General features: G+C 45.5%; 1 non-coding gene across 1 annotated transcript; it reads right to left on the bottom strand.

Annotated features, from left to right (window-relative positions):
• Nucleotides 1-30,443: 30,443 nt before the first annotated feature.
• LOC119926011 lies at nt 30,444-30,581 on the bottom strand. The gene has a single exon (XR_005449930.1). It is a non-coding gene; the product is annotated as a small nucleolar RNA SNORA7 (small nucleolar RNA).
• Between the last annotated feature and the right edge of the window lie 41,508 nt (nt 30,582-72,089).

Genomic DNA, 72,089 nt, shown 5'->3' with positions numbered 1-72,089 from the left:
GCCCGACCTCATTATCCTGCATGCTCCACAGTGCTTAGTACAGTGCTTGGGATACAGTAAGTGCATAATATCATTATTATTATTCATTCATTCATTCAATCGTATTTATTGAGTGCTTACTGTGTGCAGAGCATTGTACTAAGCGCTTGGGAAGTACAATTCTAGACTGTGAGCCTGCTGTTGGGTAGGGACCATCTCTATATGTTGCCAACTTGTACTTCCCAAGCGCTTAGTACAGTGCTCTGCACACAGTAAGCACTCAATAAATACGATTGAATGAATGAATGAATGAAGTTGGCAACATATAGAGACGGTCCCTACCCAACAACAGGCTCACAGTCTAGAAGGGGGAGACAGACAACACAACAAAACATGTGGATAGGTGTCAAGTCGTCAGAACAAATAGAATTAAAGCTAAATGCACATCATTAACAAAATAAAGAGAATAGTAAATATGTACAAGTAAAATAAATAGAGTAATAAATCTGTACAAGCATATATACAGGTGCTGTGAGGAGGGGAAGGAGGTAGGGCGGGGGGATGGGGAGGAGAGAGGAAAAATGAGGGTCATCTCCCCTCCTCACTGTGAGTGACCTTGGTCAAGTCACTTAACTTCTCTGTGCCTCAGTTTCCTCATCTGTAAAATGGGGATTCAATGAATGAACCAATGAAAGTTATTGAGTGCTTACTATGTGTAGGACACTGAACTAAACGCTTGGGAGGATGCAACACAACAAAATAACAGACACATTCCCTGCCCACAACGAGCTTACGGTCTAGAGGATTCAATTCCTGTTCTCCCACCTCTTTAGAGTGTAAGCTCCATGTGGGACAGGGACTGTATACAAGTGCTTAACAAATACCTCAATTAAGACAATTATTGTTATTATCATTATTGTTCACCAGGAGAGGGTTATATCTATAAAACCAAAGCCAGAGAAGGTTTCTAGGAGCAGAGAATGGTCAACCCTGAAAAGCAGTGGGGAGGTTTAAAAGGACTAAACGTGAGGAAAGGCCAATGGGATTTTCTCTAGGAGGAGGCCATTGAAAACTCGTCATTGTTTAGGCTATTATTGGTAGGCCATCTCCTCACTTTCGGGAGAAGAAAGGAAATGATGATGATGATGATGTTGGTACTTGTTAAGCATTTACCGTAATAATAGCAATAATAATAATAATAATAATGATCATGGTATTTGTTAAGTGCTTACTATGTGCCAGGCACTGTACTAAGCACTGGGGTGGATACAAGCAAATCCAGTTGGACACAGTCCGTGTCCCATACAGGGCTCACATTCTTCATCCCGGTTTTACAGATGAGGTAACTGAGGCACAGTGAAGTGAAGTGGCTTACCCAAGGCCACACAGCAGACAAGTGGTGGAGCTGGGATTAGAACCCATGACTTTTTGATTCCTATCCATTACGCCATGCTGCTCCTCTGTGCCAAGCACTGTTCTAAGCACTGGGGTAGATACAAATGAATCACGTTGGACAAAGTTCCTGGCCCACACGGGGGGCTCACAGTCTAAGTAGGAGAGAGTAAATCAGTTCCAGCAGAATCCTGGCCCATGCCAACACTCTGGCAAGGAATCAAATGATATGCAGGTGGGATTTTGTGTGACCCTGGGCAAGCCGCTTAACTTTTCTGTGCCTCAGTTACCTCATCTGTAGAATGGGGATTAAGACCGTGAGCCCCAGATAGGACAACCTGATTACCTTGTATCTACCCCAGCACTTTGAGCAGTACTCAGCACATAGTAAACGCTTAACAAATACCATCATTATTATTATTATTATTATCTGCGTAGGAAGACTGAATCAGATATAACATCATAGTCTAGTGGAAAGAGCACAGCCCTGGCAGTCAGAGGACCTGAGTTCTAATCCCAGGTCCTCCACTGAAGTAGTACTTAGCATATAGTAAGTGCTTAACAAATACCACAGTTATAATAATAATAATAATTATTGTTGTTGTTGTTATCTTAGGGACTAGGACCCAAGCTTACCGATGCTGGTTTGTGGAAGCCTAAAAACAGAGCTAGGTCACTACACCCCACCCTGTCTAATTTAAGCAGTATCCCGGGGCAGTTTTCCCATGGGAGATAGGACCAGTTTGCCCGTGGGAAAATTCCCCTTGAGGGCTGCAAAGGGTGGGACTCGGAGCTATTTATTATCTTTGCAAAACTCCCTGTGGACGGTCCTCGAATGGGAGAAAGCCCACGAAAGCGTGAGCGGGGTGACACCCAGCAAAGACTCAATCACCTCGTCCCCTCCCACTTCACCTAGCTACTCTCCTATTCCAACCCAGCCTGCACACTTCATTTCTCTAATGCTAACTTTCTCACTGATGCTCCATCTTGTCTATCTCGCCCCCGACCCCTCGCCCACATCCTGCCTCTGGCCTGGAACGCCCTTCCTTCTCAAATCTGACAGATGATTACTCTTTCCCCACGTCAAAGCCTTATTGAAGGCACATCTCCTCCAAGAGGTCTTCCCTCCCTTTTCCTTTTCTCCCACTCCTATCTGCGTCACCCTGATTTGCTCCCTTTATTCATCCCCCTTCCCAGCCCCACAGCACTTATGTCCATATGGGTAATGTATTTAAGTGTATTAATGTCAGTCTCCCCCTTTAGACCTCAGTATGGGCAGGGAATGTGTCAGTTTATTGTTATAGTGTGCTCTCCCAAGCACTTAGTACAGTGCTCTGCACATGGTAAATGCTCAATAAATACAACTGAGATGAAGGAGGCCAAGCCTAGACCATGAAGTGGGAGCAGGGATATACCAGTGGGATGGTCAACACCCCCTGGGAAGGAAAAGTCCAACGGGCACGAGAAGGTCTCGTTGTTACTCTCACCCCCAGCCCGTGGGCTACTTACTGACTGTGACTATCAATCCCTGCATGCTTTACAGCTTTGTCATGGCTTGGCTTGCAGCTGTGATTCCAATTTGCAAAATCAAAGTGCGGGCTTTCCCCTCTGGCTGGTTTTTGAGCCCCGAAAACTCAGCCAGTCAATCAATCTTATTTATTGAGCGCTTACTGTATACAGAGCACTGAACTAAGTGCTTGGGGGAGTATAGTATAACAATATAACAGACACATTCTCTGCCCACAATGAGCTTAAAGTCCAGAGCTGGAGACAGACATTACTCACACTTCGCCAGAAACGCCTGCTCATCTAGCCGACCTCTAACCTGTCCTTCAGACCTTTCCACCTGTCCCCAGTTCTGTCTCTTTGCCTTGGAGAAAAAAGAAAGCAAGTAACAGATTAACAATCATCTCCCGGGGCTTTCCAGGGGACTGATCTAAATTGCAAATCCTTACAAGCCCTTTGCAGATAAGAGCCCACTTCGTTGATTTCAAGGGATAAGTCCCCAAGGATAATGTCTAAATTGGGTCTAGTACAAAATGCCCCTCTGGCGAAACAATCTTTCTCCCAAATAAAATAAAATGGGGCCTCCACTTGGAGTAAATTCTGCCTAAATAGGAGAGAGGTAAGGCCTCACAATCAATCAATCCATGGCATTTATTGGGCGCTTACTGTGGTGTGCGCATCTTCAGGACACATAACCAGGGGGAGTTATTCTCTAGAGAAGACACTAATGCTAGGAAAAGCCCAGGAAACACATGGAAGAGGCGAACTGGCAGCTAGATGCATAGAGACTGTAACAACGATAACAGAAGAACCTTTAGAAAGGTTACGGATTATAGCAGAAGACAGGACGTTCTGGAGAAAATAAATCCATGAAGTCGCTATGTATCCGAAACAACTCCACGGCACTTGATAATAATGATAACAAAACTGTGGTGCACAGAGCACTGTAATAGCCATTCTGGAGAGCACCCTCAAGGAATCTGCAATCCACTGGGAGAGACAGACACTAAAATAAATTACAGGTAAGGGAAGGAGCAGAGACTATGGATCTGTACCAAAGTGCTGTGGGGCTGGGGACTGGGTACCTAAGTGCTTAAAGTGCATAGATGAAGCAGAAAAGCTGGATAATACTGTGAGGAGATGAGAAATTAGACGGGGAGATGTGATTTTATTAGGTCTTTGACTAGGAGAAGAATATATTGTATTCATTCTTTGCTAACTCTCCATAAAAAGTGAGTTTCTCTTGGGTCTGGAGGAAACCAAGCCTGCTAACCCTTGTGTCTGCGAGAAATAAGTATATTTGGCTATTTGTCTGTGTTTCTGTTTATTGTGGACTTGACCAGTGAATGAAAGTCTTCCTCGTTAGACTGAGTACTCTTGTCAGGGAAAGGGCCATGTCTTCTACTTTTACCATAGGGTCCGAAGACTCTAGTCCAAGAGTCTGTGTCCAGTACACAGTAAGGTAACCAGCATGGCTCAGTGGATAAACCGTAGCTCTGGGAGACAGAGGACCTGTGTTCTAATCCCAGTTTCGCTGCTTGCCTGCTATGTGACCTTGGACAAGTCACTTCACTTTTCTGTACCTCAGTTTCCTCAACTTCAAATGGAGATTAAATATCTATTCTCCCTCATACTTAGACTGTGAACCCCATGTAGGACAGGGGCTGTGTCAGGCCTGTTTAACTTGTATCTACCTCAGGGCTTAGAACGGTGCATGACACATAGTAAGCGCTGAACAAATAGAGACCGTCTCTATATGTTGCCAACCTGTACTTCCCAAGTGCTTAGTACAGTGCTCTGCACACAGTAAGCACTCAATAAGTACGATTGAATGAATGAATGAACAAATACCAAAAAAAACCCCCAACCCAACAGGTGGCAGATCCTCCTTTTCCTGGAGAAGTCTTCCCCACTCCTCAAATCTACTCCACTCCAACCAGGAAAGCTCCCACGCACTGGCCTAGCAATCATTCACCTGACTTACATCTTCCCAATTTCCCCAAAAGAGGGAGGGAACATCTAATGATCCCTCTCTTACCTGTGTTATCTTGGTTGCATGGGGCCTGTAGACCAATCTGGGATATTTACTGAGCGCTTACTGTAACGCAGAGCACTGTACTAAGCATGTATTTATTGAGTGCTTACTGTATGCAGAGCACTGTATTAAGTGCCTGGGAGAGTATTATACAACAGAAGTAGTATACATGTTTCCTGCCCATAATGAAATTCCAATCTAGCGGGGAAGACAGCAGCATGGACTAGTAAGTGTTCAATAAATATCATGTGTTGATTGATTCATTCTTTCAAGGTATAGTCTACTAGGTACAGGACATTGTACTGGACTCCAACTGTGTGGAAAGCACTTGTGCTGGTTACTGTACTGGTTGCCTAGCTGGTGCAGAGCACTGTAGTGGGCACTTTTGAGTTCTTTTAGGCAGCTGTGGCAAAAAATTAATCTACGAGGCCATTAATGCCATCCAGTGTTCTGCCTTTGTAGTGGAACAACAAGATAGAACCTTTTAAATTTGTGAAATTCTAAACTTGTTGTGGGCAGGGAGTGTGTTTATATTGTAATAATAATAATAATGATGGCATTTGTTAAGCACCTACTATGCACCAAGCACTGTTCTAAGCACTGGGGTAGATACAAGGTAAGCAGGTTGTTCCATGTGGGGCTCACAATCTTAATTCCAATTTTCCAGATGAGGAAACTGAGGCATAGAGAAGTTAAGTGGCTTGTCCAGGGTCACATACAGACAAGTGGCGGAGCCAGGATTAGAATAATAATAATAATGGTATTTATTAAGTGCTTACTATGTGCAAAGCACTGTACTAAGCACTGAGGAGGATACAAGGCTATCAGGTGATCCCACAGGGGGCTCACAGTCTTCATCCCCATTTTCCAGATGAGGGAACTGAGACCCAGAGAAGTGAAGTGACTTGCCCAAAGTCACACAGCTGACAAGCGGCGGAGTCAGGATTTGAACCCATGGCCTGTGACTCCAAAGCCCGTGACCTTTCCACTGAGCCACGCTGCTTCTCTAACCCAGGTCCTCTGACTCCCAACGTGCCCTTTCCACTAAGCCACGCTGCTTCTCCCAAGCGCTTAGTACAGTGCTCTGCACCCAGTAAGTGCTCAATAAATACAATCCTGGGTCCCCTTAAGCCCAGGTGCTCTGGGACTGTGAGCCCATTGCTGGGTAGGGACCGTCTCTATATGTTGCCAACTTGTACTTCCCAAGCGCTTAGTACAGTGCTCTGCACACAGTAAGCGCTCAATAAATACGATTGAATGAATGACTGTTGAATTTTTTGAATTTCCTGGCAACCCCAAGGCAGTGAAGCCTGGAACAACCTCCAGAATGCTGGGAAGGCTGTGGCCCCTTGTAACCACTCAGGGACTGAGGCTTGTGGGAGGGCGGGATGGCCCATTGCAATTTTAGTCAATCAATCAGTCACTTGATCAATCAATCATATTTATTGAGTCCTTCCTGGTGCAGAGCACTGTACTAAGTGCTTGGGAGAGGACAATACAATGGAGTTGGAGGACACATTCCTTGTCCACTGTGAGCTTATAGTTTAGTGGCAAGAGCACAGGCTTGGGGGCAAGAGGAGGTGTGTTCTAATTCCTGCTCTGCTACTTGTCTGTTGTGTGACCTTGGACAAGTCATTTCCCTTCTCTGTGCTTCAGTTCACTCATCTGTAAAATGGGGACTGAGGCTATGAGCCTCATGTGGGATAGAGACTGGGCCCAACCCGATTAGCAAGCAGAGTGGCTTAGTGGAAAGAGCACAGGCTTGGGAAAGAACAGAGGTCATGGGTTCTAATCCTGACTCTGTACCTTGTCAGCAGTGGGACTTTGGCCATGTCACTTAACTTCTCTGGGCCTCAGTTATCTCATCTGTGAAATGGAGATTAAGACTGTGAGCCCAATGTGGGACAACCTGATTACCTTGTATCCCCCCCAGTGTTTAGAACAGTGCTTAGCACATAGTAAGTGCTTAACAAATGCCATTATTATTATTATTATTGGGAAGCAGCGTGGCTTAGTGGAAAGAGCGCAGGTTTGGGAGTCAGAGGTCATGAGTTCGAATCCCAGCTCCATAACTTGTCAGCTGTGTGACCTTGAGCAAGCCACTTAACTTCTCTGGGCCTCAATTACCTCATCTGTAAAATGGGGATTAAGACTGTGAGCCCCACTTGGGACAACTTGATTACCCTGTATCTACCCCAGAGCTTAGAAGAGTGCTTTGCGCTTAGCACTTAACAAATACCACTATTATTATTATCCACCCCAGCACTTAGAGCAGTGCCTGGCACATAGTAAGTGCTTAAGAAGCATCATTATTATTATTAGCTTTTAGCTGTTTCTGTGCTCAATTTGGACTGCATAATCTTTAATCTGCCTTTTTTTAAATGGAACTTGTTAAACATTTTCTATGGGTCAGGCACTATACTAAATGCTGGGATAGATACAAGACAAACAGGTTGGATAATGAATGTATATTTGTAGTTTATTCATATTATCAGTCAGTCAATTGTATTTATTGAGCACTTACTGCATGCAAAGCATTGTACTAGGTGCTCAGGAGAGTATAATGTATCATTATTGTATAACAATTTTATAAAAGGTACCTCTTCTCCCCCATTTAAATTGTGAGCTTAAATCTGATCTAATGTCCTTATTCCTTTCCCTGGTGCTTGACTCAGAATAAACACTCACAGATTCAGTAACAGCAGTAATAGCAATAATAATTTTTTAAAAAATCAGCTGACTGTGGGCAGGGAACCTATCTACCAACTCTGTCATATTTTATTCTCTCTGCAGGCAGTAGGTTCTCAATAAATGTAATTGATTGACAGTTGAATTCTACAAGAAAAGCAGAGCCCTTTGTTCTAATTTATCAACCTCCCCTTCTACAAGGGGGCCATTTGGAACTGGGGACTCTCTTTTACCAGGAGAATCTGTGCTGGATCCATGTAACGTGGGTCTGTTTTGCTTCAAAATTTACCTCTTAAAAGTTTCACTTGATTTCAACTCGGACACAATTCCGCCCTGAGTGAATCAATTTAATTAGTTTAGCATCTAGACCACTGGCTTCTGTGTCCCTTCTTCCATCCCAGATTACCTCAGTTCTACCCAGAAGCTGTTTCTAATGTCGTTTACTGTTTGCTTATTGGATGCATTTGTCCCAGGTATCTGCAGGAAGAAAGGATCATACCAGCGATTTTTTTCCAAGTTTAGCATCCAAACTTTAAATTATTCCATCCTGAGATGTTAGCTGTCCCTTCATCTCTCCAATTTGTGTATTGAATCTCTAAAGGGCACCATTTATGGCAACCTTGACAAATATATGTGCTTCTAGTAGGCGGGAATATGTCTTCCTATTCTGTTATATTGTGCTCTCCCAGGCGCTTAGTACAGTGCTCTGCCCACAGTAAGCACTCAATAAATACCATGAATAGACTGATTAAAATGAGACGAGAAAGCTAAACAGATTTAGGGCCTAAGGCATTAAGGCTCTGCACACAGTAAGGGCTCAATAAATACTTTTGATTGATTGAATGTAGGTTCCTCTATTTTCATTTATTCATTCAGTGGTATTTATTGAACACCCCTTGCGAGCAGAGGATGAAACAATCTTGTCTGTGAAGGGTTTAAAATTATAATGGAGACCGGCAGACACCCACCAAATACCTACAGTGGGAGCCGAAGGAAAATGATAGAATAATCTGCTTTTTTTCCATGGTATTTGTTTAAATGCTTATTATAATAATAATGATGGCATTTATTAATCACATACTATGTGCAAAGCACTGTTCTAAGCACTGGGGAGGTTATAAGGAGATCAGGTTGTCCCGGGGGGGGCTCATAGTCTTCATCTCCATTTCACAGATGAGGGAACTGAGGCCCAGGGAAGTGAAGTGACTTGCCCAAAGTCACGCAGCTGACAAGTGGTGGAGCCAGAATTTGAACCCATGACCCCTGACTCCAAAGCCCGGGCTTTTTCCACTGATCCACATTGCTTCTCATGCTTATTGTGTGCCAGGCCCTGTTCTAAACACTGGGGTAGATACAAGACAATCAGGTTGGTCACGGTCCCTGTCCCTCATGGGGGTCACAATCTTAATCCCCATTTTATAGATGAGATAAGTGAGGCACAGAGATGTGAAGTGGCTTGTCCAGGTCACACAGCAGTCAAGTGGCGGAGCTGGGACTAGAACCCAACAGTGCTTTGCACATAGTAAGTGCTTAACAAATGCCATCATTATTATTATTTTTAGCCCAGGTCCTTCTGACTCCCAAAACGGGGGTCTAACTGTGCCTCAGTTACCTCATCTGTCAAATGGGGATTAAGACTGTGAGCCCCACGTGGGACAACCTGATTAACTTGTATCTACCACAGTGCTTAGAACAGTGCTTGTCCTCTCCCTGAGTTTCCCGTCACTGTAGACAGCACTACCATCCTTCCTGTCTCGCAAGCCCGCAACCTTGGTGTCATCCTCGACTCCGCTCTCTCATTCACCCCACACATCCAATCCGTCACCAAAACCTGCCGGTCTCATCTCCACAACATCGCCAAGATCCGCTCTTTCCTCTCCATCCAAACCACTACCTTGCTGGTTCAATCTCTCATCCTATCCCGACTGGATTACTGCATCAGCCTCCTCTCTGATCTCCCATCCTCCTGTCTCTTCCCGCTTCAGTCTATACTTCATTCTGCTGCCCGGATCATCTTTGTACAGAAACGCTCTGGGCATGTCACTCCCCTCCTCAAAAATCTCCAGTGGTTGCCTGTCAACCTTCGCATCAAGCAAAAACTCCTCACTCTCGGCTTCAAGGCTGTCCATCCCCCGGCCCCCTCCTATCTCACCTCCATTCTCTCCTTCTCCGGCCCAGCCTGTACCCTCCTCTAACTCCTCTGCCACTGCTAACCTCCTCACTGTGCCTCATTCTCACCTGTCCCGCCGTCGACCCCCGGCCCACGTCCTACCTCTGGCCTGGAATGCCCTCCCTCCACACATCCACCAAACTAGCTCTTTTCCTCCCTTCAAAGCCCTACTGAGAGCTCACCTCCTCCAGGAGGCCTTCCCACACTGAGCCCCCTTTTTCCTCTCCTCCTCCCCATCCCCCCCACCCTACCTCCTTCCCCTCCCCACATCACTTGTATGTATTTGTACAGATTTATTACTGTATTTATTTTACTTGTACATATTTACTACTCTATTTTATTAATGATGTGCATATAGCTATAATTCTATTTATTCGGATGGGTTTGACACCTGTCTACATGTTTTGATGTTCATTTATTTGATACTAGGATTGTCTTTACTTGCTCATGTTCCCCGAGAGTAGTGTGGTGGAGGTGGGAGTAATGATGCTTACTGCAAACGAAAGGAATAATTTTACAACTCTACAGAGAATTGAACCTCATAGCGTCAATCAGGACCTCATATTTCTTCTTCCTTCTAGGCCCGGGATAACCATCTGTTTGTGTGTACATAAAATCTATATGTGACCTGTACGTACCTTCCTTTTTTTATGGTGTTTGTTAACTGCTTACTAGGTGCCAGGCACTGTACTAAGCTTCACTGACTTTGTCCTCTCTTGGTTCTCCTCTTATCTCTCTGGCTGTTCATTCCAAGTCTCCTTCAAGGTCTCCTCCTCTGCCTCCCACTCCCTAGCTGTGGAAGTTCCTCCGTGTTCAGTTGTGGGTCCCTTTCTATTCTCCATCTACACCCGCGTCCTTGAAGAACTCATTTCATTCATTCATTCATTCAGTCATATTTATTGAGCGCTTACTGTGTGCAGAGCACTGTACTAAGCACTTGGGAAGTACAAGTTGGAAACATATAGAGATGGTCCCTACCTAACAACGGGCTTACAGCCTAGAAGCGGGGTCACAGACTCCCATGGCTTCAATTACCACCTCTATGCAGATGATACTCAAATCTACATCTCCAGCCCTGATTTCTCTTCCTCTATGTAGTCTTGCATTTCATCTTGCCTTCAAGACACCTCTACTTGGACGTCCTCCAGTCACCACAAGCTTATCTTGTACAAAACAGAACTCCTTATCTTCCCACCCAAGCCCTGTCCTCCCCCTTATTTTCCCGTCATTGTAGAGGGCACACCATCCTTCCTGTCTCGCAAGCTCATAACCTTGGTGTTATCCTTGACTTCTCTCTGTCATTCAAACCACATATTCAATCTATCACTAAATCCCGTCGGTCCCACCTTCACGACTTCGCTAAAATCTGCCTTTTCCTCTCCATCCAAACTGCTACCACATTAATACAATCATTCATCTTGTCCTGCCTGGATTCCTGCATCAGCCTCCTTGCTGACCTCCCAACCTCCTGTCTCTCCCGACTCCAGGCCATCCTTCGCTTTGTGCCTGGATGAGTTTTTCTACAAAAACGTTCAGGACGTGTCACCTGCCTCCTCAAAAAAGTCCAGTGGTTGCCCATGCACCTCCGTTTCAAACAAAAACTCCTCACCATTGGCTTTAATGCACTCCACTCCCTTGCCACCTCCCACCTCACCTCATTACTCTCCTCCAACCCAGCCTGCACACTTCACTACTCCAATGCTAACCTCACTGTACCTCCATCCTACTTATTTCACAACTGACCCTGAGTCCACGTCCTGTCTGGGTCCTGAAGCACCCTTCTTCCTCAAATCTGACAATTATTCTCCTCCACTCAGAGCCTTATTGAAGGTATATCTCCTCCAAGAGGCCTTCCCAGAATAAGCCCCACTTCTCCTCGCTTCGCAGTCCCTTCTGTCTCGCCCTGACTTGCTCCCTTTGCTCTTCCCCCGTCTCAGCCCCACAGCACTTATGTACGTATCTGTAATTTTATTTATCGCTTTGCTCTTCGCCCCTCCCAGCCCCAAAGCGCTTATGTTCATATGTGTAATTTTATTTATTTGTATTGATGTCTGTCTCCCCCACTGTAGACTGTGAGCTCATTGAGGGCAGGGAGAGTCATTGTTTACTGTTGTACTTTCCCAAGTGCTTAATAAGGTGCTCTGCAAACAGTAGGCACTCAGTAAATACAAATGAATGAAAGTCTAGAAGGGGGGTCACACCCAGAGTCACAGAGCAGAGAAGTGGCGGAGCTGGGATTAGAACCCAGATCCTTCTGACGCCCAGGCTCTATTCATTCATTCAATCATATTTATTGAGCACTTACTGTGTGCAGAGCACTGTACTAAGCGCTTGGGAAGTACAAGATGGCAACATATAGAGACGGTCCCTACCCAACAGTGGGCTTACAGTCTAGAAGGGGGCTCACAGTCTAGGAGGGGCTCACACGCTAGCCACTAGGCCACACTGCTTTGTGGTTGTGATGAGCACTGGCTCCATATGGGCCTCTTAACTGCCAAGCTGTTCTCACTGTTTGGTGATGAGTTGCCTAGCATGCAGCCAGCGTGGGGGAGATGGCTCACGAGAAGCTTCTAGCGGTGAGGTCTCGGCTTTTGCGCAATGCCCCAACACAAGAGATTTGTTTTGGATGGATGAGACGCTTTGAGGTGTTTCAGTATTTTCTTTGCAGAATCCTCCCCCTAATTCCCAACCCGGAAAACAAAAGCTCGCTCTGGACAAGTTTCCCAGGCTCGCTCCTTTCTGGACTGCGGTCAGAGGTTTATGCGTTCTGGCTCTAGTCCTTGAGCAGTGCATTTCCCTCCATCAGGACACCAAGCAAAGGGAGGACCCTGATGGTCTCATCCCGAACTCTTCCGTCTTTAAGGACGCAGCAGCCGTCCTGGAGCAGCGTGGCCTAGTGGGAAGAGCCCGGGCTTGGGAGTCAGAGGTTGTGGGTTCTAATCCCGGCTCTGCCACTTGGCAGCTGAGTGACCTTGGGCAAGTCACTTCACTTCTCTGGGCCTCAGTTACCTCTTCTGGGAAGTGGGGATTGAGACTGTCAGCCCCACGTGGGACAACCTGATCACCTTATATCTACCCCAGTGCTTGGAACACTGCTTGGCACATAGTAAGTGCTTAACAAATACCATAATTATTATTCTTGTTCTTATTATTGAGATATCGGGGATTGAAGATGAGTGGGTGGAAACTGGATCTTTGGAGAAAATCATAGTTCGTCCTATCATTCGATCGACAGTACATCTTGAGTGCCTAGTATGTGCAGAGCACTGGGCTTTACTAATCAATCAATCACTGGTATTTACTGAGTGCTTACTGTGGGCAGAGCACTGTAACTGAGCTCTTGAGAGCATACGATAATAATCCGTACAGTGGCCCAGTGCAATGTTCTAATATAATGATGGTATTTGTTAAGCACTTAAGCAGCGTGGCTCAGTGGAAGGAGCACAGGCTTTGGAGTCAGAGGTTGTGGGTTCAAACCCCAGCTCTGACAATTGTCAGCTGTGTGACTTTGGACAAGTCACTTCACTTCTCTGTGCCTCAGTTACCTCATCTGTAAAATGGGGATTAAGACTGTAAACCCCCCATGGGACAACCTCATCACCTTGTAACCTCCCTAGCACTTGGAACAGTGTTTTGCACTTAGTAATCATTTAACAAATGCCATTATTATTATTATTATTATTATGTGCTACGCAAGCACATATTGACTGTGAGCCCCATGTGGGACAACCTGATAATTTTGCATCCACTCCAGTGCTTAGAACAGTGCTTGGCACACAGTAAGCACTTAACAAATACCATAATAATAATAATTATTATTAGAATTTAGAGCTAGGGGTTGCAAAGTAGTGTGATGGGTGACTACTGTTTGCAGAGCGCTGAATTAATACGTGCAGAACATGGTGCTGGGCTCCGACTGTGTGCACAGCCCTATTCTTGGGAGAGTTCTATAGTAATAATAATAATAACAATGGCATTTGTTAAGCACTTACTATGTGCAAAGCACTGTTCTAAGCGCTGGGGAGGATACAAGGTGATCAGGTAGTCCTACTTGGGGCTCACAGTCTTCATCCCCATTTTACAGATGAGGTAACTGAGGCACAGAGAGGTTAAGTGACTTGCCCAAAGTCACACAGCTGACAAGTAGTAGCAGAAGGCATATGGTCTTTTATGTGAAGAAGCTTACAATTTAAAGGAGAGAGGCTGACATAAATCTTTCTATCTAGTAGGAGAAAGAGGGATAATAAATTGCAGTGGCTCTGTCTCCCCCCTCTAGACTGTGAGCTCACTGTGGGCAGGGATTGTTTCCCGTTATTGCTGTATTTCCCAAGCACTCAGTTCAGTGTGCGGCACACAGAAAACACTCAATAAATAGGATCGAATTGAATGAATGAATGAATTAATGGTAGTAGAGTACGGGAATTTACTGTCTTCCTAATAACACCTAGCCCTTTTTAATTTTACCTCCTTTCTTATTCCGGTTACTGACAACATCTCCCTAAATCCCTCTTTCAACATGACCACAGATCCCAGAAACCGAGAATATTATTCTCATGATCAGCATGTGGCAACACTGCTCCTGCAAACTCCGCATGAATTTCTTCACCAAACATATGCTCCTTTTACAGAAAGGTCTTTGGCAACCCACGGCAGACCGCAAGTCTCAGAAAGAAGCGGCATGATCTAGTGGAAAGAGCACGGGCCCGTGAGCCAGAGGACCTGAGTTCTAATCCCAGCTCCGCCACTTGTCTGCTGTGTGACCTTGGGAAAGTCACTTAACTTCTCTATGCCTCAGTTCCCTCATATGTCAAATGCTGATTCAATCCATGTTCTCCCTCCTATTTAGGCTGCGAGCCCCATGTGGGACCTGTTTATTTTGTATCTACCCCAGTGGTTGGCACATTCTAACAATAGTAATAGTAACTGTGGTATTTGTCAATAATAATAATAGTAATGATAATAATAATTCTGGTTTTTCTTAAGTGCTTACTATGTGCCAAGCACTGTTCTAAGTGCTGGGGTAGATACAAGGTAATCAGGTTGTCCCATGTGGGGTTCACAGTCTTAATCCCCATTTTACAGATGAGGTAACTGAAGCACAGAGAAGTTGTGACTTGCTCAAAGTCACACAGCTGAAAAGTGACGGAGCTGAGATTAGAACCCAAGACCTTGGACTCCCAAGTCCGTTCTCTTTCCACGAAGCCACGCTGTTAAGCGCTTTCTATGTGCCAAGCACTGTACTAAGTGCCAGGGTGGACACAAGAAAATCGGGTTTGCCACAGTCCCTGTCCCACGTGGGGCTCACGGTCTCAATCCTTATTTTACAGATGAGGTAACTGAGGTACAGAGAAGTGAAGTGACTTGTCCAAGGTCACACAGGAGACAAGTGGTGGAGGCGGAATTAGAACCCATGACTTTCTGACTCCCAGGCTCTTGCTCTATTCATTCATTCATTCGTTTGAGAGAAACAGCATGGCTCAGTGGAAAGAGCACGGGCTTTGGAGTCAGAGGTCACAGGTTTGAATCCCGCTCTGCCAATTGTCAGCTGTGTGACTTTAGGCAAGTCACTTAACTTTTCTGTGCCTCAGTTACCTCATCTATATAACGGGGATTAAGACTGTGAGCCCCCTGTGGGACAACCTGATCACCTTGTAACCTCCCCAGTGCTTAGAACAGTGCTTTGCACATAGGAAGCACTTAATAAATGCCATTATTATTATTATTATTGCACCCAGCACAATGCTCTGTGTGTATTAATACAGCACTCTGCAAACAGTAGTCACCCATCAGTAGAGAAGCAGTGTGGCTCAGTGGAAAGAGCACGGGCTTTGGAGTCAGAGGTCATGGGTTCAAATCCCGACTCCACCACATGTCTGCTGTGTGATCTTGGGCAAGTCATTTAACTTCTCTGGGCCTCAGTTACCTCATCTGTAAAATGGGGATTAAGACTGTGAGCCCCATGTGGGACAATCTGATCACCCTGTATCCTCCCCAGCGCTTAGAACAGTGCTTTGCACATAGTAAGCGCTTAACAAATGCCAATTATTATTATTGTTATCACACTACTTTGCAAACCCTAGCTCTAAATTCTAATTATTATTATTATTATTATGGTATTTGTTACATGCTTACTATGTTCTAAGCACTGGGGTAGATGCAAGGTTATCAGGTTGTCCCACGTGGGGCTCACAGTCTTAATCCCCATTTTCCAGTAGTATTTATTGAGCGCTAACTGTGTGCAGAGCACTGTACTAAGCACTAAGCCAGCTGCTCCTCAACACCCATCCCAAAATGGGCCAGTCCTCTGTTTGGTGTGTTGAGTTCCAAAAAATGTTTCTTCCCCTTAATACGGCCTAGTAGGAAGAGCACAAACCTGGGAATCAGAGGACCTGGCTGCTAATCCCGATTCTGCCACTTGACTGTTGTGTGACCTTGGGTCAAGTCACGGCCCATCTTTTTGCCTCAGTTTCCTCATCTGTAAAATGGGGATTCAATACCAGTGCGCCCCAGGTGGGACAGAGACTGTGTCTGACCTAATCATCTTGTATCTAGCCCAGCACTTAGAACAGTAAGTGGTACTTACATATGGTAAGTGCTTAACAAATACAATGATAAAGATGAAGATGATGATAATAACGAAATCAAACTATTGACTCTTCTCTAAGGGAAAGTAGTGTGACATGTGGGGACTATGTATTGTACCAAAGCATCCAGTAAACTCCCCTCCCACAATAGACACTCTCTGCAGAGCTGCCCACTCCCAGTAGGTGCTCACTACATAGCTCTGCACACAGAAGGGACCAGGCACAGTTCTCTCCATCCATTATGTTCTCAGTACAGTTACCAGTGCAATGCTCTAATATAATGATGGTATTTGTTAAGCACTTACTATGTTCAAAGCACTGTTCTAAACGCTAGGGTAAATACAAGGTAATCAGGTTGTCCCACGTGGGGTTCACAGTCTTAATCCCCATTTTGCAGATGAGGTAACTGAGGCACCGAAAAGTTAAGTGACTTGCCCAAAGTCACACAGCTGACAAGTGGCGGAGTTGGGATGAGAACATAATGATGGTATTTATTAAGTGCTTACTATGTTCCAAGCACTGTTCTAAGAGATAGGGTAGATACAAAGTAATCAGGTTGTCCCACGTGGGGCTAACAGTCTTAATCCCCATTTTACAGATGAGGTAACTGAGGCACCGAAAAGTTAAGTGACTTGCCCAAAGTCACACAGCTGACAAGTGGCGGATTTGGGATGAGAACATAATGATGGTATTTATTAAGTGCTTACTATGTGCCAAGCACTGTTCTAAGAGATAGGGTAGATACAGGGTAATCAGGTTGTCCCACGTGGGGCTCACAGTCTTAATCCCCATTTTACAGATGAGGTAACTGAGGCACCGAAAAGTTAAGTGACTTGCCCAAAGTCACACAGCTGACAAGTGGCGGAGTTGGGATGAGAACATAATGATGGTATTTATTAAGTGCTTACTATGTGCCAAGCACTGTTCTAAGAGATAGGGTAGATACAGGGTAATCAGGTTGTCCCAACTGGGGTACACAGTCTTAATCCCCACTTGACAGATGAGGTAACTGAGGCACAGAGAAGTGAATTGACTTGCCCAAAGTCACACAGATGATTAGTGGGGGAGCCGGGATTAGAACCCTCGTCCTCTGACTCCCAAGCCCGGGCTCTTTCCACTAAGCCACGCTGCCTCTCTACATAGAATAGGACTTCAGTACAGTGCTCTGCACAGAGTAGGAGGCCAGTACTATGTTCTACACACGGCAGGTTCTCAGCTCAGAGCTATGTCCCCAGTTGCCTCCTCAAAAATGTCACTGAGGTAAGTTTTCAATCATCAATCAATCAGTAAATCAATCATCTTACTTTATCCATGGTTAGGCAATGGGCTGGCACATAGTAAGTGCTTAACAATAATAAGCAGAATGGCCTGATTTCCTAGAACGCGTGTGGTTGCGGAAAGAGAATGTGTCTATTGTTGAATTGTACTCTCCCAAGTGCTTAGTACAATGTTCCCCACACAGTAAGCACTCAGTAAATGCGATTGAATGAATAAATGAAAATGGTCAATCTTGACTCTGCAGGACTGTGCTCAAGTTGGATTCTGTACTTTATAAAGAGTCTAATGTGAACTATGCTGAAACAAGTCCAGCCGAAAGGAAACAGAAAAGAAAGCTGTGATATCTTCATATCTTTAAATCAAGGCCCTACTGAGAGCTCACCTCCTCCAGGAGGCCTTCCCAGACTGAGCCCCCTCCTTCCTCTCCCCCTGCTCCCCCTCTCCATCCCCCCGCTTTACCTCCTTCCCTTCCCCACAGCACCTGTATATATGTATATATGTTTGTACGGATTTATTACTCTATTTATTTTACTTGTACATATCTATTCTATTGATTTTATTTTTGTTAATATGTTTTGTTTTGTTCTCTGTCTCCCCCTTCTAGACTGTGAGCCCACTGTTGGGTAGGGACCGTCTCTATATGTTGCCAACTTGTACTTCCCAAGCGCTTAGTACAGTGCTCTGCACACAGTAAGTGCTCAATAAATACGATTGATTGATTGACTGATTGATTAAATTAGATATTACGAATTGCCTCTGCATTCATATTAATGCCTGTCTCTCCCTCTAGACTGTAAGCTTGTTATGGGGAGGGAACGTTCATTCAATCATTCATTCATTCAATCGCATTTATTGAGTGCTTACTGTGTGCAGAGCACTGTACTAAGCGCTTAAATGATATTGACGGCATTTGTTAAGCGCTTACTATGTGCAAAGCACTGTTCTAAGCACTGGGGCGGATACAGGTTGGCCCATGTGGGGCTCACAGTCTTAATCCCCATTTTACAGATGAAGTAACTGAGGCATAGAGAAGTTAAGTAAATAGCCCGAGGTCACACGGCTGACAATTGGCAGAGCCAGGATTTGAGCCCATGACCTCTGACTCCCAAGCCAGGGCTCTTTCCACTGAGCCACGCTGCTTTTGCTATGACTGCAATTCTTTTGTATTGTACTCTCCCAAGTGCTTAGTACAGTGCTCTGCACATAGTAAGCGCTCAATAAATATGAATGATTGACTGACTGGTTGTGATATATTAGAGGCAGATCATCTGGAGGCTTGGGGCCTTGAGCCCCAGGATCTTGGGAGTTCCTCCCGATATCTCCTTCCCAACCCCTTCACCCCCCTGAAGGCACAATTGGTGGTTGAAGCAGGGATGGATGGGGAAGCAGTGTGGCCTAGTGGAAAGAGAACGGCCCTGGGAGTCAGAAGGTCCTGGGTTCTAATTCCGGCTCCGCCACTTGTCTGCTGTGTGAACGTGGGCAAGTCATTAACTTCTCTGCACTTTAGCTACTTCATCTGTAAAATGGGGATGAAAACTGTGAGCCCAGTGTAAGAAAGCTACTGTGTCCAACCGTATTACCTTGTATCTACCCCAGCGCTTAGTACAGGGCCTGGTACTTAGTAGGCAGTTAACAAATACCACAATTATCATTATTTTTATTATCCACTGACCTCAGTGATCTTTTGCTGGCTCTAGATCAAGGGACGAAGGGGGAAGGTGCTTGAAAGTTACTTATTCTCTGGGTTTGTCTCCTTCCTTCTCTGCCCCTTAGATCAGAAACTCCCTCCTTCCCTGGGCAAGGACTGTCTGCAATGTGTAAGTTTGTTGCGTATTCCCAAACACATAATTCTGTACAATGTGTGAAGCAGGTGTTCAACAAATAATAGACTAATAATGATAGTAATAATAATAGACTCCTTACGGCAGGCCCTTCCAACAGACTTGTTAGGGCTACGGTGGTTTGCGCCTGGAGCGTTGTGTCTTGAATCTCTATTACTCATTTATAGTACTTATGATATTAACATTATGTAATCTTAATTTCTCGAGACAAGCTGAATCAAGGTTATAAAGGCCCTTAATGGGTGTCATACACGGGGGTGTTTGAAGGTGTGTAGGAAGAAGGCTGAGAAGTATTGTTAGAAAAGAGGCATCTTGCTAAAATACCTAGAGTGAGAGTCATGATTAATAATAATAGTAATAATAATAATGATGATGGTGTTTGTTAGGCACTTATTATGTGTCAGGCACTGTTTTAGGTGCTGGGGTAGATAAAAGGTAATCAGGTTGGATACAGTCCCTGTCCCATATGGAGCTCACAGTCTTAATCCCCATTTTACGGATGAGGTAACTGAGGCCTGGAGAAGTGAAATGACTGGCCCAGGGTCCTACAGCAGACATGTGGCAGAGCTAGGATTAGAACCCAGGTCCTTCTGACTCCCAGGCTTCTGATTTATTCACTAAGCCACACTGCTTCTCACTTATATACATAGCCATAATTTATATATTTATCTTCACGTCTGTCTCCCCCTCTAGATTGTAAGCTCGTTGTGGGCAGGAGATGTGTCCAACTCTGCTATATTGTTTCTCCCAGGCACTTCGTATGGCACTCTGTACACAGGAAGCGCTCAATAAATCCATTGATTGAATGATTGATTGATGTGTTTCTCCCAGGGTTATTTTGATGGGAATTCCTTACTAACCAATTGTTATTTTATTAATCCAAGGCCTCCTTACTGTGGATAATCAAGGTCCATTAGGTCTGTCATGACTCTCAAGTGCTTTCCGAAGCAGTGGGCAGGGAATTCTGAGAAATCAACTCAATTGTTATTTCATTCTCGTGGTCCTAAAATTATTTAGCATGACCTTAAATTAATGAAATCATTCAATCTCTTTCAACGGGACATAAACAAACATTAACGTTATATCCTAGTCAGTGAGAGGGGCCATTTATGTTGATGAAGTACTGTGGTGTGCTACCGACTGTTACAATTAGTGACATTATCACAAAAGGACTGCATTTGCCAATTATCATCTAAGTTGTTTCATGAGTTTAAAAGTTAATTGTGTCAGTAATACTTGATGATGTCTTGCCTCTGGGACTTGTCCTTCTAAATTTATTTTACTTGTACATATTTACTGTTCTATTTATTTTGTTAATGATGTGCAACTAGCTTTATTTCTATTGATTCTGATGACACCTGTCCACAGGTTTTGTTTTGTTGTCTGTCTCCCCCTTCTAGACTGTGAGCCCGTTGTTGGGTAGGGACCGTCTCTATATGTTGCCAACTTGTACTTCCCAAGCGCTTAGTACAGTGCTCTGCACACAGTAAGTGCTCAATAAATATGATTGAATGAATGAATGAATAAATGTGCCAATGAAACCAGCACCAACTCTACCATCTCCCCCTCTATAATAATGGTGGTATTTGTTAAGCGCTTACTATGTGCTATGCACTGTTCAAAGCACTGAGAATTATAATGGTATAGACTGTAAACTGTAACCCCTCTAGACTGTAGTAAACTCGCTGTGGGCAGCGAATGTGTCTGTTTTTTGTTGTATTGTACTCTCCCAAGTACTCAGTACAGTGCTCTGCACACAGTAAGTGCTCAATAAATATGACTGACTGACTGATAGAACACAGCATGGCTAAATCCGAACTCCTATCTCCTCTCCTAAGCGGACTCCTCATTCTTATTTTCCCATCTCAGCTGATCTTCTTTTGTTATGGCAGGGAAGCAGTGTGGCTCAGTGGAAAGAGCCCAGGCTTGGGAGTCAGAGGTCATAGGTTCTAATCCTGGCTCTGCCACTTGTCAGCTGTGTGACTTTGGGCAAGTCACTTAACTTTTCTGTGCCTCAGTTACCTCATCTGTAAAATGGGGATGAAGACTGTGAGCCCCACGTGGGACAACCTGATCACTTGTGTGCTCCCCAGCCTTACACATAATAAGTGCTTAACAAATGCCATTATTATTATTATTATTGTTAAGTGCTTATTGTGTGCCAGGCACTGTATTAAAGCACGGGGGTAGATACAAGATAATCAGTGTATGTCCCACATGGAGCTCTCAGTTTTAATCCCCATTTTACAGATGAGGATACTGAGGCCAGGAGAAGGGAAGTGAATTTTCCAGGGTCACCCAGCAGACAAGTGACGGGGACAGGATTAGGACCCAAATCCTCCATCTCCCAGGCCCACGCTCTAACCACTAGGCCACGCAGCTTCTCTGACTCCTCTCTTCATCCTAGGGTCAGCACCCTGGTTCAAGTTTTCATCGTGTCTTGATGTCACTGCTGTATTAAGCCTCCACACTGCTCTTCAGCATCTCCTCCCCCATTTCAAGCTACCCTACGCTCCGCTGCCCAGATCCTGCCCTTAAAGCACCATTCGGAACATTTCTCTGTGCTCTGCCACCTCTAACACATATATATTGATTGATTTCTATCCCCTCCCTGTGCAAATCTATATACGCATGGACTTGTGTTCTAATCCCAGCTACACCACTTGACTGCTGTTACCTTGAGCACTTCTCTGGGACTCAGTTACCTTATCTGTAAAATGGGGATTCAGACTGTGAGCCCCATGTGGGACAGGGAATGTGTCCAATCCGATTTGCTCGTATCTACCCCAGTGCTTAGTACAATGATTGGCACATAATAAGCCCTTAACAAAAACCACAATTATTATTATGTGTGTACATACATGCACATATAGAGAAGCAGCATGGTTCAGTGGAAAGAGCACGGGCTTTGGAGTCAGGGGTCATGGGTTCCAATCCCTGCTCTGCCAATTGTCAGCTGTGTGACTTTGGACAAGTCATTTAATTTCTCTGTGCCTCAGTTCCCTCATCTGTAAATTGGGAATTAAGACTGTGAGCCCCCTGTGGGACAACCTGATCTCCTTGTAACCTCCCCAGCGCTTAGAACAGTGCTTTGTACATAGTAAGCGCTTAATAAATGCCATTATTATTATTATTATATATGAATGATGTATAAAGCTACCCTTAGCATGTATGTAAATACCGATTTAGAAATTGTACTGTTATACCTAGGTTTTCCCTTTTGCTTATTGCATTTTTGCAATTTGAGTCTTCCCGTCTCCTCCATTAGGTAACAACTCATCCCTGAGTGTTTTATTATTATTGCATTAGTAGCCAGTATAGTAGGTGCTCAAGAAAGACTACTGAATGAATGAATGAATGAACATGAACTATAATTAGGAAAATCACACGACTGGAAATCTAGATTTATATTTGACTAATTGATCGATCGATCGATTGGCCCCAGCCTTCAAATTCCAGGCTATTCATTGGCTTGGATTTTGACTTTCCAAATAACCTAACACTTGTTAACAAGGACATCCACTAATGTACAATTATTCAATGGAAGCTGCATTTAGGAGCAACACAGCTAATTCAATATGCATTGACTCATTTTGGCAATTTCCAATTTATCCAGCTTAGCTGAAGAGATGGCTCGTGAATTCATTTGGCTCTATTAGACACAAAGGCCTGATGTTTTTCCCAGCCCTTGAGACCTTTAGCAAGATCTTGGCTAAATCTCAAATGTCTAATAATTATTAGGCACCTACTAAGTGCAGAGCACTGTTCTGGGGGCTTATTCGGTGCCAAGCACTGTGTAGTACACCGTGCAGGTGGACGCCCAAGTTGGATGGCCCACAGTGTAGTAAATTCGGAGATATGTCATGCATTAATTTCTGCTGAAGCCCAGGATCTGGAAACCCTATTTAACATTATGTCCAATTGCGGCCGGGAATTGAATTCCCTCCCCATTCCCTCCTCCCCTTGTGTCTTCCCAGATGCACACCATCCTGTTCTGACTGTTTTTCCTCTTGGTCTAGATTCCTCACTCAGCCTATCCCTCTCCCAAGTCCCTCTCATTGAAAAATCAATCAATCAATCAATCAATGGTATTTATTGAGCACTTACCATGTGGTTGGCAGAGGTGGCAGACACAATCCCTGCTGACAGTCTGCAGCTATCGGGAACGTGATACTGAATTCATGAAGCGCAGTTGACTTCAGCTCATTCCGAGCACCAGACAATGGGAAACATCAGCTGTGGCTTATTGTATAGAGCAGAGCATGGGCCTGGGAATCAGAAGGACCTGAGTTCTAATCTCAGCTCTGCTGCTTGTCTGCTGTGTGACCTTGGACAAGTCATTTCCCTTTTCTGGGCCTCAGTGACCTCATCTATCAAATTCGGATTGAGGAGGTGAGCCCTATGAGGGACAGGGACCGTGTCCATCCCAATTACCTTGGACACAGTCCCCGGCCCACATGGGGCTCACAGTCTCAAGCATCTACAGTGTGAGGTCACTGAGGCACAGAGAAGTAAAGTCACTTGCCCAAGTTGGTGGAGCCAGGATTAGAACCCAGGTCCTTCTCACTCCCAGGCCCATGCTTTCTCCACTAGGTCATGCTGCAGGGTTGTGGTCATCATCAATGATATTGATTGAGCGCTAACTGTGCAGAGCACTGTATTAAGCGCTTGGGAGACTACAATATAGCAGAGTTGGTAAACGTGTTCCCTGCCCACAAAGACCTTCCAGTCCAGAGATGTCTGCCGATTTCTCTCCCACATCAATCAATCAATCAATCAATCGTATTTATTGAGCACTTACTATGTGCAGAGCACTGTACTAAGCACTTGGGAAGTACAAATTGGCAACATATAGAGACAGTCCCTACCCAACAGTGGGCTCACAGTCTAGAAGGGGGAGACAGAGACCAAAACCAAACAAACAAAATAAAATAAATAGAATAGATATGTACAAATAAAATGAATAAATAAATAAATAGAGTAATAAATATGTACAACCATATATACATATATACAGGTGCTGTGGGGAAGGGAAGGAGGTAAGATGGGGGGATGGAGAGGGGGACGAGGGGGAGAGGAAGGAAGGGGCTCAGTCTGGGAAGGCCTCCTGGAGGAGGTGAGCTCTCAGCAGAGCCTTAACACATCCCACATCCTACTTCTGGCCTGGAACGCCCTCCCTCCTCATATCAAACAGATAATTGTTCTCCCTGACTACAAAGCCTTATTGAGGACACATCTCCTCCAAGAAGCCTTCCCTGACTAAGCCCTCCTCTGCCCTTCTCCCACTAAGCCCTTCTCCCATTCCCTTCTGCTCCACTCTTACTTGTTCCTTCATTCATCCTCCCTCCCATCCCCACAGCCCATATGTATAGAGCTGTAATTCATTTATTTATCTGTTTATTTATTTACATTAATGTCTGTCTCCCCCTCTAGACTGTGAGCTTGTTGTCGGCAGGAAATGTGTTTGTTTGTTGTTCTATTGTACTCTCCCAAGCTCTTAGTACAGTGCTTTGCACACAGTAAGCGCTTAATACATACGATTGAGTGAATAAATGTCTGGCATCCTATCTAGTGGGAGGGCTGGAGTTTGAAGAACCTTGGGACTATTCCCGGCCTTGACCTTCCCCTAAGGAAAGCCCTCACTATACAACCAAGCGAAACTCTACAAACTTGAACCCCATGCCAAAATCCCTGAACTTTTGGTCTCCCAGAGAAACAGGATGTTCTAGTGGAAAGTGCACAGGACCCCAGTCAGAGGACTTGGGTTCTAATTCCGGCTCCGCCACTTGCCTGCTGCGGGACAACGGGCCCGTCACTCACTTTCTTTGGGCCCCGGTTTCCTCGTGTGTAAAATGGGGGATTTAATACCCATTTTCTCTCTCCCCTAGTCTGTGAGGCTGGAGTGGGGCAGGGACTGGGTCTGACCTGATGACCTGGTTTTGCTTCAGCATGTAGCACAGTGCTTGGTATGTAGTGAGCACTTAAATACCACAAATGCTATTCCATTCTATAGGCAGATGACACTGGTGTTGACAACTGTATGCTCTAGGTAGCTCAGTGAAAAGTTGAATGCACAAGCCACTCCGTCTCCCAACTGAGCCTTCCTGAAGTTGGACGTTATTATTAGTCCTCTGATTAATCTAGCATTCATGTTTCCTTAAGATAAACGCCTGTAACAGAGGCCAAAGGTTGAGAAGGCTGGTGGAGGCAGGTTCAGACATTTCAGCACAAACGGATCAGCCAGTCGTTTATCACACACACACAACCATGGACTTGGGAGTCAGAAGGACCTTGATTCTAGTTCTGTCTCCACCGCTTGTCTGCTTTGTAAACCCTGGGCAAGTCACTTCACTTCTCTGCCCCTCAGTTACCTCATCTGGAAAATGGGGATTGAGACTGTGAACCCTATGTGGGACAGGGACTGTGTCCAACCCAATAACCTTGTATCTACCCCAGCACTTAGTACAGTGCCTGATATTCATTCATTGGATTACTGTGTGCAGAGCACTGTACTAAATGCTTGGGAAAGTACAATATTCATTCATTCTTTCAATTGTATTTATTGAGTGCTTACTGTGTGCAGAGCACTGTACTAAGCGCTTGGGAAGTACAAGTTAGCAACATATAGAGAGAGTCCCTACCCAACAGCAGGCTCACAGTCTAGAAGGGGGAGACAGAGAACAAAACAAAACATATTAACAAAATAAAATAAATAGAATAAATATGTACAAGTAAAATAAATAAATAAATAGAGTAATAAATATGTACAAACATATATACATATATACAGGTGCTGTGGGGAGGAGAAGGAGGTAAGACGGGGGGATGGGGAGGGGGAGGAAGGGGAGAGGAAGGAGGGGGCTCAGTCTGGGAAGGCTTCCTGGAGGAGGTGAGCTCTCAGTATGGCTTTGAAGGGAGGAAGAGAGCTAGCTTGGCAGATGTGCAGAGGGAGGGCATTCCAGGCTAGGGGGAGGATGTGGGCCGGGGGTCGATGGCGGGACAGGCGAGAACGAGGGACAGTGTGGAGGTTCATGGCAGAGGAGTGGAGGGTGTGGGCTGGGCTGTAGAGGGAAAGAAGGGAGGTGAGGTAGGAGGGGGTGAGGTGATGGACAGCCTTGAAGCCGAGAGTGAGGAGTTTTTGCCTGATGTGTAGGTTGATTTGTAGCCACTGGAGATTTTTGAGGAGGGGAGTAACATGCCCAGAGCGTTTCTGCACAAAGACGATCCAGGCAGCAGCGTGAAGTATAGATTGAAGTGGGGAGAGACAGGATGATGGGAGATCAGAGAGGAGGCTGATGCAGTAAACCGGTCAGGATAGGATGAGAGATTGAACGAGCAGGGTAGCAGTTTGGATGGAGAGGAAAGGGCAGATCTTGGTGATGTTGCGGAGGTGAGACTGGCAGGTTTTGGTGACGGATTGGATGTGAGCGGTGAACGAGAGAGTGGAGTCGAGGATGACACCAAGTTTGCGGGCTTGTGAGACGGGAAGGATGGTAGTGCCGTCAACAGTGATGGGAAAGTCAGGGAGAGGGCAGGGTTTGGGAGGGAAGATATAACACAGTAAACAGTGACATTCCCTGCCCACAATAAGCCAACAGTCTGGTACATAGTAAGCGCTTAACAAATACCATAAAAAAGCAATCAAGTGATGGTATTGAGTGGTTACTCATTCATTCATTCAGTCATATTTATTGAGCACTTACTGTGTGCAAAGCACTGTACTAAGCACTTGCAAGAGTACAATACAAAAGCAAACAGACATATTTCCTGCCCACAATGAGCTCACTATATTTAGAGCGCTGTACTAAGCTCTTGGGAGAGTTCAATGCAACAGAATTAGCAGGAATGTTCCCTGCCCATAACAAGCTTAAGAATACTAATAATAATCATGGTACTTGTTAAGTGCTTACTACTTGCCAGGCACTGTATTAAGTGCTGGAGTGGATACAAGCAAATCGGGTTGGACAGAGTCCCTGTCCCACGTGGGGCTCACAGTCTCAATCACCATTTTCCAGATGAGGTAACTGAGGCCCAGAGAAGTGAAGTGGCTTGCCGAAAGTCACACAGCAGACAAGTGGTGGACTTGGGATTAGAACCCGTGATCTTCTGACCCCCAGGCCCATGTTCTATCCACTACACCATCCTTACAGTGTGCCTTTGACACTGTCGACCATCCCCTTCTCCTCAACATGTTATCCAACCTTGTCTTCACTGGCTCCATCCTCTTCTGGTTCTCCTCTTATCTCTCTGGCTGTTCATTCTCAGTCTCCTTCGCGGGCTCTTCCCCCGGCTCCCATCCCCTTACTGTAAGGATTGCTCAAGGGTCAGTTCTTGGTCCCCTTCCGTTCTCCATCTACACTCACTCCCTTGGTCAACTCATTCGCTCCCATGGCTTCATGTGTCGTCTCTACATGGATGACACCCAAATCTACATCTCCTCCCCTGTTCTCCCTCCCTCCAGGCTCGCATCTCCTCCTGCCTTCAGGACATCTTCACAACTCTCTTCACAACTCCCACAACTCAGTATGTCCAAGACTGAGCTCCTTATCTTCTGTCCCAAACCCTGTCCTCTGCCTGACTTTCCCATCACCATGGACGGCACTACCATCCTTCCCGTCCCACAAGCCCGCAACCTTGGTGTCATCCTTGACTCCGCTCTCTCATTCACCCCACATATCCAGTCCATCAGCAAAACCTGCCAGTCTCACCTTCACAACATCGCCAAGATCCACCCTTTCCTCTCCATGCAACTGCTACCAAGTTAGTACAATCTCTTGTCATATCCCAACTGGAATACTGCATCAGCCTTCTTTCTCATCTCCAAACCTCCAGTCTCTCCCCACTTCAGTCTATACTTCACTCTGCTGCCCAGATTATCTTTCTACAGAAATGCCCTGCACATGCCAGCCCCTCCTCAAAAATCTCCAGTGGTTGCTAATCAACCTCCGTATCAAGCAAAAACTCCTCACTATTGGCTTCAAAACTCTCCGTCACCTTCCCCCCTCCTACCTCACCTCCCTTGTCTCCTTCTGCAGCCAAGCCTGCACGCTCTGATCCTCTGGTACTTACTTACATTCTCACTGTGTCTCGTTCTTGTCTGTCCCGCCGTCGACCCTTGGCCCATGTCCTACCTCTGGCCTGGAATGTACTCCGTCCTCAAATCTGCCAAATGATCACACTTCCCCCCTTCAAAGCCCTACTGAAGTCTCACCTCCTCCAGGAAGCCTTCCCAGACTAAGCCCCCCTTTTCCTCTGTTCCCCCTCCCCTTCCTGTTGCCCCATCTCATTCCCTTTGCTCTACCTCCCCCACCCCTCAACACTTGTGTATATATGTACATATTTATAATTCTTCTTATTTATATCGATGTTATTGATGCCTGTTTACTTGTTTTGATGTCTGTCTTCCCGTTCTAAACCGTGATCCCATTATGAGCAGGGATTGTCTCTATTGATTGTTGATTTGTACTTTCCAAGTGCTTAGTATAGTGCTCTGCACACAGTAAATGCTCAATAAATACGATTGAATGAATTAATTCTCTCTTTCTCTCTCTCTTTCTCTCTCTCTCTCTCCATCACTAAGGAGCACCCTGGGGAAATCAAGATGTTGTTGAACATCTTTACTTAGCCATTTGTGCTTCTCTCTCCCCTCTTCCAAACATAGACTATGGAAACAGCATCATCTGGCAGCCAGGGGTCTTGCAGCCGAGTCTGGTGTCTGGCCAGGGCATTGTTTCAATTCTATTTCTGTCACCAGATCAGAAAGAGCACATGCAACCAGAAGCCTCATCTGAATTTGCTTCGGTAAATAATGACAGAGTCACTCAGCTCCTTAATTCATCTGCACAAGATGTCTTCAGGACCTTCTTTGACCCTGGAGAGTCCAGTGGAAGGAGAGTCAGTATGGCTTGGTTCTGACTGGACTTACTAGCCAAGAGGCCTACAGAAGCAGCATAGCCAATGGATAGAGCACAGGCCTGTGAGTCAGAAGGACCTGATTTCTAATGCCTTCTCTGCCACTTGTCTGCTCTGTGACCTTGGACAAGTCACTTAACTCCTCTATTAACTTCTCTGTTCTCTTAACTTCTTCTCTTAGCTTCTCATTGACCTCATCTGTGAAATGGGGATGAAGACTGTGAGTCCCATGAGGAACATGGATTGTATCCAACCTGATTAGCTTGGGTCTACCCCAGTGGTTAGGATAGTAGCACCTAGTAAGTAGTAAGTACTTAACAATATCATGTTATATTATGTATATATGTTTTTACATATTTATTACTCTATTTATTTATTTATTTTACTTGTACATATCTATTCTATTTATTTTATTTTGTTAGTATGTTTGGTTTTGTTCTCTGTCTCCCCCTTTTAGACTGTGAGCCCACTGTTGGGTAGGGACTGTCTCTATATGTTGCCAACTTGTACTTCCCAAGTGCTTAGTACAGTGCTCTGCACACAGTAAGCGCTCAATAAATATGATTGATTGATTGATAAAAAACCAAACCTGATTACCTTGTATCTACCCCAGCACTTAGTACAGTGCCTGATGCATAGTGAGTGCTTAACAAAAACCATAAAAAAACTGCAAACCTGGTTCTCTCATCTCTCCTCCAGTGCTTAGTACAATGCCTGGCATATAGTAAGTACTTAACAAATACCATCTAGTCTTGTCTTATGCTGTCAAGTCGTTTCTGACCCCTAGTGAACACCACGGACACATCTCTCCCAGAACGCCCCCATCTCCATCTGCAAATGTTCTAGGAGTATATCCATAGGGTTTTTTTGGTAAAACTACAGAAGTGGTTTACCATTGCCTCCTTCTGCGCAGTAAACTCGAGTCTCCACCCTCGACTCTCTCCCATGTCGTTGCTGCCCAGCACAGGTGAGTTTTGACTTGTAGCAGATATAGTAAACTCGAGTCTCCGCCCTCGACTCTCTCCCATGTCGTTGCTGCCCAGCACAGGTGAGTTTTGACTTGTAGCAGATTGTCTTCCACTCGCTAGCCACTGCCCAAGCTAGGAATGGAACGGGTATGCCTCTCCTTGACTCTCCCTCCCGTAGCCGAGACTGGTAGAGTATTGGAAACTCTCCAGGTGTGACCCTGAGAGGGGGGACAAATACCATAAAAAAAAAAAAACTTATTAGTTTGAATTTACCTCATGCTTAGTACGGTGCCTGCCATAGAGTAAATGCTTGACAAATACCATTTTTTAAAAAAAATAAGAAGCCCAGGCTCATCTGTGCATTTTGACAACTCAAAGATGGAATCCAGTTTAGGCCAGATGGTATCTCCAGATAAATTGGGGGGAGGTGAATAAAGGATTTTCCCCAGGACAGTGGTTTCCCTCAAAGGTCTTCAGGCCTGGAAGGGGTCAAACTTCAGACAGACTCGTGTGAGATTTGACCCTGGTGAGAGATTCCATTCCTCTTGACTCATTGTGATGCTGCCCACCCGGACCTCACTGATGGTCTTGGGGCCTTCACCCTCAAACCTAGTGCTCCAGCTGTCCCTTAGTCACTGGGCACTCTTGGACATGTCTATAATGCCTGCACGACTCTACCAGCTCTATTGTAGCATATTCTCCTGAGTGCTTAGTACAGTGCTCCTCTCATAGTAAGTGCTCAACAAACACCACTGATTGACTGATTGACCATTTCAAACCCGAGCGTTCAGGAATAGAGAGGAAGTTCCAAGGCTCTCTTCCTGTCCCTGCTGACAGGCCTGAAACATGAACTTACTGTTCTCTGGGCTGTAAGCTTGCTGTGGGCAGCTTACAACACATGGACTTTTATACACTTTATTTTAAAAGAAATGAGTGTACTCTAACTCCAGAGGTGAGCAGCGGCTTTGCATTTGGCACCTTCCATCTGTCCCCGTACTCCAGACAGACAGAGGGTTTTTTCATTCTTTTCATGTCAATGGCAGTTGAACATCCCATATTTCAAAACCAGTCTCCTCTCACCTGCCTGTGCAGGGCAGCCTTTGAACAGTTCACAGTTGCATTTTCTAAATTTTCTTTAAGACAGGGCTGTATCATCCTTGTGACAGTTTGTTTTTTGAAAGACACAAGATACAGGGAGATCACCACCATCATCATCTATCTACTTGTTTTGTTTTGTTGTCTGTCTCCTCCTTCTAGACTGTGAGCCTGTTGTTGGGTAGGGACCGTCTCTATGTGTTGCCGATTTGTACCTCCCAAGTACTTAGTACAGTGCTCTGCACACAGTAAGCGCTCAATAAATACGATTGAATGAATGAATGAATCATCATCATCAACCCGACTGTCAGCCTCTACCTCATCACTCTCAGAATGAACTGAATGTCTAATAGATGCAGAGTTCTATATAGGATTTTTCCAGTGCGCAGAGCCCTGTATTGGACATGTCCTAGATGCAAAGCTATGTGCATAGCACTGTGCTGAGTGCTTACTGGGTGCAGAACACTCTCCCAAATGGTTAGTATATATAGAGAATTGTACTGAGCATCTACTGCAAGGAGGACACTTCATTCATTCATTTAATCATATTTATTGAGCACTTATTGTGTGCAGAGCACTGTATTAAGCACTTGGGATAGTACAATACAACAATAAACAGACACATTCCCCGCCCACAATGAGCTTACAGTCTAGAAGGAGGGAGACAGATGTCAATATAAGTAAATAAATTCCAGATATGTACATAAGTGCTGTGGGGCTGGGAGGGGGAAATCAATCAATCAATCAATCAATCAATCGTATTTATTGAGCGCTTACTATGTGCAGAGCACTGTACTAAGCGCTTGGGAAGTACAAATTGGCATCACATAGAGACAGTCCCTACCCAACAGTGGGCTCACAGTCTAAAAGGGGGAGACAGAGAACAGAACCAAACATACCAACAAAATAAAATAAGTAGGATAGAAATGTACAAGTAAAATAAATAAATAAATAAATAAATAGAGTAATAAATATGTACAACCATATATACATATATACAGGTGCTGTGGGGAAGGGAAGGAGGTAAGACGGGGGGATGGAGAGGGGGACGAGGGGAGAGGAAAGAAGGGGCTCAGTCTGGGAAGGCCTCCTGGAGGAGGTGAGCTCTCAGCAGGGCCTTGAAGGGAGGAAGAGAGCTAGCTTGGCGGATGGGCAGAGGGAGGGCATTCCAGGCCCGGGGGATGACGTGGGCCGGGGGTCGATGGCGGGACAGGCGAGAGCGAGGTACAGTGAGGAGATTAGTGGTGGAGGAGCGGAGGGTGCGGGCTGGGCAGTAGAAGGAGAGAAGGGAGGTGAGGTAGGAGGGGGCGAGGTGATGGAGAGCCTTGAAGCCCAGGGTGAGGAGTTTCTGCTTGATGCGCAGATTGATCGGTAGCCATTGGAGGTTTTTGAGGAGGGGAGTAATATGTCCAGAGCGTTTCTGGACAAAGATAATCCGGGCAGCAGCATGAAGTATGGATTGAAGTGGAGAGAGACACGAGGATGGGAGATCAGAGAGAAGGCTAGTGCAGTAGTCCAGACGGGATAGGATGAGAGCTTGAATGAGCAGGGTAGCAGTTTGGATGGAGAGGAAAGGGCGGATCTTGGCAATGTTGCGGAGCTGAGACCGGCAGGTTTTGGTGACGGCTTGGATGTGAGGGGTGAATGAGAGAGCGGAGTCGAGGATGACACCGAGGTTGCGGGCTTGTGAGACGGGAAGGATGGTAGTGCCGTCAACAGAGATGGGAAAGTTAGGGAGAGGACAAGGTTTGGGAGGGAAGACAAGGAGCTCAGTCTTCGACATGTTGAGCTTTAGGTGGCGGGCGGACATCCAGATGGAGATGTCCTGAAGGCAGGAGGAGATGCGAGCCTGGAGGGAGGGGGGAGAGAGCAGGGGCAGAGATGTAGATCTGGGTGTCATCAGCGTAGAGATGATAGTTGAAGCCGTGGGAGCGAATGAGGTCACCAAGGGAGTGAGTGTAGATTGAGAACAGAAGGGGACCAAGCACTGAACCTTGGGGAACCTCCACAGTAAGAGGATGGGAGGGGGAGGAGGAGCCTGCAAAAGAGACTGAGAAAGAACGACCGGAGAGATAAGAGGAGAACCGGGAGAGGACGGAGTCAGTGAAGCCAAGGTCAGATAACGTGTTGAGGAGAAGGGGGTGGTCCACAGTGTCAAAGGCAGCTGAGAGGTCGAGGAGGATTAGGACAGAGTATGAGCCGTTGGATTTGGCAAGCAGGAGGTCATTGGTGACCTTTGAGAGCGCAGTTTCCGTGGAATGAAGGGGACGGAAGCCAGACTGGAGGGGGTCGAGGAGAGAGTTGTTGTTGAGGAATTCTAGGCAGCGCGTGTAGACAACTCGTTCAAGGAGTTTGGAAAGGAATGGTAGGAGGGATATGGGACGATAACTAGAAGGTGAGGTGGGGTCAAGAGAGGGTTTTTTTTAGGATGGGAGAGACATGGGCATGTTTGAAGGCAGAGGGGAAGGAACCAGTGGAGAGTGAGCGGTTGAAGATGGAAGTTAAGGAGGGGAGAAGGGATGGAGCGAGAGATTTCATAAGATGAGAGGGAATGGGGTCAGAAGCACAGGTGGCCGGAGTAGCACTTGAGAGGAGGGAGGAGAGTTCCTCTGAGGATACTGCTGGGAAGGATGGGAGAGTAGCAGAGAGTGTTGAGAGCCGGGGGGTTGGAGAAAGGGGGGAAGAGACTTTGGGGAGGTCGGACCTGATGGATTTAATTTTGTTAATGAAGTAGGAGGCCAGATCGTTGGGGGTGAGGGAAGGAGGAGGGGGAGGAACCGGGGGCCTGAGAAGGGAGTTGAATGTACGGAAGAGCTGGCGGGGGTGATGGGCATGGGTGTCAATAAGGGAGGAGAAATAGTTTTGTCTGGCAGAAGAGAGGGCTGAGTTAAGGCAGGAAAGGATAAACTTGAAGTGAACGAGGTTGGCATGGTGTTTAGACTTTCGCCAGCAGCGTTCAGCAGCTCGAGCATAAGAGCGAAGGAGGCGGACAGTGGCAGTGATCCAGGGCTGTGGGTTAGTGGTGCGAGAGCGGCGAAGGGAAAGGGGAGCGAGCGAGTCTAGCTGAGTAGAAAGGGTAGAGTTGAGAGCAGTAATCTGATCATCAAGACTGGGTAGAGAGGAGAGGGCGGCGAGGTGGGGTGTGAGGCGCTCCGAAAGATGGGTGGGGTCCAGAGAGCGGAGATCTCTGTGAGGGAGTAAAACTGATTTACAGGGGAAAGGAGTGTGAGTGAGGAGGCAGGTGAGAAGATTATGATCAGAGAGAGGGATCACAGAGTTGGTGAGGGTGGACACAGTGCAGCGGTAGGAGATGATGAGGTCGAGGGTATGACCAAGTTGGTGAGTGGGTGAGGTGGGGTGGAGGAAGAGGTTGGCAGCGTCAAGGAGAGATAGAAGGCGGGCGGCAGAGGAGTCGTTAGGGATATCCATGTGGATATTGAAGTCTCCGAGGATCAGAGTGGGCATGGAGAAGGAGAGAAGGAATGTGAGGAAGGGGTCAAAGTCATTAAAGAAGTTGGAAGTGGGGCCCGGAGGGCGGTAGATGACGGCTACAAGAATCTGGAGGGGGTGGTAGAGGCGAATAATGTGGGCTTCAAAGGAAGGGAAGGAAAGGGAAGGGGGAGGAGGAAAGGGAAGGGGAAGGAAAGAGCAAAGGAAGAAAGTCAGGGAGTTGTAAAAGGGAGTAGGAGATGAGGAAGGGTGGGGATTAGTCTGGGAAGGCTTCTTGGAAGAGATGTGCCTTCAGTAGGGCTTTAAAGTGGGGAGAGAGTAATTGTCTGTCGGATTTGAGGAGGGAGGGCATTCCAGACCAGAGGCAGGACATGGGCAGCGGCAAGATGGGTGAGATTGAGGCACAGTGAAGAGAAGGTTGACTCTAGAGGAGTGAAATGTGCAGGCTGGGTTGTAGAAGGAGAGAAGCAAGGTGAGGTGGAGGGGGGGTGAGGTGATAGAGGGCTTTTAAACCAATGGTGAGGAGTTTTTGTTTGATCTGGAGGTGGATGGACAACCACTGGGGTTTCCTGAGGAGCCGAGTGCTGTGTTCTGAATGTTTCTGTAGAAAAATGATCTGGGCAGCCGAGTGAAGTATGGACTAGATTGGGGAGAGACAGGAGGCTGGGAGATCAGCAAGGAGGCTGATGCAGTAATCCAGGCGGGAGAGGATGAGTCGTTGTATTAATGTGGTAGCAGTTTGGATGGAGAGGAATGGATACTATACTGAGGGCTTACTGTGTGCTGAGCACCATACTGAGTGCCATCGGCAGAGCATTGCACTATATGCTAGGGGCTGGGGAGTACAGAAAGTAGAATTTGTAGCATCCGATATCTAGGAAATACCAATTAATTGGGGAAGGCAGGCCAACACAGATTGCCTTCCTACAGTGGGAACAAAAGGGAAAACACACATAACCTGCTAATAACAAAGTCAATCAATCCATAGTATTTACTGAGCGCTTACTCCAAGAAAGCAGACTACGAATAAATGGAAAACCTAAAAGGATTTGCCTAAAGGTCTAAAGTGGCTTAAGGGATAACCTGATCTGGACGGGAAGCTTCTTGTGGGCAGGGAACGTGTCTAGCAACTCTGTTCTGTTGTTCTCTCCCAAGTGCTGAGTACAGTGCTTTGTAAGTGCTCAATAAATACCGCCAATTGATTGACTGATTGATTATATTGTACTTTCCCATGTGCTTAATACAATGCTCTGAATGGAAAGAGCGTGGTCCTGGGGGTTCTAAACCCAGCTTCATCACTTGTCTGCTGTGTGACTGTGGGCACGTCACTAAACTTCCTTGTACCTCAGTTACCTCGTCTGTAAAATGGGGATTCCGAGCCCCAAGAGGGACAGGGACTGTGTTGGACCTGACTATCTTGATTCTGCCCCAGCACTTAGAACAGTGTTTGGCACATAATAAGCGCATAGACAAATACCACAATTATTATTATTAGTAAGTGCTCAATAAGTACGATTGAATGATCAGGGAGGCGAGGAGCAGTCTGGGAGGTCTTCTTGCAGGAGATGGATTTTGAGGAGGTTTTGAATGTGGTGAGGGATGTGGGAGGGCAAAGAGAACAGGCGACAGCAGCTTTTCTCCCCACCTGGATGCACACAAAGCATACTGGTAGGAGGGGCCCTCTGAGACAGAAGGGAAGGTAGTTGTTACCATGGATGCTCTGTTGGGTTGTGTGGAGCAGTACCATTTGGTTACCTTGTATCTGCTCCAGCACTCAGTGCTTGGCACACTGTCAGTGATTAATGATTGCCATCATTATTATTAAACGTTTACTATGTGCTAAGAATTGAGGTAAATTCAAGGTTATCAACCAATCGATGGTCTTCGTTGAGCACTTACTGTGCAGAGAGCTCTGTACTAAGTGCTTGGGGGAGTACAATATAATAGAGTTGGTAGACACTCCCTTTCCGCCACAAGCTTACAGTCTGGAGGGGGAGACAGACTATATAAATAAATACATTACAGAGATATACATAATAATAATAATTATGGTAATTAATTCATTCATCAATCATATTTATTGAGCGCTTACTGTGTGTAGAGCACTGTACTAAGCGCTTGGGGAAGTGCTAGTCAGCAATAGATAGAGATGGTTCCTACCCAACAATGGGCTCACAATCTAGAATGGGGAGATGGACAACAAAACAAAACATGTAGACAGAGCACTGTAGTAAGCACTTGGAAAGTACGATACAGTGATAAAGACAGACAATCCCTGCCCACATCAGGGTTAAAGTCCAGGGGGCATTCATTCATTCAATCGTATTTATTGAGCGCTTACTGTTTGCAGAGCACTGTACTAAGCACTTGGGAAGTCCAAGTTGGAAACATATAGAGACGGTCCCTACCCAACAGCAGGCTCAGCCTAGAAGGGGGAGACAGAGAACAAAACAAAACATATTAACAAAATAAAATAATTAGAATAAACATGTACAAATAAATAAATAAATAAATGGAGTAATAAATACGTACAAACATATATACATATATACAGGTGCTGTGGGGAGGGGAAGGAGGTAAGGCGGGGGGATGGGGACGGGGAGGAGGGGAAGAGGAAGGAGGGGGCTCAGTCTGGGAGACAGACTGGGGGCAGACTGCAGGCAGGGAGACAGACATCAAAACAAGTAAACAGGTATTAATATAAATATTTGTTAAGTGCTTACTATGTGCCAGGCACTGTACTAAACACTGCGGTGGATACAAGCAAATGGGGTTGGACACAGTCTCTGTCCCACATGGGGCTCACAGTCTCAATCCCCATTTTACAGATGAGGTGACTGAGGCACAGAGAAGTGAAGTAATTTGCCCAGGGTCACACTGCAGACAAGTGGCAGAGCCAAGATTAGAACCCATGACCTTTTGATTCCCAGGTCCATATTCTACCTACTGTGCCATACTGCTTTCTTATATAAGTGCTATGGGGCTGAGAATGGGGTGAACTAAGAGTAGAAATCCAACTGTAAGGGTGACAGAAAAGGGAAAGGGAGTAAGTGAAATGAGGGCTTAGTCAGTGAAGGCTTCTTGGAGGAGAAGGGATTTTAATAGGGCTTTGAAAGTTATGACTTGGAGCAAAGCCTGTGTCCCAGACGGGACTCAAAGAGCTACTTTACAGATAAGGAAAATGGAGCCCAGAGAGGTTAAAAAACTCACCCAAAATCATGCAGTTGGCTAGTGGCAGAGCTGCGACTTGAACCCATGTTTTCTGATTCATTCATTCATTCATTCAATCGTATTTATTGAGCTCTTACTGTGTGCAGAGCACTGTACTAAGCGCTTGGGAAGTACAAGTCGGCAACATATAGCGACGGTCCCTACCCAACATCGGGCTCACAATCTAGAAGGGGGAGACAGACAACAAAACAAAACATACCTAGTCCCAAGCTCTTTCCACTAGCCCACACTCCCTTCCCATGTGTCAATGTACTTTTATGTTTCCCTACCAATTTAACCTTTTTGGAAGATTCTTTAAATCTCCCTATTGCTAGGACTCCTTTGGACTCAGTGAGAGCACTGAGGTGATGAAGTTACTCTAGTGTTGCCTAGTGGGAAGAACACGGGCCCGAGGGTCAGGGGAACTGAGGTCTAATCCCGAGTCCACCACATACCTACTGTGGGACCTCGGGCAAGTCACTTCACTTCCACACTGGAAGCAGCATGGCTTAGTGGAAAGAGCAAGGGCTTGGTAGTCAGAGATCGTGAGTTCTAATCCCGACAGCCACTTGTCAGCTGTGTGACTTTGGGCAAGTCACTTCACTTCTCTGGGCCTCAGTTACCTCATCTGGAAAATGGGGATTAAGACCGTAAACCTCACATGAGACAACCTGATTACCTTGTATCTACCCTAGTGCTTAGAACAGTGCTTGGCACATAGTAAATGCTTAACAAATATCATTATTATTATAATTATTTCACTTCTCTCTGCTCAGTTTCCTCATCCGTGAAACGGGGATGAAATACCCATTTTTCCCTCTCCTTTAGACTGTGAACCTCCTATGGGACAGGAACTGTCCTGATTATCTTACATCTTCTCCAGCGCTCAGTACAGAGCTTGCAAATAGTAAGCACATAACAAATACCACAATTCTAATTGCACAGGGGACACAGTACGGTTTGGTGGAAAGAGCTCGGGGCTAAGAGTGAGGAACCCCGTTTCTCATCCCAGCTTTGCCTCTATTGGGTGACCTTGGAAGAGTCACCTTACCTCTCTAAACTCAGGTACCTTATCTGTAAAATGGCAGTAAAACTATCAGCCTCTCCCTACCTCCCAGAGATGTTGCGAGAACACAATCCAGTAGTTGACTGGCTCCATAAAAAATTGAAAAGTACTCTGCAAATACCAGGTGTTCTACTCTGACCTCCCTCCCTGTTATTTCTGAAGCTCCTTCTTTGTGTCTGTTACCTCAACCCTTTAAGCCTGCCAGTGCCCGTGTCACTGTGTAAATGTAGAAGCCAAGTTTGGCGGTTGGAGATTTCCCTGGGGAATCGACTAGACAGATTTAAATATGCTTCAGAACCCTGCTGTGGTGGGGGAGGACTTTTAGCTCTTTGAGAAGAAGAAATTTAGCGCAATGGCTGTCACGGGAATGATTTGCTTCTGTGAACTGTGCCTTAAATTATGTGTGTATTTCTAAGTGATTGACTTGCTGCTGTTGCAATGGGAAACTCCAGGAATGAAGATCCCTCCGCCCCCTCCTCTCTGTCCTCCTTCATCCCCTTCCCTCTTCTCCCCTCTTCCTTACTTTTCTCTTCTCCCTCCTCCTCCCCCTTCTCCTTTTCCTCCTCACCCACTTCTGCACCCTCTTTCTCATCTCTTCACCCTCCCCTTTCTCTTCTCCCTCCTCCTCTCCCTTTTCCTTCCTCTCTCCTCCTCCATCTCCCTTCCCCCTCCTCCTTTCTCTCGCCCTTCCCCTCCTCCTCTTCTCCTTACTTTCCTCCTCTCCTTCCATTCCTCTTCCCCCTCTTCTTCCAACCTCCTCCCCTTCTCCTCTCCTTTTTATCCTCCTATGCCTCCTTCTCATCCATCCCTTCTCCTCCTCCTTCTCCTTCTCCTTTCCTCTTTCCCCTCCTTGTCCTCACTTACTCTTCTCCCCCCAAACACACACACTCACACACACACACACATGCACACAAAACCATCCAGCCTCTTTTCCAGTACTGGTTATTTCCCGTGCCTTAATTTGGACATAGTTTGGCCACTGTTTGAGCTTTGCCTATTAGAATAGAGTCATCCTTCTGGCTGGAGATTCCATCACTGAGTGTGTGGCTCTCTGAAAGAGGATCTCTTGTTCACTTGCACACTTGCACACTCGACATTCGTTTTGGACTGTCGTAATAATAGTGATAATATTAAAGACTCACATGTACAGAATGCAGGGAAGTAAGTGCAGGGAAAGATTTACAGGAAAAGATTCAGCAAGGAACAGACCAGGACTTTTTCCAGACTAAAACATTTTTTTCAAAAATTGGTTTATTTTCCTGTCTATCTTTTTCTCGAGAACTTCCCAATGACAAGATTCTTTTATGAAAGACTTTGATTTGGGAGCATTTTTTTCAAAGTGGGCTTTTGTGCAGAATTCAGAGAAGAAGGCAGATCGATAAGAAAAATCAATTCTCTGGTTTCTCAGTTCCGTCCCATCTCTCAGTTTCCGCTTGTAGTCTGTATATTAGCGTTGTGATGACTTCAAATACGCTCTGTCACTGGGGCTCAGTTCGGATATATTGTGAGAAATTTCTCCAGGTTTCTATACTTCACTGTTCAGCATCAGCTCAACAAAATTATCAGTTTCACCCTGATGAAGTCTGTATACAGGCTTCTTTTTTCTTTTACACCTTCAGCAGAAGTGGAGTGAAGCCATGCATGAGAGTCTTGGAGGGAGAAGGCTTCACACTGTTAATAACAATAATAATAATAATAATTATGGGATTTATTAAGCACTAACTATATGCCAGGTAATGAACTAAGTACTGGGGTGGATACCCCAGCAAGAGAAGCAGTGTGGTTTAGTGGCAAGAGCCCGGGCTTGGGAGTCAGTAGGTCGTGGGTTCTAATCCTGGCTCCACCACTTCTCTGCTGTGTAGCCTTGGGCAAGTCATTTCACTTCTCTGTGCCTCACTTCCCTCAACTGTAAAATGGGGGTGAAGACCGTGAGCCCCACATGGGACAACCTGATTATCTTGTATCTACTTCAGTGCTTAGAACAGTGCTTGGCACATAGTAAGTGCTTAACAAATACCATCATAATTATTATTACTAATTATTATACAAGCTAAGTGGGTTGGGCACAGTCTGTGTCCCACCTGGGGCTCACAGTCTTAATTCCCATTTTACAGATGAGGGAACTGAGGCATAGAGAAGTGAAGTGACTTGCCCAAGGTCATGTAGAAGACAGTGGTAGAGTCAGGATTGAAACCCAGGACCTTATGACTCCCAGGCCGTGCTCTATCCACTAGGCCATGCTGCTTCTACACTCTTCTTTCAGGGGATCTAGGATTTAGACAAGGCGATTCCACCTTTTTGATCATCAGTCTTTTAAAATGGGGACCTGTTACCTTTCCCTGGCCCTATCCCAGGGCTGAGCAGACAGAGAAGCAACGTGGCTCATTGGAAAGAGCCCGGGCTTTGGAGTCAGAGTCATGGGTTCTAATCCTGGCTCCGCCACTTGTCAGCTGTGTGACTTTGGGCAAGTCACTTCACTTCTCTGGGCCTCAGTTCCCTCATCCGTAAAATGGGGATTAAGTCAGTGAGCACCCCATGGGAAAACCTGATCACCTTGTAACCTCCCCAGAGCTTAGAACAGTGCTTTGCACATAGTAAGTGCTCAAAAAATGCCATTATTATTATTAATTAATCAATCAATCAACCCATACCATTTATTGAGTGACTGCTGGGTGGGTTCAGAGCACCAGACTGGCTGTCTATCAGTCAATCAATCAATGGTATTTATCAAGCACTTACTGTATGCACTAATAGCTTGGGAGAGTACAATTCAACAGAGTTAAGAGACACCTTCCCTGCCCACAACTAGCTTACCTAGTGAGAGTACAAGCAGTATCATCTGGAGATGATTGGAGTTTGAATTGGGATGATGTGAGATAAAATGAGGATTTGCTTTGAACTCTTGGGAGAAGGAAGATTAGATGATTTCCAAGGTGTTATTATTCACTATCAGAACACTTGCATCTCCCATCCCTACCTATTTATATGACTCAAAGACCTAAGGGGGGTATGATAAAGTATGCAAAAGGAGAATAGGCAGGGGAAATAAAAACAGGCAAGATGGAACAGAGTATTTCAGAGAAATGAATGAATCTAGATTCAAGGGCTTCCTGCTTTTATGATTTCTCATCATCATCCCTCATCAGATAAAGATGCCTCGCTCCCCCTCCCCGGCTATTCTCTCCAGCCCAGGCGGAGACCTTTCCCATCTGCAGTCTCTGCCCACCCCCACCACACCCTCCTCCAGCAACTGACCGATTTGGCTGGGTTAGGATGGGAGGGGTAGGGAGCGAGACACCCTGGGGATGGCAGAGGGTGGATTTGGGTTCGGGGGAGGCCGGGACCTGAGAATGAATGTGGAAAAAACATTTTAAAGCCCCTGTGGTATTCGTTAAGCGCTTACTGTGTGCCAGGCACTGGAGTGCATACAAGCAAATTGGGTTGGACACGGTCTCAGTCCCACGTGGGGCTCACAGTCTCGATCCCCATTTTACAGATGAAGGAACTGAGGCCCAGAGAAGTGAAGCGACTTGCCCAAGACCACACAGAACACAGGTGGTGGAGCTGGGATAAAAACCCATGACCTTCTGACTCTCAAGCCTGGGTTCTACCCACTGAGCCATGCGGCTTCCGATGTCTTCTCAATCAAATCAATTGTTCAGTGGCATTTATTGAGCACTTACTGTGTGCAGAGCACTGTACTAAGCGCTTGTCAGGGTACAATATGACAGTTGATTGACACTTTTTTGTGGCATATGTTAAGTGCTTACTAGGTGCTAGGCACTGCTCTAAGCACTGTGGTAGATACAAGGTAATCAGGTTGGATTCAGCCCAGGTCCCACATGCGACTCACAGTCTTAATCCTCATTTTACAGATGAGGGCACAGAGAAGTGAAGTGATTTGCCCAAGGTCACACAGCAGACAAGTGGCAGAGCCAGCACTAGAACCCAGGTCCTTCTAATTCCCAGGCCAGTGCTTTATTCACTAGGCCCTGCCCACAACAAGCTGTAGCTTAAGTGTCCTTCTTACTCACATGTGACAGCCTTGTGTTGATGCTGTAGTTGGTAAAATCTCCCCCTTCAAAGAATAAAGTCTCAGCTCCAGAGAAGAGAAAGGAAAAGCACTTTCAGAAATCTTTCTTTTCCTTATCGTGAGCCATAAACGCACACAGAAGATGGCACTGCTCAGAACCAAGGAAGCACGCACATCTCCTTCTTGGAAACACCCATCTACCCCCTGAAGACAAAGTGTTCTGGAAAGAATACACTGAATTCCTCCTGCCTAGCATTAATAAACTGGCCCTTGATTTTACCCCAACACCTCTATTCTTTCGAGGCAATCGACGATGAGAAGCAGAACTGGAAACTAGCAGGGAGTTTATGGTTAATGACAGGGGAGTATCAGCAGTGCTGAGTGATGGGTTTTTCAGAGAAGGGTGCCACCCTGTTATTGTTCAGTGAATACCCGCATAAATGGATTGCTTGGATCACTAGTGCTATGACGACCTGGCTGGTGGGGAGGATCAGAAACAAATGCAAATGCCAAGTCCTTGGCACAGACTTGGCTCAGCTAGTTCTGTTGTGCCAGCGAGCGGCTTAAAAGAAATCTAAAGTCAACAGTCCTGCAGTACTAAATAGCAAAGGGCTTCCTAGTTCTCCCCCACCTCAAATAATAATAATTTTAATTTTGGTATTTATTAAGCGCTTACTATGTGCCAAGCACTGTCCTAAGCACTGAAGGAGATACAAGGTAATCAGGTTGCCCCACATGGGGCTCACAGTCTTCATCCCCATTTTCCAGATGAGGGAACTGAGGCACAGAGAAGTTAAGTGACTTGCCCTAAGTCACACAGCCGATAAGTGGTGGAGCCGGGATTAGAACCCATGAACTCTGACTCCCAAGCCCGCGCTCTTTCCACTGAGCCACGCTGTTGAAGGGACATCTCCTCCAAGAGGCCCTCCCAGATCAAGCTCCCCTTTCTTCTTCTCCCCTCTCTTCTGCATCTTCCTGACTTGCTCTCTTTGCTCTTCCCCTCTCCCAGCCCCACAGCACTTATGTAAATATCTGTAATTTACTTATTTATATTGATGTGTATCTCCACTCCTCTAGATGGTAAGCTCTTTGTGGGCAGGGAATGTGCCTTGTTTAGGATTGAATTGTATTCTCCCAAGTGCTTAGAACAGTGCTCTGCACACAGAAAGTGCTCACTAAACACGCTTGAATGTATGAATGTCCTGTAGTGAGAGGGGAAGTATAAAAACACATACAGATAGATCCCTTAATGGTCAACAATCCACTAGGACCACAAGCTCTTTGAGGGCAGGGATCGGGTCTACCCACCCTATTGTATTGCAGTCTCCTAAGTGCTTAGTATAGTGCTCTGCATACAGTAAGCGTGGCTCAGTGGAAAGAGCAGGGGCTTTGGAGTCAGAGGACATGGGTTCAAATCCCAGCTCCGCCAATTGTCAGCTGTGTAACTTTGGGCAAGTCACTTAACTTCTCTGGGCCTCAGTTACCTCATCTGTAAAATGGGGGTTAAGACTGTGAGCCCCCCGTGGGACAACCTGATCACCTTGTAACCTCTCCAGTGCTTAGAACAGTGCTTTGCACATAGTAAGCACTTAATAAATGCCATCATCATCAATAAATACCATTTTTTACAGTATTTGTTAAACGTTTGCTATTGTACTAAGCAATGGGCTAGATACAAGTTAATCAGTCTCTGTCTCACATGGGGCTCACAGTCAGTCCTCATTTTACAGATCAGGTCACTGAGGCATAGAGAACTTAAGTGACTTGCCCAAGATCGCACAGCAGACAAGTGGCAGAGCTGGGATTAGAATCCAGGTCCTTTTGACTTCCAGGCCTGTGTTCTAGTCCACCATTGATTAATTGATTGGGAGCCCTGAGAGCAAGTCTTATCTCCTTTATCAGAAATGGGATGAAGAAGGCACGGATAATTCACTTACAGGTAAGAAAAGCGTCCTGTTTTGAATGCCCCAGTCGTGATTGCATTTTTGAGGTTAATTCTCTGCCCCATGTCAGTTTTTCTTTGATAAGCAACTTTACGGGAATGCTTCTCCATGAAATATTCCCAACCTGCATTTTGGCACAATGCAAAAAAAAGTAAAGGACATCACTGCAACGTATTTTCCATGTGTCTCCAAAATGCCCCTCAGACTGCCCTGGATGATTTGCAGAGGGCAGGTGCCTCCTCAAAATCATCATCATCATCATCAATCGTATTTATTGAGCGCTTACTATGTGCAGAGCACTGTACTAAGCACTTGGGAAGTACAAATTGGCAACACATAGAGACAGTCCCTACCCAACAGTGGGCTCACAGTCTAAAAGGACAGGGACACCTCATTCCGGACCCCTTGGTCCCAAATGGGCTCCTAGAAGGGCATCGACATCATCATTTTCACAGCATCGTTAATTCCACCCTTTCTTCTCCTTCCAAACTGCTACCACATTAATCCAAACACTAATCCTAATCCACCTTGATTACTGCATCAGCCTCCTTGTTGGCCTCCCTGCCTCTAGCCTCTATGGGGAGCACCAGGAAATTTTCCCTTAAGAAGAAGGTAAGTGGATTTATTCTTTCAGTCATTCAATCATAATTATTGAGCACTTACTGTGTGCAGAGCACTGTACTAAGCTCTTGGGAAAGTACAATACAACGACAGTGATGAGGGCAGTGTACCCAAACTTACTATTAGTACAGTAAGTACTCGATCAATATGATTGATTGACCGATTGGTTTACTGTTTCTTTCGCAGCTAGTTGGAAGAGGCAGATCTATCTAAGGCCAGAAACACACAGTTCCGACTCCGGTTCTTTCCTGCTAGTTGATAAAATGGCTGAGGGGATTGCAGGGAGCAGAAAGGATGTTACTATTTTGGTGGGTTCTTGCCGTGGAGGTGAATTGGTGACCTCCTCCCTTAAGGCAGTCAGCGTGTGGTTTATTGAGCCAACAGCAGGGAATCAGTATGTCAATCAATGCCATTTGTGGAGCAGTTACTGTATGCAGAGCACTAAACTATGTGTTTGTGAGAGTTCAATAAAATACAATACAACACAATCCCTGCCCACAAGGAGCTTACAGTATAGAGGAAGTCAGCTCAGTTCTTTAAAACACAGTTAACAATACTACTAATAACAATTGTGGCACGTGTTTTTTTTACGGTATTTGTTAAGCGCTTACTGTGTGTCAAACACTGTTCAGAGCTCTGGGGTAGATACAAATTAATTAGGTTGGACACAGCTCCTGTCCCACGTGGGACTCACAGTCTAAGTAGGAGGGAGAACGGGAGAACTGAGAAGTTAAGTGACTTGGCCAAGTTCACACAGCAACCAGTTGTCAGAGTCAGGATTAGAATTGTACTTTCCGAGTGCTTTGTACAGTGCTCTGCACACAGTAAGCGCTCAATAAATATGATTGAATGAATGAACATGAATGAAACCAGGTTCTCTGATCCCAGACTCGTGCTCTTTCCACTAAGCCATGCTGTTTCTTGTTAAATGCATGTGTTAAGTGCTTACTATGTGTCAAGCCCTGTGCTACACGCTGGGGTAAGTGCAATTGAATCAGGTGGACCACAGTCCCTGCCCCCATGGGGCTTGGATTTCTCTCACAAATGGTGTATCAAGGAAAGCCCATTAGGTCCCCCCCGGCCCCAGATACCACTGGGTCTTGTCCCCAAACTAATTCAGACTGTTGGACTAATTCCCCATCAGCCTTCCAGACGAAATCACCAGTGAAAACAGACATTCTGGAAGAGCCGGGGAGATCTTTGGGAAGGAAAACAAGCTGTGCAGAGACAAGGCCGGAAATAACTGGCTGGCTCATGCAAGGAAGAAAAAAAAATCCACGAGCCCAAGTGGACCGCAAGCTGATTATCAATTAGCAATACTTAGCGTTGACCTTCAGTTTAAAGATGATGATGCCATTGGCGAGGCAGCATTAATGAGTGTGGTTGTTTTTGAGAGGGAGTCTCTTCCACACTGGCCGAAGTGCGGCCTAGCGTAAACAATATAGAAATGATTGTTAGGAGACCCAAGGTCCAATTCCAGCTCTGCCTCTTGCCTGCTTAGTGACCTTGGGTAAGCCACTTTACCTCCCTGGGCCTCAGTTTCCACATCTATTAAATGGGTTCTTCTTCTCCTTTAGACTATGAGACCCATGTGGGACAGGGACCCTGACTGATCTGATGTATACATGAGGAAACTGAGGCATTGAGAAGTTAAGTGACTCACCCAAGATCACACAGCCCTCCTTCTCTTACTCCTTTTCCTCCTCCTCCACCCCCAAATCCTTGGTTTGTGTTTCAGAAAGGAAGGAAAAGTGATCTGAGCTCAGGAACAGTGATAATGTTCTAAATAATTGATGTGATATTTCTTCCCTCTGTGACATTCTCAATTATTTGGCATTTCCATTTTTCACTTGTAAAATAAGGCTAATCAAACTGTTGGGCTGACTCCCTACCCCTCTTTAGATTGTAAGCTCCTTAAGCCTAGGGACTGAGTTGTTTTTTTTTTTACCTTTTATTCTATGATTCCAAAAACCTAGCTTAATCTTTCTCACCCAGAAGGCATCCAATCCAGTGTTCTGCTCCCACTAGCTCCAAGTTGAATGTTCTCACTACAATGTCCTGCACCCAATGAATATTCAATAAATGCTCAAGGTAGTTCTCTGCACACAGTAGACAGTCAATAAATACTACTGATTGATTGATAAATAACAGGGGCAGGCAGTATATGTCTTTTGAGCTCTTCTCGATAGCAGATGTGGCTCTTGAGCACAGACATTCACTCTCTGGGGCCCATCTTCCCCATGGATTTAGCATTAGGAGGAGGAGCAGGGGGAAGAGGCAGAAGAAGGGGAAGAGGAAAAGGTGGGAGTGAGTGAGATGGCAGACATGGAGCTCTGTATCTCTGACACACATCTTCCCCCTTCCCAAATGAGAAAAAGCCTGGAACATTTATTTTCTCTCTCTCAATCAATCATATTTATTGAGTGCTTACTGTCTGCAGAGTACTGTACTAAGCACTCGGGAGAGTACAGTATAACAGAGTCTCTCTATTTTGTCTGTCTCCTCTCTCCTCACCTTTACTTCCCTCCTCTCTTCACCAGGTTAATATTGGAAATATATAACCGTCTCTTTCCCTTCTACACTGTAAGCTCATTGTGAGCAGGGAATGTGTCTGTTATATTGTTGTTTGTACTCTTCCAAGTACAGTGTCCCACACACAGTAAGTACTTAATAAATACGATGGATTGACTGCTTTATTAGCACACCGACTGCTCCAAAGTGTCATTTTCTTTGTTTCTTTTGCACCCACTAAATAATAAATTAGGCATATTTGTGAATCACACAAGGAAGAATGGCATATCTAGATAAACATGAAGACACTGGGGGCAACATCTGGTTAACTAATCAAGTTGGCCTGAGCGTTTTTTCTAGAATGCAGTCTTCTTTTTGCTACCTTAATAATCTCTACAAGGAGTCCACACCCCTATGCAGTCTTAGAAGGTGTGAAGCACAGATACTGGTGTCAATCATCCACAGACCGGTGGTGACAACTTAAAATGATGTGAAGCAAGAAGAAGTCGTGAATAACCCTGTGGTACAATTTAAAAATTAGCACAGAGCTTTTATTTCGCTTTTTTTTTAACCCTAAGTTCAGGTTGAGTTGGTAGCCCAGCTTTTAAAAGACTCCATTCTGGGGCAGATTTATAAGTCTCCAAAGCTCATTATAACACAGCTCGTGATTTGTAGAGATGGTTTGGGGCAGTCACTTAATCAGAATTATTTTTTTTTCCTTTGGGGGAAACACAATTTTCATTTTAGGGAAGTAATTCCTTAGAATTCCTCTGGAGCTACAGTGTCTACGACTGAGGCATTTGGTCTTTGGAGGCATTTGTCTGCTTCTAGGCTTGATAGAAACAAGACCCTAGAGTTGGTTAATGAGGGTCAAGTGAGAGGGGAGATGAAGGAAGACAGGTGCCTCTCTTGGGGGGTGGCAAGGAAGGTCCAGTCCATTTTGCAAACAAGTAGTGGGGAGACTGAAACTGCCCCTTCCTTGATGCTTAATAATAATAATAATAATAATAATGATGGCATTTATTAAGTGCTTACTATGTGCAAAGCACTGTTCTAAGCGCTGGTGCTCAGAGGATCACATGGCCTTGGCCACAGTAAATACCTCACTCTTTCTTAGGGCTTAGTATAGTACTTTGCACAGAGTAACCACTCAATAAATTCCAGGGATGGACTGATTTCTCATCTATAATAATAATAATAATGGCATTTGTCTCCTCCTTCTAGACTGTGAGCCCACTGTTGGGTAGGGACTGTCTCTATATGTTGCCAACTTGTATTTCCCAAACGTTTAGTACAGTGCTCTGCACACAGTAAGTGCTCAATAAATACGATTGATTGATTGATTGCGAAGCACTGTTCTAAGTGCTAGGGGGATACAAGGTGTTCGGGTTGTCCCACCTGGGGCTCGCAGACTTCACCCCCATTTTCCAGATGAGGGAACTGAGGCCCAGAGAAGTCAACTGACTTGCCCAAAATCACACAGCTGACAAGTGGCGGAGCCAGGATTAGAACCCACGACCTCTGACTCTCAAACCCGGGCTCTTTCCACTGAGCCACACTGCTTCTCTCTTTACGAAGTTGCCTTGAAGAAGATTGATGTTACAGATCCAGTTTTGACGGGGGAACAGGGGAAGCAGCATAACATAGTGGATAGATCCCGGTCCTGGGTGTCAGAAGGTTGTGAGGTCTAATCCTGGCTCCGCCACTTGTCTGCTGTGTGACCTTGGACAAGTCACTTCACTTCTCATGAAGCAGCGTGGCTCAGTGGAAAGAGCACGGGCTTGGGAGTCAGAGGTCGTGGGTTCCAAACCCAGCTCCGCCACTTAGCTGTGAGACTTTGGGTAAGTCACTTCTCTGGGCCTCAGTTACCTCATCTGTAAAATGGGGATTAAGACTGTGAGCCCCACGTGGGACAACCTGATTACCTTGCATCCCCCCAGCGCTGAGAACAGTGCTCGGCACACAGTAAGCGCTTAACAAATGCCATTATTATTATTATTATCATTATTCTCAGTGTCTCAGTTCCCTCATCCGTGAAACGGGGATTGAGACTGTGAGCCCCACATGGGACAGGGATTCCAGAGCTTAGTACAGTGCCTGGCACACAGTAAACACTTAATAAATACCAGAATTATTATTATTATTATTCACCACAGGACCCCCTCCCCGAAGCCTAAACCTAAGTCCCAGAATGCTTATCCCAACTCACCTATAATAGAAAAACAGAAATGGTCTCTGCCCTCAATGAGCTAAAAATCAAAAGGGGGAGACAAGCAGGTGGACACACACCAAATTCATACAGTGGAAACACGGTGGCCCAGTGGAAAGGGTGTAGGCCTGCGAGTCTTGGGTTCGAGGTCTAACTCCACCACTGCCCTGATGTGTGACCTTGGGCAAGTCGCTTAACCTCTCTGTAAAGTGGGAATGAGTTAGATTATGAGCCCCATGTGGGCAGGGGATGTCTCTGTTAACTGTTAGATTGTATTCTCCCAAGCGCTTAGTACAGTGCTCCACACCCAGTAAATGCTCTATAAATATGATTGAATAAATGAATGAATGACAGAGATTATTTTATGCCTACCACAGTGCTTAGCAAATGGTAAGCACTCAGTAAGTGTTGTAATCCTTATTAATTATGAACGAAACATAAGCAGCTCGTTATAGTAAAAGTATGGAAAAAAAAGGAATAAATGGAAGAGTGGTTGATAGGATGTCATGAGAAGCAGCGTGGCTCAGTGGAAAGAGCCCGGGCTTTGGAGTCAGAGGTCATGGGTTTGAATCCTGGCTCTGTCAAATGTCAGCTGTGTGACTTTGGGCAAGTCACTTCACTTCTCTGGGCCTCAGTTACCTCATCTGTAAAATGGGGATTAAGACTGTGAGCCCCCTGTGGGACAACCTGATCACCTTGTAACCTCCCCAGCACTTAGAACAGTGCTTTGCACATAGTAAGGGCTTAATAAATGTCATTATTATTATTATTATGACCAGGAAGGTGGAGAGTTAGCAGAGAAGGTGTTCCAGAAGAAGTGGCCATTTGGGAGGTTGCCTAGTGGGAAAGCAGCATGGCCTAGTGGATGGAGCATAGGCCCGGGAGTCAGGAGGACCTGGGTTTTAATCCTGACTCTTCCACTCATCTGCCGTGTGACCTTGGGCAAGTCACTTTTCTGCGTCTCAGTGCCCTCACCTGTAGAATGGGGATTAAGACTGTAAGCCTCATGCAGGGCAGCTACTCTGTCCAACCTCGTTGGCTTGTATTTACCCCACTGCTTAGAACGGTGCCTATCACATAGTAAACATTTAACAAATGCCATTAAAGAAAATGGGAAGGGACAAGACTTGGCAGAGCTATGGGAGGCGGAAAGGGGCACACGATGGATTAGAGATGGGCAATATGAAGGTTCCCTTAAATTTCATAAAGTCATGTAGCGGGATATGGGCTGGGTGAAAATGGAATTGCTCTTCACTAATAATAATGGTAATGGTATTTGTTAAGCGCTTACTCTGTACCAGGTATTGTACTAAACGCTGGGGTGGATACAGATTAATCGGGTTAGACACAGTCCCTGTCCCACGTGGGGAACACAGTCTCGATCCCCATTTTACAGATGAGGTAGCTGAGGCCCGGAGAAGTGAAGTGACTTGCCCAAGGTCACACAGCAGACAAGCGGCCTTCCGACTCCCCAGCCCTTGCTCTATTTACTGTGCCATGCTGCTTCTTAAACCCTACATCACTGGAAGAGGAGGAGCCTGTTGGAAATGGAAGGTGAGAGGTTCAAAATTTGCCCAAGGAAAATCATTTTGTACTTTAATGGACACCTAACATTCAAACAGACCTTAATGGAATCTATCAGTATCCACCCTGGAAACTTTTACAATGCTCAATCCCTAAATTCCTTCTACCGGTCAGTCCAAAAGGCCCTAGATTTTATTTTTTTTTAATTAATGGTGATAAGTGCTTACTATGTGCACTGTACTTACTGCTGGGATAGATACAGGCTATTCAGGTTGGCCACAGTCCATGTCTCACGGACTTAATCCCCATTTTACAGATGAGGTTACTGAGGCACAGAGAAGCTAAGTGCCTTGCCCAGTGTTACGCACAGCAGACAGTAGCAGAGCTGGGATACTTTTAGCACGCCAGTCCAAAGGTATTTCACGGTAAGCTTGAGTCATCCTGCAGGTGTTAAGTTGGATAATGAGTAATAAACACAACTGTGGTATTTGTTAAGCGTTTACTATGTGCCAAACACTGAACTAAGTCTTGGGGTAGATAAAAGATCATTGGGTCCCACAGAGAGCTTAAAGTCTAAGTAGGAGGGAGAGCAGGTATAGAGAAGCAGTGAGGCCTAGTGGATAAGTGTGGCTCAGTGGAAAGAGCACGGGATTTGGAGTCAGAGGTCATGGGTTCAAATCCCAGCTCCACCAATTGTCGGCTGTGTGACTTTGGGCAAGTCACTTCACTTCTCTGTGCCTCAGTTCCCTCATCTGTAAAATGGGGATTAAGACTGTGAGCCCCCCGTGGGACAACCTGATCACCTTGTAACCTCCCCAGCGCTTAGAACAGTGCTTTGCACATAGTAAGCGCTTAATAAATGCCATTATTATTATTATTATTATAAAGCACAGGCCTGGGAGTCAGAAGGACCTGGGTTCTAATTCCAGCTCGCCCACTTGTCTGCCTTGTGACCTTGGCCAAGTCACTTCACTTCTTTGTGCCTCAGTTACCTCGTCTGTAAAATGGGGTTTAAGATTGTGAGCCCCAAGTGGGACATGGATTGCGCCCAACCTGATTACTTTCCATCTACCCCAGGTGCTTCCAACAGTGGCTGGCACAGAGTAAGTGCTTAAGAAATACCGCTTAAAAAAAAAAAGAATGCCCATTTTGCAGATGGGGGAACTGAGGTGCAGAGAAGTTGAATGACTTGCTCAAGGTCACCCAGCCAACACACAGTGCTTAGAACAGTGGCTGGCACATAGTTAAATGCTTAAGAAAAGCATTTTAAAAAAAAGAATCCCCATTTTGCAGATGAGGGACTTGAGGTGCAGAGAAGTTGAACTACTTGCTCAAGGTTACCCAGCCGACAAGTGGCAGAGCAGGGATTAGAACTCAGGACCTCTGATTCTCAGGCCTGTACTCTTTCCACTAGGCCATATTGCTTCTCAGTAATGTAATCATAAAGGAAATGCTTGACTGCTAGAGTAAATGACACTGAGAGAGCAATCAATTCTCCTAGACAGTGATGCATATAGCTTGGCTTCCACAGTTCAGTGAATTCAACCCTCCTGGATACCACTGGACAAATATGCAGAAACACATTGGAACTACCCTTCTGTTTCTTGGCACCTCTGGCCCTTATACTACTATTATTTTTATTATTATTCTCATTAAGCACCTACTGTGTGCCAAGCACTGTCCTAAGTCCTGGGGTAGCTACGAGTTCATCCGGTTGGATGCAATCCCTGTACCAAATGGGTATCCCAGTCTAAGCAGGGGCGAGTTTATAGGAAGTGCCATCCTTTAGTTGGAAGACATTTCCTACAGTTCGCTTCTGGAGATTGTATCCAGGTGTGTGAGGGCCCTGAGAGAGAATCTCTTGCGCACGGTGAACAGGAATATACAGTGGGGCACATTTTTGGTCCTCTCGCCTTTTGAGGAAGTTTTATTCTGACACTGAGTTGTGGTCGAATGGCTGCTGCTTTCTCAGCAACAGGTCAGATTCAGGTTTCCGGGGCTTCCTGGGACTTTAGAGTTAGAAGGAAGAGAAGGGAGAGATCGATCCTTTTCAGGACTCTTGATTTAAAAGAGTTATACCAGATGGAGAATAGAATTTTCTCATATCAAACAGGAATCCTCGTCTTTCTCCCTAAACCCACTCCTTCTCCTAATTTTCTCATCGGAGACACTACTTCCACCATCCTCCCTGTCTCAGAAGTCAGCGACCTCGGTGTGCCTATTTATTTTTGTACTGGACTCTACCAAGCGCTTAGTACGTGCTGTGGACGCGGTAAGTGCTCAATAAATATGATTGAATGAAAACTGACTGAATGACTGAATGTAGATAAGCAGCATGGCCTAGCGGAAAGAGCACAGGCCTGGGATTCAGAGGATCTGTGTTCCATCATTTGCCTACAGTGTGACTTTGGGGAAGTCACTGAATTTCTTTGTGCCTCAGTTTCCTCATCTGTAAGATGGAGGTAAAATACCTGTTCTCCCTCCTACTTAGACTGTGAGCTCCATGTGGGATGGGGATTGTGTCTGACCAGATTATACAGATTATAATGAATCTACCCCAGTGTTTAGTACAGTGCTTTGCACATACCACAGTTATTATTACCCTTGATTCCTCACTGTCTTTTATCTCTCACATTCACTGTCCTGCCAAATCCTTCCACCATCTCCCAGAACTCCCCCCACCCCGCTTTCCTCTCCAGCCAGTTACTACTCTGGTAAAAGTTCAGATTGTATTTCAACCCATCCACCAACATTTTGTACTGCCCTTCTCACCCTCCCCTTTTAACCCAGACTACATTTTACCGGATGTTGCTTTTCAGATTCCTCTTTTTCCTCCCCAACAGTCCTTTCTGAAACAGCCAGGACTATGAATCAATCAATCAGTACTGTTTCTTGAGCAACCACTGGGTGCGAAGCCCTGGGAGAGTACAGTAAAATTAGTAGACACGATTCCTGCCCTTGAGGAACTAACAATCTAGCAGGTGATGGGAAAGTTAGGTGGAGGAGAGGATTTGGGAAGTAGGATAAGGAGATATGTCCTAAGAGGGATCCCTATGTCTCTGTTTCTGTCTCTCTCTGTCTCTGTCTCTCTCCCTCCCTGCTGGCCCCTTTTCTCTGCTCCTTATGCTCTACTATCTACCATCTTATCTTTTCTTATGCTGTCGAGTTGTTTCCAACCCAGAGCGACTCCATGGACACATCTCTCCCAGAACGCCCCATCTCCATCTGCAATCATTCTAGTAGTGTATCCAGAGAGTTTTCACGGTAAAAACACAGAATTGGTTTACAATTGCCGCCTTCCACACAGTAAACTTGAGTCTCTGCCCTTGATTCTCTCCCATGCCCCTGATGCCCAGCATAGGTGAATTTTGACTTATAGCAGATTGCCTTTCACTCGCCAGCCACTGGCCAAGCTAGGAACGGAACAGGTAGGCCTCTGCTTGATTCTCCCTCCCTTAGCCGAGACTGGTAGAGGACTGGAAACTCTCCAGGTGCTGTCCTGAGATGGGCTATGTACCATCAATTCAGGTCTAATGCTTTCACATCATAGTGGATAGACCCCAGCCCTGGGAGCCAGAAAGTCATGGGTTCTAATCCCAGCTCCGCCACTTGTCTGCTGTGTGATCTTGGGCAAGACACTTCATTTCTCTGTGCCTCAGTTACCTCATCTGTAAAATGGGGATTGAGACTGTGAGCCCCACATGGTGCAGGCACTGTGTCCAACCCAATTCGCTTGTGTCCACCCCAGCGCTTAGAACAGGGCCTGGCAGTAAGGTCTTAACAAAAACCATGATTATTAATTATTATAATTATTACTCAAGGAGTCTTGGTATTATCCAGTCCTGAATCTCTTAAGATTCTGGCATTTTTAGCCGGAACTTTCATAGCCAATCTAACCTCAACGCTTCTGGAAACCTCTCTTGCTCAATTTTCCCATCAGTATGGGAGCATGTTTTTTCCCTTCGTGCCCTGGGAACTGAATCTGAGGAATTTGCTACATTACAGATCCCGTGTTCCCTAAGCCCAAAGTTAAGGCCAACACTTCCCTTTTTCTTCCAAAACTTTGCTCTGGAATACTGGAATTTCTTAACAACTCGGCTCCAGCCCCAGACCATGCTGTCTTTTCAAAATGACTCTAATAGAATCCTATTTCCTCCTGCTGTTTCAATCTATTTCTGTTTGTTTTTCACCCTATATATTAAGCTCTAATTCCACCAATCTAATTTCTCACCAATATCAATCAATCAAACCTATTTACCCTAGAGGAAAGACCACAGATCTGGGAGTCCGAGGACCTGTGTTCTAATTCCCGTTCCACCACTTGCCTGCTCTGTGACCTTAGGCATGCCACCTAACTTTTCTATGCCTCAGTTTCCATGTCTGGAAAATGGAGATTCAGTGCTTGTTCTACCTCCTATTTAGACTGTGAACTCCATATGGGCAATGGACTTGTCCAACCTAATTATCTTATATCTACCCCAGCACTTATTCTAGTGCTTGGCAAATAGTAAATGCTGAACAAATATCTCCACTATTTATCTAGCACCTGCTGAGTGCCGGAAATGGGAGATCACAAGTGAAATAAGTTACCTTCCTCTCTTTTTATGCTATTTTCCCCTCCAACCTCATGTGTTTCCAGTGACTTGCCCCAAGAGCGGGAAGTTTCTAGAAAAATGGGACTCCCCGCTTACCTCCCACCCCACCGTGTAATTAATATTAATAGTAATCATAGTACTTGTTAAGGGCTTACTATGTGCCAAACACTGTTCTAAGCACTGGGGGAGATACAAGGTAATCAGCTTGGGCCCAGTCCCTGTCCCACAATGGGTTCACACTCTTAATCCCCATTTTCCAGATGAGGTAGCTGAGGCCCAGAGAAGTTAGGCGACTTGCCCAAGGTCACACAGCGGACACGTGGTGGAGCCAGGATTAGAACGCAGGTTCCTCTGACTCCCAAGCCTGTGCTCTATCCACTAAGCTACACTGTCTTCTGGCTAATAAGGAGCAGGGTATAAAGTTGTCCTTGCATTCATTCTGAGTTTATCTGTAAGTTCTCACCAGGGAGGGAGCATCGTGTATTTTAATTTGATCTTTTTCTTTCCCACACTGTCTTCCACCGGCCCTGTCATTACTGAAATTTCTAATTACAAATGCAGAGATAGAGAGGCTTAGCAATAACATAAACTAGATCCAGGGAGCAACAGGACAGTGAACAGTGTAAGCCATTTCTTTTTATGTTTGTCTTCTTCTTCTGGTCTGTCCTAGCGAAAGAGGCTTCTGGTTTAGCAGGCTCCTGGATGCTGGAGAGTGAGTGTGAGCTTTAATATTTTTTGCTATTTTCTGTGGTCTTCCTTCCTTAGCTATTTCTATATCATAGCCCTTTTGATTGGGATCCTGGGGAAAGTGATAATAATAATAGCAATAGTAGCAATCCTGGAACTCCCTACCACTTCATATATGACAGCCTACCGCTCTCCCTCTTCTTCAAAGCCCGAATAAAGTCACATCTCCTTCAAGTGGGAAGCAGTGTGGCCTAGTGGAAAAAGCACGGGCCTGGGATTCAGAGGTCCTGGGTTCTAAAGAGCCCGGACTTGGTATTCACAGGTCATGGATTCTAATCCAGACTCTGCCACGTCTCTTGTGTGCCCTTGGGCAAGTCACTTAACTTCTCTGTGCCTCAGTTACCTCATCTGTAAAATGGGGATTAAGACTGTGAGCCCCACGTGGGACAACCTGATCACCTTGTATCCCCCCCAGCTTTTAGAACAGTGCTTCGCAAATAGTAAGCGCTTAACAAATGCCAGTATTATTATTATTATTACTCCTGGCTCTGCATCATCATCATCAATCATATTTATTGAGCACTTACTATGTGTAGAGCACTGTACTAAGCGCTTGGGAAGTACAAATTGGCAACATATAGAGACAGTCCCTACCCAACATTGGGCTCACAGTCTAAAAGTCTGCACACACTTGCTGCGTGATCTTGGGCAAGTCAATTTCTCTGTGCCTCAGTTTCCCCAACTGTAAAATGGGAATTCAGTATCTGTACTCCCTCTTAGACTTTGAAATCCATGTGGGGCAGGGACCGTGTCCAACTTGATCATCTTGTATTTCCCCCAGTGCTTAGAGCAGTGCCTGGCACATAATAAGTGCTTAACAAATACTATAAAATACAAAGAGGGTAAACAGTTGTTTTCCAGGAAGGTTGGCATGACTTTTAACCCATGGGCTGACCAGATTTGGAACTGCTCTGACAGGTCTGGGTGAGGCTGGATGGCCTGTTGAGAGGATTGTTCATGGGGATGTGTGCTGAAGGCATCTCATTGTGAACAGTTCCTTCCTCAGTGAAAAGACTATTGGCTTCCAGGAGTTGGAGGTGAAAGGTCTTTTTTTTTATTTATCGTATTTGTTGAGTGCTTACTATATGCCAAGCACTGTTCTAAAGCACTGGGGTAGATACAAGCTAATCAGTTTGGACACAGTCCATGTCCCATATGGGGCTCACTGTCTTAATCCCCGTTTTACAGATGAGGTCACTGAGGCCCAGAGAAGTGAAGTGACTTGCCCAAGATCACACAGCAGACAAGTGTTGGAGCCAGGGTTAGATCTCAGGTCCTTATGATTCCCAGGCCCACACTCTAACCACTAGACCATGCTGCTTTCACAGTCAGACAGTTGCTACTGCTTCTGTCATCCTTTGTTTCTGATTTCCATTTTTTTGGTTTTGCTTTTCCCCGTTTTCAGTTTTCCCATTTTTCACAAGAAAATGTAAACGACTCCCCCGGGTCTTCCAAACCATTCTGAGTCTCAGACTCAGATTCAGACTTCGAGATGACTTACTAAATGGGGCTGTGCACAGTAGCGTCTGCTGAGGCTGAGGTCTCAGAGGTAGACGGCTCTGTGACCACACATTGTTCTCTCTACTGGCTGACTCGCAGGGCTTGCCACGGGGCCGGCGGGGGCTGAGTGAGAGTGTGGATGGCTCAGTGAGAATCATCACCACTACTGCCAACACAACTTAAGTATACATCTTGCTGACCTTTACTCACCCTGAATGACAAGGGGCAAAAAAAGTTCATTAAGTGCTTTCATAGGCACAATATGGAAGTGTGTAAGACAGTCTTTTTTTTTTGACACACACCCACATTACAATATTTCCCTCAACAGCCTCGTCTTTGAACCAGAAAGCTCTAATATTTGTGTGCCGTCACTCGACTGAGCCTAGTGGAGATGAGATACAAACCCAGCCTTCAGGAAGCTTATATTCTTCCAGAGGATTCAGTCAGACACGATGTTATTTTTAGGCAGAAGGAGAGAGATTCAATGTGTCATAAATTGATCTGCCCCAAAGTGCAGTGGGGAGCTGAGATGCGTGGATGATGAGGTGGTAATTGTGAGGCGACAACCTGGAGAGAAGAAACTTAATGGGGGAAATTCGTATTCCTCATTTTCTCTTTCTCATTCCCAGCTTTCCCCCAACACTGATTCCTGGCTAGACTAGCCTCTCATTCCCCAGACACCAAACCACTTTTCCCATTACATTGGAAAATTAAATTTAGAAGCCGAGTGTGACTAACAGCGGCCGGGGCAAAGAGGACAGGTAAAGTCTGTTCAATAGGTTGTGACTTCAGATAACAGAGCTCGAAATGGATCCCCCCAACATAAAGGCTTGGGAACTGTGTTTGCGTAGAACTCACGCTCCCAAAGGTGACAGGTTGTTACATATGATTGTTACATTTCAAGCACCGTGGCTCCGTGGAAAGAGCACGGGCTTTGGAGTCAGAGGTCATGGGTTCGAATACCGGCTCTGTCAATTGTCAGCTGTGTGACTTTGGGCAAGTCACTTGACTTCTCTGGACCTCTGTTCCCTCATCTGTACAATGGGGATGAAGACTGTGAGCCCCCTCTGGGACAACCTGATCGCCTTGTAACATCCCCAGTGCTTAATAAATGCCATTAAAAAAAAAATGAGCAGCATGAAGGAGCATGGCTTAGTGGAAAGAGCACGGGTCTGGGAGTGAGAGGAGCTGGGTTCTAATTCCAGCTCTGCCACTCACCTGATCTGGGGCTTTGGACAAGTCACTTCACTTCTCTGGACCTCAGTTGCCACATCTGTCAAATAGGGATTAAATGCCCATTGTCCCTCCTACTTGGGCTGTGATTCCCATAGGGGACAGGGACTGTGCCTGGCCTGATTATCTAGTATCTTCTCCAGCGATTGGCACAGAGTCACAAAGACCATAATTATTATTATTATTGCTATGATGAGCAGTTACAGAGCCCCCAGTTTCTCAGTTCTTGCTGTTGCAGGGGTTTTCAGTGCTGAAAAGATGCTCACAAGGAGCTCACACGGAGCTTCACGTCCAAGGTCCTGACACTTAGACCCTCCCCTGCACCCTTTAATAATAATAATAATGGCATTTATTAAGCACTTATTATGTGCAAAGCACTGTTCTAAGCGCTGGGGAGGTTACAAGGTGATCAAGTTGTCCCACGGGGGGCTCACAGTCTTAATCCTCATTTTACAGATGAGGGAACTGAGGCACAGAGAAGTGAAGTGACTTGCCCAAAGTCACACAGCTGACAATTGGCGGAGCCAGGATTTGAACCCTTGACCTCTGACGCCAAAGCCCATGCTCTTTCCACTGAGCCACACTGCTTCTCTGCTTTGCTGCTTTAAGAGAAGCTGCTTTAAGAGAAGCACCCTGCCTAATGGTTAGAGCACAAGCCCGAGAGTAAGAAGGACCTGGTTTCTAATCCCTGCTCCGCTAATTGTCTGCTGTGAGACCTTGAGTGAGTCACTTCATTTCCTCTGTGCCTCAGTTACATCATCTGTAAAATGGGGATTAACTGTGAGTCCCATATGGGACATGAGATCTTGTCTATCTCACTGCCGACCTCTCGCCCACATCCTGCCTCTGGCCTCCTCATATCCAACAGAAAATGACTCTCCCCCACTTTGAAGCCATACTGAGGGCATATCTCCTCCAAGAGGCTTTTCCTGACTAAGCCCTCCTTTCCTCTTCTACTCCCTTCAGTACTGCCCTGACTTGCTCCCTGTATTCATCTCCCCTCCAAGCCCCACAGCACTTATGTCCATATCTGTAATTTATTCATTTATGTTGATTAATGTCTGTCTCCCCCTCCAGACTGTAAGTTGTTGGGGGCAGGGAATGTTATATTATAATATTATTATTATTGTATATTATACAATATTAAGCACATTATCATATTATTATAATGTTATTGTTATATTGTATTCTTCCAAGAGCTTTGTACAGTGCTTTGCACACAGTAAGCACACAATAAATACAATTGAATGAATGAATGAACATAGACTGTATCCAACCTAATTTTCTTGTATCTACCCCATTGCTTAGTACAGTGTCTGGCACATAGGTAATTGCTTAACAAATACCATTAACAATAACAACAACAACTAACTCCAATCGTTCTAGACTGTGAACCCGTTGTTGGGTAGGGACCATCTCTATATGTTGCCAACTTGTACTTCCCAAGCTCTTGGTACAGTGCTCTGCACACAGTAAGCGCTCAATAAATACAATTGAATGAATGAATGAGAAATTTGCTGCAGAGAAGCTGCGTGGCTTAATGGAAAGAGCACGGGCTTGGGAGTCAGAGGTTGTGGGTTCTAATCCCGGCTCTCCCACTTGTCAGCTGAGTGACTTTGGGCAAGTCACCTAACTTCTCTGTGCCTCATCTGTTCCCTCATCTGTAAAATGGGGATTAAGACTGTGAGCCCCACGTGGGACAACTTGCTTATCTTGTATCTACCCCAGCACTTAGAACAGTGCTTGGCACATAGTAAGGGCTTAACAAATACCATCATCATCATATCAAATGAGCTCATGCAACTTTTTGCGATGTGAAGAGTTTGTTTCAGATGAAATTGATATCATCCTTCTTAGTCCATAGCTTTGAACTTAAAGCAAATGCAAGGACAGTTCACTGGACTGTAAGATCCTTGAGAGTAGTGATCGTTTCTACCAACTCTTTGGTTTTGTATTCTTTCAAGTGCTTAGGACAGTATCCTGCTCACAGGAAGTGCTCAATCAATACCAGTGATTTTTTTTAATGACATTTGTTAAGCGCTTACCATTAGCACAGTCTTCTAGACTGTGAGCCCGTTGTTGGGTAGGGACTGTCTCTATATGTTGCCAATTTGTACTTCCCAAGCACTTAGTACAGTGCTCTGCACAAAGTAAGTGCTCAATAAATACAATTGAATGAATGAATTAGCCATACACTGCACTAAGCGCTAGGGTAGATACATGGTAATCAGGTTGGACGTGGTCCATGTCCTATGTGCGGCTCATGGTCTTAATCCCCATTTTACAGATGAGGTAACTGAAGCCCAGAGAAGTGAGGTGTCTTGCCCAGTGTCACACGGCAGACTCCCAGACTCATGCTCTATCCACTAGGTCACACTGCTTCTCATTATGGGGAGTGAACATGTCTGCTAATTCTTTATATCATGCTCTCCCAATTGCTCACTACAGTGCTCTGCACATAGTAAGCACTCAGTAAATACCTTTGATTGATTCAACTGGGATTTGTTTGACACCCACATTGTGACACAAATCATGGTGCTTTTGCAATTACTTTTAGGGTCTTCGATTTCAGATCAGGGTCTTTGATTTCAGATCATGCTGATTTTCTAGATGACTTCAGTTGGCCAGGAGGATTGATTGATTGATCGATAGATGCCGGCTTCTGGGACACTGGACAGGGAAATAAATGGAAGGTTAGGCTGTAACTTTTCCATCAGTGGGAGAGCAACTGGATGACATCTTAACATTGCCCTTATCACACAGGAGCTTCTGGGAAGGCCTTTCCTGTGGGACCTTTGATTCATCACATACACAGTGTAGAATTATTTTCTTTAGACAGTAAGCTCGCTGTGGGCAGGGAGTGGGTCTGTGATAGACTGTAAGCTTGTTTTGGGCAGGGAATGTGTCAGATGATTGTTGTGTTGTACTCTCCCAAGTTCTTAGTACAGTGTTCTGTACTAAGAACAGAACTGTATAGACTGTCTCTATATGTTCCCAACTTGTACTTCCCAAGCGCTTAGTACAGTGCTCTGCACACCGTAAGCGCTCAATAAATACGATTGATGATTGATGACGTTCTGCACACAGTAAGTATTCAGTAAATATGATTGAATGAATTTATATTGTTCTATTATACTCCTCCAAGTACTTAGTACATTGCTCTCCACACAGTGATTGCTCAGTAAATACAATTGATTGTAGCCCTGAACGGGACAATCATTCATTCAGTTCATTCAATCATATTTATTGAGCACTTACTGTATGCAGAGCACTGTACTAACCATTTAGGAAAATACAATACAACAATACACAGTGACAGTCCCTGTCCACAATGAGCTTACAGTCTAGGGGCTGGGGAGACAGACATCGATACAAATAAATAAAATTACAGATTTGTACATAAGTGCTGGGGGCTGGGAAGAGGGGAGAACAAATGGAGCAATTCAGGGTGACGCGGAAAGGAGTGGGAGATGAGGAAAGTGGGGCTTAGTCTGGGAAGGCCTCTCGGAGGAGATGGGCCTTCAGTAAAACTTTGAAGGGGGGAGAGTAATTGTCTGTCAGCTTTGAGGAGGGAGGGCATTCCAGGCCAGAGGCAAGACTTGGGCTAGGGTCAGCAGTGAGACAGGTGAGATGGAGGCACAGTGAGAAGGTTAGCACTAGAGGAGCAAAGTGTTTGGACTGGGTTGTAGAAGGAGAGAAGTGAGGTGAGGTAATAATAATAATAATAATAATAATAATAATAATAATAATGATGGCATTTGTTAAGTGCTTACTATGTGCAGAGCACTGTTCTAAGCACTGGGGGTGGATACAAGGTGATCAAGTTGTCCCACATGAGGATCACAGTCTTAATCCCCATTTTACAGATGAGGTAACTGAGGCTCAGAGAAGTTAAGTGACTTGCCCAAGGTCACACAGCAGACATGCGGTGGAGCGGAATTCGAACCCATGACCTCTGACTCCAAAGCCCGTGCTCTTCTCCACTGAGCCACGCTGCTCTCTGTAGGTAGGAGGGGGCGAGGTCCCTGGCCAAGACTCGGGCTTGGAAGAAGCACCGGGTTGGCCAGATCAATCAATCAATCAATCAATCGCATTTATTGAGTGCTTATTATGTGCAGAGCACTGTACTAAGCGCTTGGGAAGTACAAATTGGCAACACAGATAATAATAATAATGATGGCATTTGTTAAGCGCTGCTTTGCACATAGTAAGCACTCAATAAATGCCATTATTATTAGTATTATTATGTGCCACGCACTGTTCTAAGCGCTGGGGGGGGAGGGGTACAAGGTAATCAGGATGTCCCACAGGGGGCTCACAGTCTTAATCCCCATTTTACAGATGAGGTAATTGAGGCCCAGAGAAGTGAAGTGACTTGCCCCAAGTCACACAGCTGACAAGTGGAAAGAGCCCGTGCTCTTTCCAGTGAGCCCCGAGTAGGGGAAGGAGCAGTGTGAAGGCCACTGAGCGAGGGCAGGGGCTCATGGGAAGGGTAGCCCAGCCCCAGAGATGGGGGTGGGGGTCCAGCATGCGACTTTGCTTCCAAATCTTTTGGCTCCCGCATGTTAGGGATGGAACTGTATTGAGGCAGAGCTTTCTTAGCTTTCTGGCTAATCTCACTAATCACAGCAGCTAATGAGGAGAGAGGCACTTTTGGGGCCAAATACCATACTATACCATACCATTACCATTCTATAATTCAGGATTCCTGTGCCATTTGGCCATTCCAAACTCCTATATCTTCCAACTGATTTGCCATTTTATTAATAGAAGTGGAACAATTGTTCTTTTTATGTAAGCTACTTTGAGTCGCGACTACGATAAGGTCAAAACAGCAATTAAAAATCGAACATCTGCGTGAGATAATTAAGCCAGTTAGGCTGGACTTATTTTACAAAGCTGAAGTTCCATCTGTTTCCTGTTTTCCTTATTCTGAAGCGTAAGAAAGCCTTTGTCCCCCTATTACTATTTTGTTCACTAATCACAGGTGGGATTTAAACTTTACCACCTAAAATCATTTGTATTGTAGTCACCGTTACCCGGTAACGAGGAGTTTATACTAGTCGTTTGATTGTAATTGAGGAAAGAGAGTAGTACCACCTTGCCATTTGTATAACGTTTCACAAAAATAAGTGAGGTCATTCTAACTCAGTAAGAGTTCAATAAATACCACTGATTGAGTGATATGTATTTTATATGCTTGTCCCTCACATTAGAAGAACTTCTCTGTGCTTCAGTTACCTCATCTGTAACAAATGCCATTATTATTATTATCATTATTATTATTATTATTATTATTACTAGCTCCTGGGGCTTGAATCAGTGCACCTATGGCCAACAGTTACCTGGGGGTGGCCCCTTGGTGGTGATAATAATAACAGTAATAATAATAATGAAGGCATTTGTTAAATGCTTACTATGTACTTGGCCCTGTAATAATAATAATAATGGCATTTATTAAGCACTTACTATGTGCAACACACTGTTCTAAGCACTGGGGAAGTTACAAGGTAATCAGGTTGTCCCACACGGGGCTCACAATCTTAATCCCCATTTTACAGAGGAGGTAACTGAGGCCCAGAGAAGTTAAGTGACTTGCCCAAAGTCACACAGCTGACAACTGGCAGAGCCGGGGTACTAAGCACTGCGGTAGATATGAGCTAATCAGGTTGGACGCAATCCCTGTCCCACGTGGGGCTCACGGTCTTAATTCATTCAATCATATTTATTGAGTACTTACTGTGTGCAGAGCACTGTACTAAGTGCTTGGAAAGTACAAGTTGGCAACGTATAGAGACAGTCTTTACCCAACAACGGGCTCACAGTCTAGAATGGGGGGACAGACAACAAAACAAAACATGTTGTACACATGAGGGAACGGTGTATAGAGAAGTGTCAGAGGCAGGATTAGAACTCAGGTCCTTCTGACTCCCAGGCTCTGTGTTCTATTCATTAAGCCATGCTACTTCCATGACATCTGCTACCTCAAACTGACCTGAACAGGGACCAGGACTGTCCTATTAGACAACCACTGGTGAAGTTACCACACACCAGAACCGTAGCGCATGACAGACACTCTTTAGAGCGGGGGCTTGGGAGTCAGAGGACATGGGTTCTAATCCTACCTCTGCCACTCGTCTGCTAGGTGATCTCCTGGGTAACTTCTCTGTGCCTCAGTTACCTCATCTGTAAAATGGTGATAAAGACTGTGAGTCCCAGGTGGGGCAACCTGCTTACCTTGTATCTTCCCCAGAGCTTAGACCAGTGCTTGGCACATAGTAAACACTTAACAAATACCATCATTATTATTATTATTATTATTAAAGACCCCACTGGTCCTACATGCCAGGGTGCACCATCCCAGCATCATCTGCTAGACACACACCTTTTCTACAAAGGATTGAGCCTTTTATTATTATTATTCAAACACTGTTCTTAGCACTGGGGTAGGTACAGTTAACCTAGGTTGGACACAAACCCTGTTTTAATAATAATAATAATAATAATAATAATAATGATGGCATTTGTTAAGCGCTTACTATGTGCAAAGCACTGTTCTAAGTGCTGGGGAGGATACAAGTTGGTCGGGTTGTCCCATGTGGGGCTCACAATCTTAATCCCCATTTTACAGATGAGGGAACTGAGGCCCAGAGAAGTTGAGTGACTTGCCCAAAGTCACACGGCTGAGAAGTGGCGGAGCCGGGATTTGAACCTATGACCTCTGACTCCAAAGCCCCTACTCTTTCCACAGAGCCACGCTGCTTCTCCTGTGCTTCTTCTTTGCATGGGGCTCACAGTCTAAGTAGGCGTGCCTACAGCTATTTCGTCCCAGTTCAGCAGTTGAGGAAACTGAGGAATACATAAGTTAAGTGACCCAAAGTCACACCACAAACAACTGGTGGAATCAGGATTAGAACCTAGATCCTCTGCCCCCCAAGCCTGTGCTCATTCCACCAGGCCGTGCTGCTTTTATAGCTAATGAGATCCGAACTCCCAAGTGCTTCCCAAACCCTTTCCCTTCGTTCCCAGCCCATCCAAGAATCCTGCATGTTGAGCAAACTCATTCTTCCTTTAGATGACAGAATGCGGTAACCCTCTGGCCAACGACATTCCTCTCGTGCTGAGGTAAACAGTACTGATTCCTACACCTTTTGATGATAGGACACGGGACCTCTTTTCTCGAGAGAACCTCCTGTTGATGCTAGTATGCGGGAATCTTCTCCTTCAGCATTTCCAGAGATGATGAGATTGTCCTCCCTGGACTGATGCAGGCTCTGTGCCGGTATCTTTCCGTGATTATTTTGCAGTTGGTATGCCTTATACTTAGGGGACCCCTGGATCACAAGCAACAACATTTCCTCTTGGCTTCTGCTCCCTCAGCCAAGATGTGGCATTCATCTCCTGTCGGACATTCTCAATGCCGGCTGGAGAAGAAGAGGTGGAGGTTCTGTGTATCAAAGAAGTGAAATGTTCCCCACCCACTAGGAGTTTATACACTACCAATCAATCAATCAATCGTATTTATTGAGCGCTTACTATGTGCAGAGCACTGTACTAAGCGCTTGGGAAGTACAAATTGGCAACACATAGAGACAGTCCCTACCCAACAGTGGGCTCACAGTCTAAAAGGGGGAGACAGAGAACAGAACCAAACATACCAACAAAATAAAATAAATAGGATAGAAATGTACAAGTAAAATAAATAAATAAATAAATAGAGTAATAAATATGTACAACCATATATACATATATACACTAATAAGGAAGGCACACTGAAAAATATTTACAGATAATTGAAAGAAATAACTGAATGTACTTAGTGGATTTATTACTCTAAGTATTTATTTATTTATTTTACTTGTGCATATCTATTCTATTTATTTTATTTTGTTAATATGTTTGGTTTTGTTCTCTGTCTCCCCCCTCTAGACTGTGAGCCCACTGTTGGGTAGGGGCCGTCTCTATATTGCCAACTTGTACTTCCCAAGCACTTAGTACAGTGCTCTGCACACAGTAAGCACTCAATAAATACAATTGATTGATCGATTGATTGATCGGAGCAATCAATGTAGCATTAGACTACCATTTGCTCTTGACTCCAACCCTTCCATAAAAACTGTGGTATTTGTTAAGCACTTACTATGAGCCGAGCACTGTACAGAACACTGTGGTTGGTACAATATATCCAGATTGGACACAACCCCTGTCCCACATGGGGCTCGCAGTCTAAGTAGAGGAAGTAGAATTTAACCCTATTTTACGGAAGAGGAAACTGAGGCACATAGAAGTTAAGCAACTTGCTCGAGGTCACACAGCAGACAAGCATGCTGCTTCATACTTCATGCTGCTGCCCCATACTACGTGCTGCTGCCCGGATTATCTTTGTCCAGAAACGCTCTGGGCATATTACTCCCCTCCTCAAAAATATCCAGTGGCTACCAATCAATCTGCGCATCAGGCAGAAACTCCTCACCCTGGGCTTCAAGGCTGTCCATCCCCTCACCCCCTCCTACCTCACCTCCCTTCTCCCCTTCTACAGCCCAGCCCGCACCCTCTGCTCCTCTGCCGCTAACCTCCTCACCGTACCTCGTTCTCGCCTGTCCCGCCATCGACCCCCGGCCCACGTCATCCCCCGGGCCTGGAACGCCCTCCCTCTGCCCATCCGCCAAGCTAGCTCTCTTCCTCCCTTCAAGGCCTTGCTGAGAGCTCACCTCCTCCAGGAGGCCTTCCCAGACTGAGCCCCTTCCTTCCTCTCCCCCTCGTCCCCCTCTCCATCCCCCATCTTACCTCCTTCCCTTCCCCACAGCACCTGTATATATGTATATATGTTTATACATATTTATTACTCTATTTATTTATTTATTTATTTTACTTGTACATATCTATTCTATTTATTTTATTTTGTTAGTATGTTTGGTTTTGTTCTCTGTCTCCCCCTTTTAGACTGTGAACCCACTGTTGGGTAGGGACTGTCTCTATATGTAGCCAATTTGTACTTCCCAAGCGCTTAGTACAGTGCTCTGCACACAGTAAGCACTCAATAAATTTGATTGATGATGAAGCAGAAGAGCTGGGATTAGAACCCAGGTCTTCAGACTCCCAGAACTGTGCTCTTTCCGTTAGGCCATGCTGCTTCTATGCTTCCATACCGTGGAAGAATCAATTATTATTTAGCACGGAGCAAACGATGAAGAGAAGTCACGTTTTGTTGTCTATTCCATTTTACTGGAAGCTCCAGAAAGGCAAGGACTACACTTTTAACTTACACCGAACTCTCCCTAGCATGTGGTATAGGGTAAATGGCAAGTGCCAGTAGACACTCAATTCAGGGTTCTGTACATATTAGGAATCCAATATAGTGTTGCGAACACAGTACATATACTGAATGAATGAAATGACTGTCTTCTGATTTCATTAGGCCCTCCTGCTTCAGAGTGACTCACCCACCATCTCTTCAAACATTCTCTTGTTCAAACAAGGACTCCACACTTGAAGACCCCTACAGGTGGTGAGCAATGCCCTGAAACTAGATAGAAACGGATGATAATAGCTTACTCCTTCCCACCGCCCATCAGCGGCTGAGAATTCATTCTCCACAGCAGAGCAGAGAGGCTAATCAGACACATCAAAAAAGATCTTCTTAATTAGCTTAAATACCGCTCTGTACCCTCTGAAAAGTGAGTCAGTCTGAAACCCACCTAATAATTACACTTCCTGTATTGTGGGAAGTCTCGAAATAGAAGAAGGGTGTTCTGAGATCTGGAGAGGTACAGGCCAGGTGAGAAGGGTCATGAGGCATTAGTTGCAAGGTTTTCCCCAGCACTAATTATGACCCTTGACATTTATTTTCTAGAGTGAGCATCTTATACAAATAAGACTATGACGTCTCTCCCCTCCTCTCCTCCGACCCCCCACGCTCAGGCACCTGGTGACTGGCATTGTGTCATTATTCATCATTAGTAGCATCATCTTAGAAAATGAAGCAGCTTGCCTAGTGGATAGAACACAGATCTGGGAGTCGGAAGGACCTGGGTTCTGCCACTTGTCAGAATTTCCTGGGGCAAATCACTTCACTTCTCTGTGCCTCGGTTACCTCATCTGTAAAATGGGGATTAAGACCATGAGCTCCCTGTGGGACTAATCTGTTTTGGCCAGCTCTAATCCTGGCTCTGCCACTTGTCTGATTTGTGACCTTGGGTGAGTCACTTAACTTCTCTATGCCGCAGTTTCCTCTTCTGTAAATTGGGGGTTAAATCCTGCTCCCTCTACTTGGACTGGTGAGCCCCATTAGGGACAGGGGCTGTGTCCAGTATGGATGTACTGAATCGACCCCAGTGCTTAGTATGGTTCTTGGCTCAAAGTAAGTGCTTAACGAATACCACAATTATTATGAAGTTAGGGCTGAGAGCAGATGGTTGTCTAATAGTACATTGACCGCTCCAGCCGGCAATGAGGATGTCTGGGAGGACAGGAATGCCACATCTTGGCTAAGAGAAGAGGAGCCAGGAGGAATTGTTGTTACCAGTAATCCAGGGGGGCCACTAAGTATGAGGCACGCCAGCTGTAAAATAATCACAGCAAGATATTGGCACGGTGTCTGTATCATAATAAGCAGTGTGGCCTAGCGGATAGAGCAAGGGCCTGAGAATCAGAAGGACCTGAGTTCTAGTCCTGGCTCTGCCACTTGTCTGCTGTGTGACTTTGTGTGATCAGTTGGTCACACCCTGGCCAGGCTAACAAATTTAGCTCACTAGCCCCAGAGGATCTGGCAGTGAGCGATTGACCATTCCAACCGACCCTGGAGGCAATAGGGCCGATCGATGAAGCCGGAATAAGTATATTCCAGTGTGTTTTATCACACCATCCTTTTTTCCCCTCGATATGGCCAATGGAAGAGGAGAGGATCAGGAAGTAACAAGGTATGTCTGGTGAAGGGCCTCCACGAACTCTTGGTAGTAAGTTGGAACTCTGCCACATCAACGTGGTGATTCACCGCTAGCCAGAGTTGGGGATGCCCATTCTGTCAGAAACTGGGTCTTTCCGAGTGACCAATTAGACCTCCTCTAGGGAGCTAGGAGAAGTGAGTATCCCTCTTTGGGAACTTGACCGCTGAGTGATTTGAAAGGTAGCCCGTGTTGGGATGATTTGAAAGGTAGCCTGTTCACGGTGATTGGAAATTGAAAGTTAGCCCCTGGAGACCGTGAGCCCCATGTAGGAGCTCAGAAGCAGCAGGGCGTAGTCGATAGAGCACGGGCCTGAGACTCAGAAGGTCACGGGATCTAATCCCAGCTCTGCCATCTGTCTGCTCTGTGACCTTGGGCAAGTCACTTCACTTCTCTGTGTCTCAGCTACCTCATCTGTAAAATGGGGATAGAGACCGTGAGCCCCATTTGGGACAGGGACTGTGTCCACCTGATTACCTTATATCTACCCAGTGCTTAGAACTGTGATCGGCACATAGTAAGCGCTTAACAAATGTGATTATTATTGTCCTTCCCAGTTTCACCAGCTGGAAGAAGTTGGGGCACCATGCTGACCAGGGTACTTATTAGTCTAGGAATAGCTTTGCTCTTGAGGATAACTTATCGTGGATTCTTCGTGTTATCTTCTCAATAAACCTGCTTCTGTTACTCATTAAGCTTTGACTCTGGGAGTTCATTGCCAACCCTCCAATCCACAATCTCTCAAGTCATGTGGAGGCTGGTTCCACCTGGTGAGACCTTGGCCAAGTGATTTCATTTCTCTCTGACTCAGTTCCTCATCTGCAAAAGGAGGGTTAAGACTGTGATCCCCATATGGGACAGGGGCCTTTTCCAACCTGATTAGCTCATATCTACCCCAGCTCTTAGTACAGTGCCTGGCACATAGTAAGTGCTTAACAAATACCCTGAAAAAAAATCAATAGAGGGCATTGATGAGCACTTACTACTTGCTGTGCTCTCTCCACCTTCAAAACCTTTCTAATATCACATCTCCTCCAGGAGGACTTCCTGATTAGT

This window comes from Tachyglossus aculeatus, chromosome 3, assembly GCF_015852505.1.
Source record: "Tachyglossus aculeatus isolate mTacAcu1 chromosome 3, mTacAcu1.pri, whole genome shotgun sequence".
In the NCBI taxonomy this organism is placed as follows: domain Eukaryota; kingdom Metazoa; phylum Chordata; class Mammalia; order Monotremata; family Tachyglossidae; genus Tachyglossus; species Tachyglossus aculeatus.
This window is presented reverse-complemented; position numbering and strand designations above follow the sequence as displayed.